The 72089-nt window shown below is 38.4% G+C and overlaps 7 protein-coding genes across 7 annotated transcripts in view; all 7 read right to left on the minus strand.

Moving 5' to 3' along the window:
- Positions 1–2009: 2009 nt before the first annotated feature.
- LOC101624509 (olfactory receptor 8D2-like) lies at positions 2010–2951 on the minus strand. The gene has a single exon (XM_004688795.1). The coding sequence runs from the start codon at positions 2949–2951 to the stop codon at positions 2010–2012; it is 942 nt and encodes a 313-aa protein (XP_004688852.1).
- Positions 2952–22151: 19200 nt separating this feature from the next.
- Positions 22152–23084, minus strand: LOC101624730 (olfactory receptor 149-like). The gene has a single exon (XM_004688796.1). It carries the CDS (start codon positions 23082–23084, stop codon positions 22152–22154), a length of 933 nt encoding a protein of 310 aa, XP_004688853.1.
- A 4281-nt stretch (positions 23085–27365) lies between these two features.
- Positions 27366–28322, minus strand: LOC101624959 (olfactory receptor 8G1-like). Its single transcript, XM_004688797.2, has one exon. It carries the CDS (start codon positions 28320–28322, stop codon positions 27366–27368), a length of 957 nt encoding a protein of 318 aa, XP_004688854.1.
- A 3131-nt stretch (positions 28323–31453) lies between these two features.
- On the minus strand, positions 31454–32389 carry LOC101625194. Its single transcript, XM_004688798.1, has one exon. The coding sequence runs from the start codon at positions 32387–32389 to the stop codon at positions 31454–31456; it is 936 nt and encodes a 311-aa protein (XP_004688855.1).
- Positions 32390–38749: 6360 nt separating this feature from the next.
- LOC101625419 lies at positions 38750–39685 on the minus strand. Its single transcript, XM_004688799.2, has one exon. It carries the CDS (start codon positions 39683–39685, stop codon positions 38750–38752), a length of 936 nt encoding a protein of 311 aa, XP_004688856.1.
- Positions 39686–56638: 16953 nt separating this feature from the next.
- On the minus strand, positions 56639–57574 carry LOC101625644 (olfactory receptor 149-like). Its single transcript, XM_004688800.1, has one exon. The coding sequence runs from the start codon at positions 57572–57574 to the stop codon at positions 56639–56641; it is 936 nt and encodes a 311-aa protein (XP_004688857.1).
- Positions 57575–66399: 8825 nt separating this feature from the next.
- VWA5A (von Willebrand factor A domain containing 5A) overlaps positions 66400–72089 on the minus strand; it is a 15892-nt gene continuing 10202 nt past the window's right edge. The window contains exons 14-17 of the mRNA XM_004688801.2: positions 69804–69953; positions 67860–67990; positions 67012–67138; positions 66400–66522 (exon numbers count right to left, since the gene is read on the minus strand). Of these exons, the coding sequence (XP_004688858.1) occupies positions 66443–66522; positions 67012–67138; positions 67860–67990; positions 69804–69953 (488 nt within the window). The 3' untranslated portion in view covers positions 66400–66442. The remainder of the gene's footprint in view (positions 66523–67011; positions 67139–67859; positions 67991–69803; positions 69954–72089) is intronic.

Here is a 72089-nt window from a genome sequence, read left to right on the forward strand (position 1 = left end):
TTAATTTTTCTTTTTGAATGGTCATTATTTGCATATAACATGTAACTGATTTTTGTATATTGTTTGTATTTTCTACACACTTACTATATTGGTTTATAACTTGTAAAATAGTTTTTGGTGGATTGAGTCCTGAGGGTTTTCAGTGTATAAAAACCTCATCTGCAAATAATGACAATTTTAACTGCTTTCTGATTTGAATGCCTTTATTTCTTTCTGTTGACAATTTGTTTTAGCTAGGACTTCAATTATGCTGTATAATAGTGATGGAAGTGGTTCTGATCTTGGAGGAAAAGCTTTTACAATTTTATTATTTCATATGGATTTGTTATACATGGTCTTTATTAAGCTGAGGCATTTTCTTTCTCTTCCCATTTTATTGAAAGCTTCATCATAAAGGGATATTTCAGCATCTATTGGAGTGACCATTTGGCTTTTGTCCTTCATTGTGTTGTGGTGGTGTGTCATAGAGATTCTTTGCGTATACTGAGTCATCCTTACATGCCTAGCATAAACCCCACTTGATTATAGTATATGTTCCTTTAAATGTATTGCTGGATTCAACTTGCTAAATTTTTTGCAATCAGGTCACTCTTCTGTCCATACCCTTTGGAGGTTTCCTATTTCACTTAGAGGAGTCAAACCTTTAAAGCTTGCTCTTAGGATCCAAAAGGATTTTTGTCTTTAGCTTAAGTATGAGATATCTCAAACTCTCACATCCTTGTTTAAAAAATCAAGCCCCTTTAACCCAGAACTGAACCCTTTTCTCTATTACCCACATGATACATGTTTTCTTTTTGACTGGTTCATGATTTTCTTCTCATAAGGGCAGGAAATTTTTCCTACCTGACACATAACTGACCAAAATGTATTTATTGACTCATTGACAGGAAAAATGAATTATAAACCTAAGTAAAACTTAGGGGGTCTTCTAAATAGTGTGAGAATAAACATAAAAACAAACTAAGAAACAAAGAGAAGAAAATTATCTTGAAATTAAACTTAGGGAGTCAAAGTATACAATAAGTTGGCAAGAAAATTATAGTAGGTTGTCAATTCCCAGTCATTTAGCTAACCTCAAGTATAAAAATTTTAAGTCATTTTGTCCCTTTCTGCTCTGCCACTTTATTTTCCACTAGATTTGAGATCTCTGCAAAATGGATCTTTATGATTATGATACTAGTTAAGTCTTATGAAAGTACTATTTCTTATTTACTAGAAACTAAGTTCCCTGAAAATTCTAAGAAATTTCCACTACTTTTGCAATCCTGTCATGTATTAGAATTCCTGAGAGAATTGTCACATTTAATTCATTTTAGATCTTGCAATTTTTTAAAAGAGTTATTTATTTGTGCACAAAGAATTAGGGTACAGGCCAGAGGTGCAGGGGTGGTGAGAGGCTTCACCAGAGACAGAGTGGGGAGCAGAACAGGCAGATCAATGAAGTACACTGCTTAGGGAAGCAGTGGGCAGGTCAGGAAAGGTCTGCAGTGCCATGTGGGTCACCTCTGGGGCAGGCGGGGATGGAACTCATGCTGACATGGCTTTAGCTTCTTAGTGCTGTGCTTTAACCTGCTGTACCACCAGGGAGGGCCTAGATCTTGCAATTTTAAAGTAGGTTTGGTCAGGAATTTTCAGTTTAGCAATAAAAATTTACAAAGGGTTCTAATATACATGTGTATATAAACTATATATATATATATATATACATATAGACATTGCAATTTTATGTTATATATGTGTGTGTGTATCTGTGATATATATATATATGTACATGTTATATATATATATATCTGTACTCTCTGTGTGTGTGTGTGTGTGTGTGTGTGAGACTAGGTGACTAAGGAGAGTGAAAAAAAGACACCTGTGTTGGTAAAAAGAGGAAGTGAGGGTCACCAAAAAGAAGTCATACTGACATTTCAGTTTAAGCTGACCTTAAGTTGGAACTACTTACTCAATATAAGATAAAATTTATGTTTAAAAGTGCTATTTCTTTTACAAAGTACTGTTTTCTATACAGATCTGGAAAGCATCCCACAACTCAGAAGTTTTTTTAGAGATTCTTTGACATCCTTGTTCCTAAGACTGTAGATCAGGGGGTTAAGCATGGGAATCACTGTAGTGTAAAACACAGAGGCTACCTTCTCCTGAGTTGTGTCACCAGTAGATGGCTTAAAATACATGAAAATGATGGAGCCGTAGAACACCCCAACAGCTGCAAGATGGGAGCTACAGGTACTGAAAGCTTTGGACCTGCCTTCAGCAGATCGGATGCGCAAGATGCTGGAAACAATAAAGGCGTAAGAGATAAAGATGGCTATAGCACATGCAAACACATTGAATGAAACCAAAACCATCACCAGCAGTTCCCTGGTGAAGTCTCTTGAGCAAGAGATACTCAGAAGAGGAAGGATATCACAGAAGTAATGCTGAATGACATTAGTTCCACAGAAGGAGCGAGTAGATATGTAGCTGGTATGAACTAAGGCACCAAAGACCCCCACTGTATACACACCGGTGACCAGAAGAAAACACACTCTGTTGGACATGGTGACATTGTAGAGCAGGGGCTTACAAATGGCAACGTAGCGATCATACGCCATGGCTGTCAGCATGTAGGAGTCGTCAATACCAAAGAAGCAGAAGAAAAAAAGCTGCATCATGCACTCAGGAAAGGATGTAAAGTTCTTCTCTGACACAAAGTTCACTAACATCTTGGGAATTATGACAGAGGAGTAGCAGAGATCTATGAAGGACAAGTTACTGAGAAAATAATACATGGGTGTGTGAAGCTGAGCACTGAACCTGATTAAAAAGACCAAGCCCGCGTTTCCCACCACAGAGACTGTGTAGATCACTAAAAAGAACACAAATAGAGGGAGCTGGAGTCCCGGCTTGTCTGTTAGCCCCTCAAGGATAAATTCAGTTACTGAAGAATGATTTGCTTTATCCATCTCTCTCCCAGTGGTGAGATCCTGAATGGTTGAGGGAAGTGGTTTCGTCAGACAGACTTTATCTTCTGGCCAAATGTCATGATCTGAGATCTGATGATTGACATAATTACTATGTGATACAGAATTTCAGGTTTTAATGGAAACCTCTATCAAACTTTTATGCTTCATTTGGTTTCAGTTTTTATTACTATTATGTGATATCATTTTGAAGTGAAAATCATTTGTTCTCCACAGAGTTTTAGATTCTGTAAATGAAAAAAGAACACTCCTGTTACTTAGTCACCTTTAGAGAAACTGTGTAAAGCCACTATGCTGCTTTGTTGGTTTTCAGTCTGCTTTAGTCAGCACGCTCCTCCCGTGTCTCCCACTCACCCTCTCTCCCACTGGTTTCCCTTGAATTTCCCTTATGGCAACTTTAATTTACTCATTAAGTTCCTGACTCCAGTCACAAGGAGGTTTGGTTTCCTCCCAGCTTTCCACCGGGCTTTGCTTTCCTTTTCACTCTTTGTGATGTTCATGATGTTTTATGAACCCGAGTGAGTGAAGCCGAGCTGGTGACAGTGGAGAGATGCCGGCAAGCTGCTGGAACATGCTGAAGGGACCTTAGGGGAAGGCAGAGGAGTCAAACAGAAGGAGCTGCCTCTCTGTGCCGAGCGCTTATTATGTACTAAGCATAAGACTGTTAAGTCACAAAACTTGATATGATTTTCACCATTTTGCAAATGATCTTATATAAACAGTCCAAAACCAAACATTTTAGAGCCAGAATACATGTCTTTGTTTTAATTTTTAGAAGTCAGCATGCCTTGTTAACAATTTTTTTTCTTTTACCCTTGAGCCTGACCATATTATTGCATCTTATGTGTGGTTTGAATTATTACCATTAAATCACTTTCACTAATATTTTCTTCCTGTTGATGGTAAGATAACATTAGGAGTCAATTATAGAATCTGAAAAACATTTGAGACTTTTTACCCCCATGCAAGAGTGTGTTGTCCCTCCAAACAACGTTAAGGCAGACAAGCAGAAGTGATGGGCACTGTGCGTTTGTACACTGGAACACACACACACATGCACACTTGAGTGACAGATGACTCCCAAGGCCCACTTTACTATGCAAAAAAAAAAAAAGTAAGATAATAAAAACTGTTGTTCATGCAAACTTTTTATTAAGCATGTAAGGATATGATGTGAAAAGATTTTCTTTGAAGCGAAAATGAAAAGTAGTGAAAAAAAGACCTTTAATTATAGGGCAGGAATGAAATATGACCAAAGATAAAAACAGTGCCATCAGTTTGTGTCTTTGGTCTGTGAAACGTGGTACCCAGTGAGAAGAGGGCTGTGGCAGAACCTGTTTTCAAGTTCTTTGTATATAATGTAAGCAGACCTTTGCATAACCATTTCCAAAACCTAAATATAGCTCTGTCTGGTCAAAGATGACTTATGAGTGTTTCTCTGACTTCCCCACTTTTCTCTTTAATTTTCCCTATATTCTTATAAATATGAAAAGCTATTTTTCTCAAAACTAATTAAAAAGTATAAATTTCCCATAAAGCCTCTGATTACAGATAACATTAATTGTTTTGACTCCTTCCATCTCCCCAAATGCACTTTGTGAAGCATAAAGCATAAGATGTAATTTACTATAATTTCTTTTTCATCAGTAAAGAGCTCAGCTTTTGGATTAATTTTTAGACATGGTTCTTTAACTTTGTGACTCTGCACAATTCTGAATGAGTTCTTTCATCTACAAAACAGACAATAATCCTTTCACTGTTTTTGTTGTTGTTATTGGAAAAGGTTTATCCATTTATTCACCCATCATCTCTATTGAGAGTCTTCTGTGCACTGAGGACACACTATTGGATTAGACCTTGTTCTCATAAAGCTTACATTCCAGTGGGAGATGGCAATAACCAAACTTAACTATGGAAAATAGTCAAATGATGAGAAATGCTATGAAGAGAAGAAAACAGTGCAAGGGCAAATGTTGGTAATTAAAGAGCCAATTATAGGGAAGACTCTCATAAGAGGTAATATTTGCACTGAGCCCTGAATGAAGTAAAATGGGAAGCCTGGTCAGCACCTGGATAACATAGTTCCTGGGCAACAGGAATATGAAGCACAAATGTTCTGAAACATAGCAAGCTTGGTGTTGGAGGAACAGCCAGAAGACCAGAGTGTGGCTGAAGCTGAGAGCAAGGATGAAAGTGTTAAGTGGAATTGAAGATAGAGCAAGATGCCAGACACCAGCTTTGACTAAAAACTGATTTGTACTTTCCTATAATAGATGACTATAGAAGCTTTGCAGAAGATAGAATGTTATATGTTCTCATGTATTTTAAAAGGATCACATAAGCTCTGATTATCCTGTCAGTGATGTTCATTAAGGAGTAGAGAGTAAATTACAGCAAATCAGGTAGGAGATAAAATGTGCACCAGTTGAGACATGAGAGCTTGAGGCAGACTGATCATAGAGGACATGGTAAGAAGTCAGATTAATCTGGGATGGAAGACATTTGTTTACCAGTTGTATATGGACTTTTGAGAAAGAATGACAAAGCTGGGATCAAGGATGTGAGTGTGAGATTAGATCAATATGGTAGTAGAATAGGTTTGGCAAGTATTTTTTTTGCTTTGCTTATTTTAAATTGGTTTAATCTATCACCAGATGGAATGTATGCATCTGGAGTTCAAAGTAGAGGTCTGGTTTGGGCATCATTTTCTGTGTCATTAGTACATGTATGATATTTAAAATCAGCAGATTGGACAAGCGCTACTATATAAAATGGGTGCTCACAACACAGCAGTACCTTGTATGTAGATAGTTAATGTTGCAGCCTGTTCATTTTTTACTGTTACTACCTGATATGGTGCTAAGTAATAAGGACTTTTAGAATGTTTTCTCCAATTTTTTTTTCCCAGTTCTTCCTTCTTGATTTACTCTCTCTACTTGATATATATATTTACTCTCTCTACCAGAGCTGTAGTCCAAAAGCCCATCTGTTACAGTGAAAGGACACATCCAATACAGAATCTGAAAGCTAATAGAGGCCTGGACCTGAATGATTCGTGCTCCACTAAGCCCACTGCAGCGTGACTTCCAGTAGCCAAGATATGGAAACAACCTAAGTATACATTAGTGGATGAGCAGATGAAAATATATATCAACACACACAAACACACATACACAATGGGATATTTGGGTATTGAAAAAAAAAAGATGAAATCTTGCCATTTGCAACATATCTTACATTATTATTATGTGGGCAAATGCTCTGTACATTATAAAATTCAGTATAAATACATTCTTAATTATCGGTATGAGTAGATTTGTCCTGGGGAGAAAGCCAAGAGATTGGAGTCAGAACAGATACAGTACAGAGGAGGAAGAAATGGTCACTCTGTTTTGTACTCTTGCGCTCACCTGGCTTGTCACTGGATATAAAACAATAGTTGAGTAACAAGAATTTTTCACTTCCTCCATAATTCAGTTCCCACAGCAATGTCTTAGTAAGGCAGATATAATTTTAAGACTTACCCAAATCATCTCACCAGGTAAAGTACAGCTGGTCCTAGATGATTTATCTTTGGTCTCACATAGAGCATGCCATGTGTTCTCACACAATTAAGAGATAATTTTGTCATTAAACACAAATGGGCTGGAATATTTTTGATTCTGGCAAAACAATAGAGTTGATTCTGCATAGAAATTCAGAGAGTAATGATGAAAAAAATAGTCATTCAAGACCAACTAAACAGCAAGAAAAGTATTCCCACTGACCCTCAGTCTTCTATTGCTGAAGGGAAATTTTATTTGAATCTTTTGAACCTGAAGGAGATGACTGCAAGCGAAGTTCCCCTTAGGGGCATGTCATCCCAATAGTTGGATTCTATAGGGAAGAAACAATTACAAAGTACATATTTGCAAGAAATATGGTAACATTCCTCTTGATCCCTGGGGTATATGAAGCAAACATCAAACTTTTTTCTCTGATTGTTAGGGAGATTAATAATAATTCCATAGCAAACGTCAAACTTTTGAGAATACATTTAAAATTACATTGCTTTATCAAATTCACAAAATAATATTAAGTTTTTCTTAGCTTTGCAAATTTTCTGTCAATCAGCCAAACCCATTATAGCATTTCCAAGTATAAGGATACTTTTTTTCTTAAGCTTTATGGATATTTTGGAGGATTACACATGGAACAAAAATGTGTGAATTGTTTCTTTCTGTAATTAAAAAATATTTAATATGGATGCCAAGGAATTTTCTTATAATGCCACATATCTATGGAAGTATAAGTTTTTACAATTTTCCAGCTTAGTCCTAACTTCAAATAGGTGACTTTTTGCCACTCTAAAGTACAGTGAACTATCTGTTCACTTTAGGCCCAAAGACTATAGTTGGCTAGTCTCCTCTGTATTATAATAGTTATTTGAGGGAATATATTTATCAAAAATCAATGAATTAAATTCTTGATACCTGTTCACTTTATTAATATTATCTAAAATAACTACAATATAAAAATAGGAAACACTATGACCCCAAGTAAACATAATTTAAAAATTATTTATAAATATAACTACATAAAATCCACAACAAAAATGCATTATATAGAGAGTAAAAGGACAAACTATTAACTGGGGAAAACAATTGAGACACATGGAAATAACTTTTATGCAGACTTATATAGAAGCTACACAAATTAATAAGAAAAAGGTAAACCACCTGATTGAATAGGCAATGGATGTAAGTCATTTCTCTGACTAGGAAATCCAATGGCAATAGATAAATGTAGAGAATTTGACTTCATAGAATCAGCCTAATGAGTCAAAATACCATTTCTCAAGTACGGGCCATGGTTTCGCTCTCACACCTTAAGACTCTTAAGTATGTTGGGAAATAGGACAGTCCAGCTCCATTCGCTTGTGAATGATGCCCCTGAATGTCCACATTAGTGGACATTTACTACCATCCTCTGACTTAAAAATGATTGAATGCTTTCATCTCTGGGCTTGTATTATCTTAGAATGGATACAAACAAGATATTTCCTGTTTAAAGGAATCCATATGCTGACTATAGCACTTCAAAGTTACAGAAATATCTCAATATATGCTCTCTGGCAATTATTTGTAATGAAAAATCAAGCCAAATAGATAGGGACACACATTTCTATATGCAGGCTTACAATCTTTTTAGGAAGGATACATCATTCATACCCACAAAGCCCTAACTTTTTAAATATTTGAGGGTATAAACATTTCTCTAATGTAGGCAGGGATTTCTTGAAGTAGACTCAAGAAATAAACAGGACTAATTTTCTTAGTAAACTAACTTTGCTTAAAAAGATAATGGTGAAAAACAGCAACTTTTATACTGAAAAAAAATTGCATATTTAGTGGAAACAATATAAAACAGACTTTAAAAATGCTCCTAGTTTAAGCATAGCTTTGAACATGCCCTGTCCCTAGTATTTCTGCTTATCTTTCAAAAAGTAGCAAAGTTTAGTGGAAAATTTAAGAACTACCAGAAGAGCATGGGACCAGGACTTAGAGATGGGCATGAAATCTAGCTCCACCACAAGAAATGCCTTTGCCTTTGTCTTCCACAGATCAAGTAACTGAGAAATCTTTAGAGAGACAAGGGTGTCATTGGGAGGATCCTGACAGTGTCCCATGAGGCTCCATAGATTGAAGTCACCAGCCTGATATTTCTTTAATAGTTTATTTTTACATCATTTTGTGCCTTTTTCCATCCCAGTTGTAATCCCCGTGGGCTTCGCATCACCACATCACCCGTGTGCCATCACCATAGTCAGTGCATTTCCCACCCCCCACTGTTTTTGATCCCATTCTTCACTCCACTCCCATAAAATGTCTCTGGTGTATAACTGTTCATTATTATTATTATTTTCTCACCTGGTCCGTTATACTCCTGCTATCCTGTTATCAGTGAAACCATCCAGTATTTTTCCTTTTCTTCCTGACTTATTTCACTAAGCATGATCTTTTCCAGCTCCATCCATGATGCTACAAAAGGCATGTGTTTATTCTTTTTGGTTGCTGAGTAATATCCCATTGTGTATATGTACCACATTTTTTTTTATATAATAGTTTATTTTTTTTCATCATTTTGTGCATTTTTTCATCTCAGTTGTAATCCCTGTGGGCTTCCCATTACCAAATCACCCTGTGCCATCACCATAGTCCAGTGCATTTCCCTCTCCCCACTGTTTTGATTGCATTACCCACTCCACCCCATAAAATGTCTCTGGTATATGGCTGTTCATTATTATTATTATTTTCTCACCTGCTCCGTTATACTCCTGCTATGAGTGAAACCATCTGGTATTTTCCTTTTCTTTCTGGCTTATTTCACTAAGCATGATCTTTTCCAGCTCCACCCATGTTGCTCCAAAACACATGTGTTTATTAATTTTTTTTTGGTTGCTGAGTAATATTCCTGTGTATATTTACCACATCTTTTTAATCCAGTCATCCACTTTTGGGCATTTGGGTTGATTCCATGTCTTTCTGATTATAAATAAAGCAGAATAAACATGGGGGTGCAGGTATCTTTTTCAATCAGTGTTTTTGTGTCTTTTGGGTAGATACCTAGGAGTGGGATTGCTGGGTCGTAGGGAAGCTCCATGTTTAGCAGTTTGAGGAACCTCCAAAAGGTTTTCCATAGTGGTTGTACTAGTTTGCATTCCCATCAGCAGTGCAGGAGAGTTCCTTTTTCTCCACATCCTCGCCAACATTTGTTGTTGCTAGTTGTTTGAAGATGTGCCATTCTCACTAGGGTGAGGTGGTATCTCATTGTGGTTTTAATTTGCATCTCCCTTCTTACAAGTGATGTTGAACATTTTTTCATATGCTTATTGGCCATCTACATTTCCTCTTTGGAGAACTGCCTTTTTAGCTCTTCTGCCCATTTTTTTTGATGGAATTGTTTATTTTTGTTGAGTTTCATCAGTTCTTTGTACGTCTTTGTGATCAATCCTTTATTGCTAGTTTTGTGTGAGAAAATATTTTCCCAATCAGTGGGATGTCTGTTTGTTTTTTGTAATGTCTCTTTTGCTGTACAGAAGCTCTTTAACTTGATGGAGTCCCATCTATTTATCCTTTCTTTCACTATCATTGCATTGGGTGTTGTATCTTCAAAGATGTTACTGAAGTGTATGTTGTGTAGTGTTTGGCCCATCTTTGCTTCCAGGTATGTTATGGTTTCTGTTCTTACATCCACTTCAAGTTGATTTTTGTGTATGATGCGAGATAGTGCTCTAGTTTCATTTTTTTGTATGTACCAGCCTGATAATTTTAATTATGGAAAGGACCCTGCCCTCTCTGCCTGTAAGCTTAGAAACCTAAATTTTTTCGCACATCAGCAGGAAGTTGTTCTTTTGGGGATGGACATCACAATAACCAAGTTATAGTTGATGTCCATAAGTGGAATGCTTTTTATTAAATTGCAGCAAAATTAGGGCACATGAAGGTCTTAATAGATGTCCGATGCAGTCAGGCTACGTGAAGATCAGTGCATATCCTAAATGTCAATATTAATTCATAATGAGGACTCTGTGTTACAGGAACAGTGTAATATAGTCTGTGTGACTCATTCTTTAATGGTGGGAAGAACCTGGGCGAGAAGTCGAACAGAAGTATAGTTCATTAGGTTGAAAATGAAACAAAGTAAAAAAAAATCTCAGACTTTTGGGCTTTATAGATCTGTAAACTCAAGAGAGAAGAATAGAATTGAGGACAGGTATTCCATTACTGAATGTCTTTCTTTCACCAAATAATTATATTAAAAGCAAAGAAATCCTCTTTTATAAGTGAGGCGAACATGATAACCACTACACTATGGAAACAAGGCCTAAATTCTTTTATAAGTAACTACCATTCACCAAAAGGTATTTCAACATTAAGCATGAACTGTATTCTAAAAGCCCACACCATGAAAGGACAGAAGGCAGCATTGGATCACATTTGCACATGGGCTCAGTAGCTCACCCAAAGCTAAGAAACGAATAAGAATACATAGAATGCAATACTTCCAGTTTCTATATCCTTTTCCTATAAAAGGTGGTCTTGACAGTGACAAAGCTGCAAGTTTGTGGATTAAGCCTCTTTCATTCCCTTAGATTCCAGGATTTCTCACTGGCTTTCTAGCCAACTTCCACCCCCACTGATCCTTCCACACTGATGAAAGTAAGTGAACCTATTCAGTGAATTATAATAAATTAATACTGTCATTCAGTTCATACGTAGTTCTCTAACATGTGGTGTTCAATCATAGAGGGAAATGTATTTTGCAGACCCCCAAGTTATTGATGGAAGTCTTCCTTGGATATCTGTTTTCCAAGAAGAAACAAAACAATGTGTTCAGTCCATTGAGAGAAGCTGCCTGAGAATCAAATGAGATTATGCTTACAACAGAGATTTACAAACCATAAAAGATAGGCAGAATCCAGCTGTATCCTTGCCTCCTACCATTCAAATTTTATCTCATTTTTCTTCTATCATCTCTTTTTGATGAGACTTTTACTAAACTCTGTATGACAACTTTCACTTTGGTTGACTTAGTCTCAGAATGAACTAGGAAGAAATGTTCCATGTTGTAAATGAGGATATGAGGTGGCAACATTCTTTGACAAGTGATTGCATGAGAAGCAGTCGCCCCTGAGAGCCCTCAATCCCAATCTTTTACCTGTAAATGAACCGAAAAGTTTCTCCATTGGATTACTTAAGCATGTTTGTAACAAAAAAAAATTTAGATATAACTGCACATATGTTTCAGTGCCTTGTGCCAAAACTACTACTTTGCAATTACTTTATAATGATACTGGAAATCAGCTTTGTTCTTTCAATAATGACTTATAGGTTTCAGAACAGAGGATTTACATCTTTTATTATGTACTTTTAATTTTTGTCATTTTTTTACATCAGGAAAATATTTTAAATGTCTATTTACTAAAGTTTAGATGTTAGAGTATAGGAATCCAGCAATTTTGTATATTGACCCTCTATCTTGAACGGTGCTAAACTTAAGTACTGGTGTTAACTTTGAGTTTTCCATGTTAAAGGGGATGTAACTTGTTATATCAAGGATCAGTTTTGCTTCTTCATTTGCAACTTACATGTTTCCCACTTTCTTTCTGTCTTACGCAGTGACTTTGGTTATTCAAACAGCTTTCTGCCACCTTCTCCCAGTAACCCAACACATAAGATGAACTTTTTTTTCTTGCAGATGTTACAGGAAGATGATATAATTGCAATTTATATCAGCACAGAAAACCACTTGTCTTAGGATCTGTAAGATTACCTTATCTGCCTTTCATGGCGCCTCTGTTAAAGAAAATATTAGCTCCCATTTTTAGTGTGTGGCTTCACCCATTAATTAAAGTGATAGCATAAACAATCCTGACAGTCAAATATAGATGGGTTACAAAAAATTAAATTTTGGGTAAGTACATGAGAGACATTGCTAGAAAATCATTGATTTGAGTGGTTGATACTGCAAGAAGTTGGACAAAACAGGATTTTTTGGAAAAAGAATTGAGTCCCTCTTTTTCACAACTGCATCATTTTACAGTTATTAGATCTAAGAATCTTTTATCTTTTACAGATGAGATAATTAAGGATTAAAAGAAGAATTTGCTAAATTTTGCATGTGAAAAGGAGGAATCCCAAGGAACATTAGAAAATATTTAAACTGAGTAAAAATGAAAGTGCAACATTTCAAATTTTGATGAGATTCAGTGAAAGCAGCGTTCAGGGAAATTTATAGTAATACATTATTTACAGTATTATAACAAGACAACCTCAAATTAATGCTTACAACTTCCACTAGAGATCAAGTTAAGCCAAAGGAAGCAGAAGAGAGGGAAAGACTAAGATTAAGACTAAGACAAAGAAAAAGAATAAGAGAAATTTAGATGAGAAAAACAATATTAAACAAAAGCCTAAAAATGGGTTCTTTGAAAAAATTAATAAAATTGATAAATCTCTACCCAGAGTAATCAGAGGAAAAGAGGAGATACAAATTTCAAATCAGGAAAAGGGGAACATAACATTATAGTGTTAAAGGGATTATATGGGGTAACTATGAACCTCTCTACTTGATAGCTTAGCTGGACCAAACTCCTTTCTTTGTCTTATGTCACACCCATTCTATTAGAATAGCTATTTGCATTGTAAAAATTTTACTTTCAACTAATTTGTACCCTTGCATCTAAAGTGTCTCTTTCAGATTCAGTATAATTGAACCTGCTTTTTTCCGTTGACATAATGTTGGTTTACAGCATTGTATGTGTAGGAGCCCAGGTTTACGCCTCTCCAAATAAATGCTACCATATCCACCACCAAAAGACCAAATCCTCCCCAAAGTCCACTGGACTCCCTCCTACCCCCCCAGCCCTAAGCCCCCCACCTCTTTGGAGACTCAGTTCTGCAGTCAGATCCCAAATATTTGTTTGGATTTCGTTTGTGTGCTCCTTTGCTTAATTTCTTTATATGCCACCACAAGTGAAATCATTGGTATTTGCTTTTCTTTCTGCTTTGTGAAAACTAGCCCTCTCCATTGCCATTCATGTCACCACTAATAGGGAAATCTTTACTTTTTGATTAGAGCATATAGTTAGTTCACATTGAATCTAATTGTTACAGAATTTGATTTATCTGTGACATTCTGCACTATCTCCTAAATGCCTCTAGTCTCATTTGCTTCTTTGTTTACCCCTTCCTTCCTTCTCTTTGGGTTAAACAAGTATTTTTAGCACACCATTTCATGAAATGCATTATTTTGACCAAACAATTAATTGTGTATACCCAGGTACAGTAATAATAATGGACATAATGTAATAATAATAATTATAATAATGTAATAATTAACATAATATTTGATAAAACATTTTACATTGCAATATATTCTAAATGGTAATGAATCATTTAAGTTTATAACTTACAGCTTAATTTGATTGGACTAAATCCACTAATTAAAAAATATGCACATTATGTATATTTAGGTAATACTCTAATACAGATTTCTTGAATAACATAATCCTGTGCTGTTTCATATACGTGCAACACAATTTACCCACCAAAATACTCCCTTGGATAACTTAGTAAACTTGCTCACCACATTATTAGCACACAAAGATCCAGAGATAGGCATTTAAATTAGGTGAAACAAGTAATAAATAGTTCTCTAAATTTCCTCTAGTTGGACTTTATTCATAGTTTTCATATAATCATCAACTATAAAATTAAAATGTTCAGGCCCTCCCTGGTGCTCAGTGGTTAAAGCACTGCACTGAGAAGCTAAAACCACTTATGCATGAGTTCGATTCCCGCCTGCCCTGGAGGTGACCACATGGCGTGGCAGACCTCTCCTGACCCGCCCGCTGCTCCCCTCAGCAGTGTACTTCTTCGATCTGTCTGTTCTGCTCCCCTCTCTGTCTCTGGTGAAGCCTCTCGCCACCCCTGAGCCTCTGGCCTGTACCCCAGTTCTGTATGTACAAATAAATAAATCTTAAAAAAAAAATCAAAATGTTCAATTCTTAACCAAGATTCTGCAGTTTAAGAAGGCTGAGAATTATCATGTTCTATTTATTTTCACTAAGCGGAAGTAACCTTTTCTGAAATTTTAGTTTCCCTAAATAAGAAATGTATTTTTAATACATTTGCTATATCACAGTTCTTAGTAAAAAGACATATGATGATTCCCATTTATATAAAAAGTAGCTATTTTATGCTGAGGAAACATATAACTCCATGTTGAAATGTCACTCCATAGCATAGGGAAAGAATATGTTAAAAGTGACTATTTTAAAAGTCAAAGGTGGGAGTTGCAGTACTACCAAGATCTCAGAGAAGAGACTCAGGTATTTGTGAACAGCTCTAATGTGTGTGTGTGTGTGTCTGTGAGAGTGTGTGTGTGTGTGTGTGTGTGAGAGAGAGAGAGAGAGAGAGAGAGAGAGAGGGAGAGAGAGAGAGAGAGAGAGAATGTGTGTATGAAGAGAGAAAGAAATAGATACGAAGAAATTTTGATTTCTCCCAAAAGTTGACCTGAGGCTAGAATTCCAGTGCTAGAAGTTATTGTAGGAAAGAAGGGAAGGTGTAATGGGAAAGAAGGAAATGTGAAGCAGGGCAGAAATGACAATACAGATGCATGAGTGAACAGCTTACTCTTGGGGAAAATAGCCTAAAAAAAGACTTTTGGCATTGGTTCAGTGTTTTCACCCAATGGCTGAGTGAACTGCGGTATTTACTTTTAACTCTGTTGATCTGGATTTCTCAGGAAACTTGACTCTTAGCCACCTTCATTCTACATTTTGCAAGGTCAGGATAAAGTTCTGAGGCATGATGCCTGCAGTAGATTGATGTGGGTAATGAGGAAATATAACTGAGGTCCTGACAGTCTATACTGCACAAATGAAAAGACATAGGATGGTAGGTAATATTTTGTTGGGCATGCTTTATTTTACTTTGGAATAACAGCAGTTAAGTACTCCCCTCTCTAAGCTTGGAATATGTCATAATTCTATGATATTCTGTCTTTCATGTTCTCAAAGTATCATGGGTCATACTCTCACTCTAATTCATGTGTGGAGAGAAAATTGACAATATGTATGTTTTTTATAAAGGTTCTGATCATTCTCAAGAATGGTTCATCTAATGAAATTTTGTTTGAACCTTTGTCATCTTTTAGAGGGCCTGCCACCTATTTTGTGAACAGTTTTATTGAACACAACCGCACCCATTCCTTATTCTATCACAGATGACCCCTTTACTGCTGCAATGGCAGTGCTGAAAAATTGCAGCAGAGACTGAATCTCCTCAAAGTGTAACAAATTTATCACATGGCGCTTACAGAAAAGTTTGCTGACTGCAGATTTAAAAGAATCTTTAGTTGTGGTCCTAGGTAAAATAGTTTAGTCTTGTTGCTCTTTTCCCAAGTCACCCTCTAACATGGCTGTTCTCCATGATTTTTCTGTTGTCTTTTGTGTAGGCTTAAACAGGGTAATAGCCTGATCTTCAGGCACAGGGGTTTCACTGCAGCTGTTTAGGTCTGCAGTAAATACCGCAGTTCACTCAGCCATGGAAAGGCCATGGCCTTATTGCTCTATTCCCTATTCAGTGAGATGTATCCTGTGGTTGGTGGTAATATTTTGCTGGATATTAAAGCAATCCATGACACTTCTGTAAGCAAGTGACTATTGGTGGGCTGCATTTAAGGGTAGATCTATACTTTACCACTTGAAGGGATACTCTCAGGATGATTTCTTTTATACCATTGCTTTTCAGGGCTATCCCTAAGTAAGACGAGTGCAATAGGTGGTCATTTTTAGTTGCTATATTGCAATACCATGTAGATTTATAGGTAGACCAGGTCTATGGAAGAGGCAGTGAAACCACAGAATATATAAGGTCCTTGCTTATATAGTTTATGTATGCTGTCTGGACTAATTAGTCGGTAATTTGATCATGTAACATAAGGATCAAGTAATACCATGTTTATACTGTAAAAACTTGGATTATAAAGTCTCATGCCATCCCATGATGTAGTAAATTAAATAATGGTTACCCTAGTATGTAAAATCCTAATTCTTAGAACTTGCAAATATTTCCTTAATTAAGAAAAAGATCTTTGTAGATGTAATTAAGTGAAAGACCTTGAAGGGCAGACACTACTTTGCTTGTCGACTGAAAACACTGTAACAAGTGTTACCTAGACATAGTTGTGCGAGCACTCCTTATGGGATGACGAGGAAACCCACCCCTCAGCTAGTGCAGTGAAAGTCCAGTGTGCTGGAGACTTGCTCCGTCTTTCTCTCTTCCTGCCATGAAATCAAGCTCTTGCTCCGTGCCATCTCTCAATTTTTCAGAGCCGTGCCAAAAGATAGCCTTTTCATTCCTTCAAGGCATATAAAGGGGGTGGATGTCTTATGTATTCTATCCATTTCTTTCCAATTTCTAAGAGAATATAAGAAATCACTTACCATTTTCATACATATGATAGCTTATAAAATAATGAAACTTTTGTAGTATGTTATTGAAAACATTGTTCTCCTTCCCATTGATCCTGCTATGATATAGATGTGCAGTTATGCATGAGTGTGTGTGTGCTCAGTTTTCCCTTAGACTATCACCAAAGAAATTCAACACCACTGATTTTAACAGTGACCCAAATATTGCTTTACCTAATTCCCAGGGTGATCAATTTGATTTGTTGCATAACAAAACTCTCAAGGGTGGGGACAAACATTGAGGTAAAGTTATCAGATCTAATGAGGCCAGGGAGAGTCTGATCGCTGCATGATGTGAATGAGGACCTGTGAGATTAATTAACTAAAAATTCCTTTTTTTATAGGTTAACTAGTTTAGGTGTCACAGGGTGATGTAGATGGTAACAGAAGTTACTAGAAAATTATTTCACATGTAAAGGTTGTCATAGTAGTAATTTTGTGAAACAAGACTTTTTCCTGAATTTCACTGTAATGTTGTTAATAGTGTTGAGTGCCGGCCCTCCCTGGTGGCGCAGCGGGTTAAAGCACAGCACTGAGAATCTAAAGCCGCTTCCGCATGAGTTCAATTCCCGCCTGCCCCGGAGGTGACCACATGGTGTGGCAGACCTCTCCTGACCCGCCCGCTGCTCCCCTCAGCAGTGTACTTAGTCATCTGCCTGTTCTGTTCCCCACTCTGTCTCTGGTGAAGCCTCTCGCCGCCCCTGAGCCTCTGGCCTGTACCCCAGTTCTGTATGCACAAATAAATAAATCTTAAAAAAAAAATAAATAGTGTTGAGTGCCTACATTATACAAAGATAATAGTAAACTCTTGGGATGAGTTGTTCCACCTGAAAGTATGCAAAGAGAAATCTCATCCATTGCTAGTGGGAATATAAAATGGTATGACCATCTTGGAGAATAATTCAACATAGATAGTCACAAGTTAAATATAAAAAGTGTTACTTTTGAATGAACTAGAAACTCCACTTCATAACCAACATTAACTATCACACAGAGTATATTGTTGCCTTCAAAGTAGCAATGCAGAGACCATGATCTTGGAATAAGACATATTTGGGGACAAATCCCAGTTCTTCCATTGACTAGAAGTATAAGTTTAAGCACATCACTGAATGTATCAACCTCAGCTTACATATCTATAAGATGAGACATCCCTGCCTGCCTCATAAAAATACTGTATGGATTAAATAGGTAATGAATGCCAAGAGTTTAATATAAACTGAGTGAAATGATTAACTGTGTTACCGTGTTAGTTACCGCCTTATTATACAGAATTTTCTGGGGTACAGTAAGCACTCCCTTAGTGATATCTGTCAGCATCAACATTCAGAGCCATATTTAAGTGATGTCAGGAGGTTTAAAGTAGATAATAAAACTATAGAACCCATAATACCTTTGGGTTCCTTTCCTGGCAGAACCAGAGGGCAGATTTTCCAAGGTAATGCAAGATAGTGGCAGCCAGAGGAGAAAGTACTGAATTGTTCCACCTGATAGTAATGGTGGCTTCCACTGTGGATATGCCATGTCTGCTTTTTCTTCTGGTATTTTGCTTCCCAGTAAACTCTGTTTGACTATTTTATAGCTGATTACCTGTTGAGATAGACATATCTTTAGTTTATCCATTTCAAGATATAGTTACATTTAAAAAGATTATCAGCTGACCCCTGATATTGAATTTATCCTCAATCTAATTTAGCCTTTAATCCTGTAGTTCTTCCTGGTGCTAAATTGCTTCAACAGAGCCCTGATTCCTGGTAGAATTACCAATAATGTTTTATCATGTCTCCTATTGTCCTAAGGTTGCTAAATACTGAATAGTATTCTAGAAATTATTTATGAAAGTTAAATTATAATAATCATTGGGTTATTTAAGGCCTCCGGTAAATACTGGAAAAGTGTTACTTGTAAAATTGTCCAGTTATCATCCACTTGTCTATACACACACAGGCATGTAAAATGTGCTGATCAACTTTCATGTCTTGATTTAAATGTCAAGTAGCTCTACTTTTATTTTGATGTTTATAATGTCCATTCATTTTGCAAACTCTCAAAAAGCTTGTTCATATGGATCTACAGGAACAAAAACTCATGAACAAAAATTTGCATAATTCTTTCTGGCCTCAACTTGAGTTTATTTTGTAGTAATGTTTCAGATAAAGTCAGCGAAATATATGAGGAAAACCTTGAATTTGGATGTGGTAGATGATACCTTCAATTATAGTTCTTCTGATAGAATATGATCTTAGGGATGTTACCTACCCATTCTAGAATTCAGTTTCTATGTCTGAAAAATATGCTGTTTATAATATATTTATTTTTAGGTGTTCATGTCATGATTTAATAAATTAATGTATATAAAGTTCTTAAAGAAAACTTGGCACATGTTCAGAAGCTAAGCAATGCAATTCATGTCACTTTCTATAAAACTCACTAACATTAACAGTCATGTCATGATTCTGATTCACATATTTAAGAATATAACATACCTCATTTAACAAATTATGTAAATGCTCCTGTTATCATCAGAAATAAGGACTAGAAGTGAATAGCAAACTTATTAAAAGGCTAAGAGTAATCTGCTGGATTGGAATAGATATTTTAGATAATCTTAAATGTAAGCAATTATAGGGACTTTAGACAAATAGATGATTCATGACAGTGATAGCTGATAGGTTCTAGGTGAATGTCTGGGGAAAGAGATGACAATAGATTAGTAGAGTTTGGTTCAAGAGGAGTACTTAAACAAGATTTGATGTCAGAGCAGAGAGTAAGAAATACTGGAGAAGAGGGCTAAAACTCTAGTTCATTGAAGTCCTGATACAGAAGAGAGAATTCCAATTCTGGAAAGAGTTCTCTCTGGACAGGAAGGCAAACATTCTAGTCAAGGAAAACAAAATAGGAATGCTGTCTCTGAAAGGAAGTGATCAATGGGGAATTGTATTTGTTGGAAGGAACAAGACAAAGTGTGATTACAGAACTTCATATTTCTTTAGGGAATTAACATTGAGAGTAACTCAGTTCTTTAGGTACCACTTAAGGTTCTGCAGTTACCACAAGAAACAAAATAAAACCTTCCTGCCTTAATGGAATTCATATTTTAGCTAAACAAATAATAAATAAATGAAAATATAAGTGATGAAGTAGGTGAAAATTTTAACATTACTTTTGTAGAAAGTTTCTCTGATTGTAGCATTTGAGCATCAAAGACTTTAGTGAAGAAAATGATCTATGGAAATATCAAGAACAACAGAAAAATGACATTGACTTATGCTACAGTACCTACAGTACTGATTTGTGTAATTTAATCTATATAATAACACTTGTAAGAAAACAACTCCATGCTGCAGAGGGAAGAAAACAAGGTCCACAGCTAGTAGATGACAGAGAAAAATTGTAGATGTGAATTCATCACTCTCCTAAGTGGAATGTCTTCCTTCTTCCAAATGGTGATTTGAAGTTTTCTTAAGGACACTTTCCTCACTTCAAACAACTCATTTTTCTGCCCAGGAAAATGATTAAAACTTTGGATCAAAGTTAAGTAACTAGGGGAAAAGAAGATTGTACGGAGGCTTTGTTTTCCTCGGTATCTGTTGCAAGTTGACATCAGTTTGCTTCCTGTGTCTCACTGACCATTGCTCAAGGTCCCTGCCTACCTCTCTGCATTGCCCTCGACTTCAGTGAGGATACCATAACTATTTACTTATTGAATGAATGGAAAATGTCACCACTGTCTTGTTTCATCTATGTGATAAGATCTCGTTATAAGACAAGAGCTATCTATCACTGATGTGCTATCGCAAAGGCCAGAATATGAATCCACCCAAGGCTTTGGAGACACCAAATATAAGCAAAAGAGTAGACAGATATGAGGATGGTGAGGTTCTGCTTCACCAGTCACAGCAAAGTCAACTCTGTACTTAGTCTTCCACTGACTCATTTACTACCTTCTCCTCCCAGAGCCTGTTACTTTTACTCTTTTAAAATGCTTTGCCCAATTTATTCTAGCACAATGACTTTGCAGAGCCTGATTCACAATAGAGAGAAGCCGAGACCTGGTGCTTTTTAACATAAGGCAGGTTTTACCTACAAAGTAAAATTTAAATGGGCTTATATGATGACAATTCATTTTTTCCAGTTTAAGATTCTAGGATTTTGCTGCATTATCTTATTGCCTCAAAATTTGGCCCCAAATGCAGCATGTGGTTAGATCAGTTTAGCGGATTCCCTGACTGAACTCTGTTCCTGAAAAGAAAAGAGAGAAACATTTCTGGGCCTCAGACCCTTCTCTTGCACTCACCTCCTTCTTTTCCCTCCAACCTCTTCTTACTGCCCTTTCTTTCCTTTGAATTGCCTTCTGGATTGAATAGCACATTTCTCCTGTTACAACCCCTAAGCACAAGAACAAGGAATGTCAGAGGGAGCACCCTGAAGTCACCACCTTTTGATAAGCAGCAAGTCCAGGACTTAGTACCATAGTGTCTTAGATTTTGCCTCGATCCCTGGCTGTTCTGGTGATTACAGAGTCAAGCTCGCATTTCTAATACAGGGAAACCACACATTCGGTCTCCTTCCAGACCTCCTTCCCATATATCTTTAATATTCTTACATCTTCCCTCAGTTCTTATCAAGGCCTTAGATAAGTAGGTGCTACATATGCAGAAGGGATTGGTGGGTGATCCAGCACACGGTATAGCAGATCATAAGAGGCCTGTCTCAGCTCTCATTCAGAAGTCCCTTTCATTTACACAACATTTTAGATTTCAGAAGTCACAGAATAACACTAAATCTATGTGCTTGAAGTTCTTCCACTTTTCAACAACTCCTGGACCATCAAATGCGGGTTTGTTTCATGTAAACATTTAAGAGGATAGTTAGATGATCATGATGAAGTGCTAGGGTAGAGGAGAGGGAAGACAAGGGGAGGGAATAGGAAAAAGAGGAAAAGAAAGGATAGTAGGTTACAACCCTTCAGCCACTGGGGAGGACAAATCCTTCTGGACAGGATAATTTATTAGTTATGTGACCTTGAACAATTCCTTTTATAATTTTAAAACTTAGCTTCTTTATAAAGATAGGCAATTATTTGTGTTCTCTCTAGAACATAAAAGGAAATACTTTTTGTGAGTACCGTGATGCCATTAAATTGGAGCTACTGATCTCTATCACTTCACAGAGAACAGAACCACCCGCCTGAGTGCCTTTCTCAGGGATGATTTCACCTCTTTATTCCTCAGACTGTAGATCAAGGGGTTCAGCATGGGGGTGACCAGGTTATTCAGGACCTGAACAGATGCATTAAGCCAGGGATTAGAGGTAGGCTGCAGGTAGATGAGGACCACGGGCATAAAACACAGCAGGATAGCAGTGAGGTGGGCGCTGCAGGTGGAGAAGGCGCGGCGCCTGCCGTCTGCAGAGCGGATCTGCAGGATGGAGTAGACAATGCGGCTGTAGGAGGTGAGGATGAGAAGGAAGCAGCTGAGGGGCATGAGGCCCACGGCTATGAAACCCACCATCTCCAGGGCTGAGGTATCCGCACACGCCAGCTTCAGCATCACGGGGATGTCACAGAAGTAATAGTCCACCTCATTGGGGCCACAGTAGGGCAACTGGAAGGTGAGCGTAGTCAGAAAGATGGCCTGAATACAGCCGAAAAATGAAGTGCCGAAGGCCAGGAGGGCGCACGCCCTGTGGCTCATGATGACCGTGTAGCGCAGAGGGTAGCAGATGGCAACGAAGCGGTCGTAGGCCATCACGGTGTACAGGAAACACTCGGTGCAGCCCAGGAAGTGGTAGAAGAAGAGCTGGGACACGCAGCCTGCGTAGGAGATGGCCCGGCTGTTCCCCGAGAGGTAGAAGAGCATCTTGGGGGAACTGACCGAAGGGAAAAAGATGTCAAACACAGCCAGCTTGCACAGGAAGAAATACATGGGGGTGTGCAGGCGAGTGGAGGAGATAATGGCCAGGAGGATGAGCAGATTCCCCATAAGCGTGAAGATGTAGAAGAACAGAAACATGACAAAAAGCATGGTCGTTAGGTCCTCGGTATGTGGGATGCCCAGCAGGATAAACTCAGTCACCACTGAAAGATTCTTCATCTTTGTCAAATGTTGGACTGTGGGAAAGAACACAGAACTACGAAGTGTGAAACTGATATCAAACTGGGAAGTCTTGTGTTGGATGTGTCGGCTTCATGCTTTTACAAGCGACAATCAATCCTCTTATGAGGGAGCATACGTACAGGAGACGATGAAGGTACATCTATCCAGATAAAATACAAAATAATCTAAGACGTCTTAAAAAATAAACAGAAGGCAAGAGAGTGGAGAGAAGATGCTGTGCCTTACACACTGTCCTCTGAGCCTTAACTGACTTTAAAAATGCTTGATAAAGAAGTTGCCCCTTAGTGATGGAGAATCACAGATTCACTCTCCAAAGCTGAAGCAGTCGTCTTCGCACTCCTAGACCACTGTCATTTGTATTAGTCTTTAATGACTGATGGTGTTAGGCTGTAATTCAGGGAGAGACAGGTCTCTCAAGATCATATTATATCCGAGTCAGTAGGTCCCATGGTGACAGAAAAATTACACTTTCTGAAGATGATCCCCCAGAGCCTACTCAGATTAAGGTGTAAGATAAAGGAAAAGTTGCATCATATTCATCTCAGCTAAAAACCAAACTTCATTCAAATACATGTAGAGGTCTGACTGTTATTAAATGAATAGTGGGTCAGGTAGCAGCCTATTTAGAAATGCTCAGCTAGGTGTTGTGCAAAATGGATGGTTTCTGTAGTCAGAAAGAGGATAGGGTAGAGTGATTAGCCAAAGAAAAGGAAGATTTTCTCAGGCAAACATTCCTTCCCTTTGGAAAAGGCAGGGCTGTCTTGTCATGCAGATGATCTATTGGTGCTGAATTGGAAATTCCTGTTTGATCTGTTTAAATTTCCACTTTTGGGTGAGACTGAAATGGTTGTTAAATATGACATTATGTCTTGATGGGGCTTGCCATGAGTGACTCCACTATAGTCTTGTTTCCTTTCTCAGCACCTTACTTGGAAGTGACAGCCTGTTCCACCTTATTCAGTTCCTTCTTTTAAGGGAATTCTAATATTCAGTAAACTTGCAGGCTATTTCACTGCCCCTGGCCCCCATAACTGAGCTAAATGGCTGTTATATGTAGTAGATTCCATATATGTAATTGAGGATTTACTCTTGCTAATCTATTTATATTATGCACAAAATTTTTTAAAAATAATATAGTTTATTTTTACATCATTTTGTGCCTTTTCCCATCTCAGTTGGTAATGGCTCCCCATCACCAAATCATCCATGATGCACAAATATTGACCATTTTTAAATATCATTCTTCCTTTTTGTATAATTCATGCTTTCTCCTCTCAAGTGTAGTCTCTGTAAAATTCCCACCACCAATTCACCTGTGCACCATCACCATAGTCACCTTGTTTTGATCCCTCTCCCTCTCCTTTCCCTGCAGAGTGTCTCTGATTTATGGTTTCCTGTTAATTTTGTTTTTTAATATATTGTTTACCTACAATTCTCCTATAAGTGAAACCATCTGATATTTTTCTTTTTCTTTCCAATTCATTTCACTGAGCATAATCCCTTCCAGCTCCATCCATGTTGCTGTGAATGGCATACGTTTATCTTTTTCTGATCCCTGAGTAATATTCTATTGCATATATGTACCACATATTCTTGACCCAGTCATCTATTTTGGGGCATTTCGGCTGTTTCCATATCTACCATTTTGTTAATAGGGCTACAATAAAAATAGGGGTGCAGGTATCCTTTTAAATTATTTTTTGCATGTCCTGTGGTTATATTCCTAGGAGTAGAATTTCCAGATCATATGGAAGCTCCATTTTTAATAGTTTGAGGAATTTCCATATAGCTTTCCATAGTGAATGGACCAGTTTGCATTCCCACTAAAACATTTATATAAAAATAAATATTCACATACTGTTTATGTGTGGGTACAGGGTCATGGTAGACTGGCTAAAAATAACCAAATTTGCCAGAGTAAAGCTTCATTTGTATCAAAATTATACTTAATAGTAGTCATGGTGTGTCTCTTTGAAATCATATCATTCCACTTTCCAGAAAGTAACAAATAGTCTAACTATAATGATAACTATATCCTTACCATTTCTATATATGTGCTTATAATAGATAGTTTATTTTTATCAGATTTTGGACTTTTTAAGTTAGTGAGACTACTTTTCCTCTTAATCCATTTTTCATAATCACTTTTTGAGATCCAACCATTTCATTGCAAATAATTTGTTAATTTTATTGCCATATAACATTTCATTATATAAGTCTATGCTAATTTTTTTGTTTTATCTTTGATAAACTTGATGAACTTTTAAGTGGTGATGAACAATGGCACTATTAGCATGTGACAAGGGGTTCCCAGGAACCCTCAACTTTTTTTTTTTTTAAAGATTTATTTATTTGTACATACAGAACTGGGTTACAGGCCAGAAGCGCAGGGGCTGTGAGACAGAGACAGAGTGGGGAGCAGAACAGGCAGATCAACAAAGTACACTGCTGAGGGGAGCAGCGGGCGGGTCAGGAGAGGTTTGCCAAGCATTGTGGTCACCTCCAGGGTAGGCAGGAATCGAACTCATGCGGAAGTGGCTTTAGCTTCTCAGTGCAGTGCTTTAACCCGCTGTACCACCAGGGAGGGCTGAACCCTCAACTTTTCAGTGGTGCAAGCTCTGAAAGGGATCCAGCCGTCAGCTGCCCAAAGGCAAATAAAGCATATGCTTAGTGTGAAAAAGCTTTAATAGGATTAGTATACCTAGAAAAAAGAGTAAAAGATATTAATTTGCCAACAAAACCTCTGTAGTCCTATCCATCCATGTTTGCAAATGTCCAAGCAAACAGGTAGGAAGCCACAAGAAAGGGGTTAGGCAGCTCTCAGAGACCTGGGACCAAAGGAGAGATTGATTCAGCATTCAAAATAGACCAAATAGTGCTCCGTGAAGTCATTGTCTCTCACCCAGTGTTTTTTTTCCAAGTATCTCCTGCAAGAATTGCTTCTTATCCTCCATGAGTCTCTTCCAAGTCCCTGGGTGCAAGTTGAAACAGGAAATGCAAGGGACAGGCCTGCCTTCCACGTTGCATAGTCTACTCAGCTCCACTGCTACTTCCCAGGATCCCCCACCCCCACCCTGCTCAGGAAGTCTGTTTCATGCATACTGGGACTTATAACCCAAAGCAGCAGAGACAAGGAAAATCGTGTCCCTTCAATGCACTGTAAATTCCTCCTTTTTTCACAGAAGTGACTCTGTAAGAGTACTAAGAATATTATTTTACTCTAGGTTTAATGTTGTGGAACAGAATTACTGGAATGTAGGAATGCTTATCTTCAATTCTACACAGTATTGGCAAGCTATTTTAAAAGTAGAATTATGTACCATTCTATAGATTTAGGAATCAGGAGCAGAGAATTAAGGAGAGTGTAATAGGAAGGTCAAAACTTCAATATAAAAGTGTACTAATGAGATTCTGTTTATGAGCAATGGGTGTCCATTCTAATGAACATGTTGAGGAGCACATATTATACCTTCTAGAATTTTCATTGTGATGATTAATTTTAAGTGTCAGCTTGCCTGGACTAGCAATTGAAGGAGTTAGTGGGTAAAGACTGTAGGATACAAATGGATTTTCATCTAAATATTCTATGAGGGCAATAAATTCTGCGGAGATACTGAGGATTTACTTGGTAACAGGCATTCAGTTATTGGACATGTCATTGAACCACATGTGGAAAGGGTCTACCTTGATGGCGATTATCATCTGGTATGGATTTGGACAGTAAGCAAGTACTTACACCAAGACTAGTTGACCTCAAAATAGGGGGATCTGGGCACAGCAATGTATTCCTGGGTCGGTAATTTGGATTAGTGATTTCTTTAGTTAGATACAGAAGAAATAGCATGGTTTTTTTAAAAAAAAAAAATGGGGGGAAAAAAATTTCCAACAACAAAGGGGAAAAACAAAAAAAAAAGCAACAAAATGCCGGAATTTTTTTGGGGGGGGGGCTGAATAGAAGTTAGGAGGTTGGAAATTTTCATTATCATTGAGGATTTTTATTAATTGTGCAGAATAAAAGGGAAGATATGATGGTGATGGCATTAGTAGAGCATGTATTGAGATCATCCATAGCATTTTTTTCAGTATATGTTTCACTGACACTTATGACAGGAAAATACAGAGAGAAGTATCATCTAAAGCTCATGGAAATAGCAAATAATATCAATAAAATCCTATCAAGTGAGGAAAAATGTTACCAGATGGACTAAAAGAAAACATACAGTTCATATAAGATAATAGCTAACAACTTAGAACTAATCATCCAGATGCTATTTCTGTTCGCAAGCATAGTCTTCTCTCTAGTATTTTCTTCAAGGCAACATTGACATCCTTATTTCTCAGGCTGTATATCAGGGGGTTCAGCATGGGCACAACAATAGTATAAAACACAGAAGACACTTTCCCTTGACCTGTGGACTTGACAGGTGATGACTGTAGGTACATGAATGCAGCAGATCCATAGAAAATAGCCACTGCTGATATATGGGAGCTGCAGGTACTGAAGGCTTTGAACCTGCCCTCCGTGGAACGAATGCGGAGGATACTGGCAATGATGAAGATGTAGGAGCTAAGGATGGTCAGGCTGGGGGCAAGGATATTAATTGCACTAAAGATTAAAATTAGTAATTCATTGACATATGTACTAGAGCAAGAGAGCTTCAGGAGATAAATAAGATCACAGAAATAATGGTTGATCACATTGCATTTACAGAAATGTATTCTAAACATGCAGCCTGTGTGAGCAAAAGCACAACTCAGGCCTATCATGTACACTCCAAAAATTAGAGAGAAACAAGTCTGATAGGACATGACCACATTGTAGAGCAGGGGGCTACAGATGGCAACATAGCGGTCATAGGCCATGGCTGCCAACATGTAGCACTCAGAAATAGCAAAGACGAGGAAGAAGTAGAGCTGAGTCATGCATTCAGGATAGGAGATGATGTTCCTCTCTGCCATGAAGTTCACCAGCATTTTGGGGGTAATGACTGTGGATTGGCAAAGATCGATGAAGGACAGGCTGCTGAGGAAATAGTACATGGGGGTGTGCAGGTGAGAACTGAGCCCTATCAGTATGATCATGCCCAGGTTCCCCACCACAGTGGCTGCATAGATCCCGAGGAAGAGGAAGAAAAGGGGCATCTGGAGTTCTGGCTGTTGTGTTAGCCCAGCGAGGATGAACTCAGTCACTGTGGAATGATTTCCTGCTACCATCTTTCTTTGTGTTTCTGAAGATGAGAGAGAAAAATCATAGTTGTTGGGATGGCCTCTGCAGGACAGGTACCCCATGCGGATGGTTCATGGTTTAGGCAGCCTTCTGATCAATATGATCAAGTAACTCTGGGTTACTTTACACAGAAGTTCATCTCCACATAATGTTCCTTAATATTCTTTAAACCTCCTTTTCAAACATAATAAAATGTAAAATGACACATTTTAAAATGTAAAATATAAATGTAAAATGACACATTCACTAATGAAACTCACAGTTTAAGTTATTCTTAACTACATATTTCCTTGTTACTTTACTAATGTGAACCAAATCAGACTTACTCTCTTTTTATCCCAAGTAAATGGCATACACCTAGCATGTCATAGAAAGCTGTAAAAATATAAGTAAGTGACTATTGAATATAGGTATGGAGGAACAATTGCAGACGTCTCCATAGGATTCCTTCCACATTCAACAATCTCATATCATAAGAAATCAACACACTCACCACTTTGGTTCCTGAAAATCTCAATGCCAAACTTTGCAGCTTTCAGGAGTGCTAAGGTTGGTGCTAGGAGTCAGAGGTCCCCAGCATCCCACTATCTTGAGTGCCAAAAAGGCAGGCACAGTCCTGCCTCAGCCCCTTGTGAAGGCCATCTGATGTATAGGGCACCATCTCCAAGGGTGAATTTTCAGTGTTTCTCCAACTTTAGGGTAGCAAACATCCTGTCCCCAGAGCAGTTCCGATTGCTGGGCTAAATAGTCCAGGCACCAAATAATGTGGGATGAATGTGGAGACAAATACTCTCCAAGGATTTCTATTTCTCAGGGAAAAGCTCTTGAGAAAAGTAGCAATTGCGGTGATATTTCCCAGTTGACTAACTTCTTCCTTCAAGAGGGATTCTTGGTCAAGACTAAACTTACCAATCAGTGATTACAATTTGTGTGCAGGGAAAACCTGAGAATTTCTTTTCATTCAAAGTGAAATGTTTTATGTTCTTATTGAGGTAACACTAGTTTACAACTTTGACTATGATTTAAAGGTATAGGGTCACACAGATGAGGTGTCTGTCGCCACCCTATACCACCACCAAGGCACTGGAAGTTCTCCACCATAGGTCATTGTGCCTCCTCCCTGCTTTGCTCTCTCCCCTCTGGTAGCCTCATTTCTACAGATTTCTAGGTTTTATTTTTATATTTGGTTTTATCTGACTCTTTGTTTTGCTTCTCTGTGTTCCACATATAAGGGGCACCTTCTACTATGTGTCTTTCCTCTTCTAACTTACTTCACCTAGCAGTCATTATTCTGTCAACTTTCATCCACATTGTTACAAAACTCAAAATATATATTTTTTAAATTTTTCTGGCTGTGTACTGTCCCAGAGTATGTGTTTCCCAAATCTTCCTAATCTACTTATCGGTCTTTGGCATCTAGGCTGCCTCCATAACTTCACTATTTTAAAAAGTGCTGTAATGAGCATAGGAGTGGAGATGCTCTGGATTAATGCGTTGGCGCTCTGCAGGTAGACACCTATAAATGGAATCACTGGATCATATGGTAGATCTGTTTTAATATTTTCATGAATCTCCAACTGCTTTTCATAGGGGCTAGACATTTCCTGCCAACAATTGTGGTTTCTAGTCTTTTGACATGGGCCTCTCTTACAGGTATGAGGTGGTAGGTATCTCATTGTGGGTTTGATTTGCATCCTCCTGAAAATAAGTGGTGATAAGCATTTTATCATGGGCCTAATTGGCTATGTATCCTCTTTGGAGCAGATCCTATTTACCTGTTCTGCTTTTATTTATTCTGTGTCAGTCCATTCATTTCTGTTGGATACAGCACCTAGTATGTCAACCAAGTCTAAGACAGGAGTTGTAACTCTGGCCTTTTTCCCTTCTGTAATAAGACTGATGAAAATCAAATCAAACACTAAATATTAGGGTACTTTGAAAGTCAATGTATGGCACCAATGAATGAATGGATAATGAAATACTAACATGGTAAAATACATATTTGCCCTGTATTTGCAAACTGTTGCTAAACACTGCATAAATGTGATACGCTATGGAGAGTGTATTTATTTGCAAATGATTGAGTACAGTGGTATGAATTGGGGACAGAAGAAAATTAAATATTTAGAATATGATGTAAATTCATAGTTATAAAATATTGATTGCCCAGAAGCAGATATGCAGTAACATCAGGGGAGAAAAGAAACTCCTTAAAAAGATATTGACCTGAAATAACTATTGTAAAGTTATTGTAAAGAGCATGAAACTTTACATGAAAACAAATGAAAAAGATAGTTTTGTAGATATTGTTGTTTACATAATTAGTTGGTCCATGAATAATAGTGTTACTGATAAAAAGATAATACTATGTGTGTGTATAAAAAAATAAACCACAGTCTTCTATACATATATAAGTATATGTATATATAAACTACTATCAACTATAGCTTGAGTCCCTATCATGAGTCTAAAATGAGTTTTCATTTTCATTTTTTTTCATTAATATGCAAAGGTTTGAAAGACTATTTTCATTTTAATGGATGGAATGGAAAGGAAAACAATAATGGTACTGTCAGGTGGAAAACAGCATGGCCATATATATAGCTGGGGGATTGTTATACATACGAGACAATTCTTCGGGAGTGTGTAGAACTACCTACTAGTCCCTGGAAGCCAAGAACCATTTTAAGTAAAATTGTGGACCCCAGACTCAGAGTTGCTAGATTGAATATTCGTTAGGAGTAAGATCTTGGGCTTTTATGTGAATGAAATGAGCTCAATTTGTTAATCTTTAAATGGGAAATAATAGAATCCTTGACCTGAAGAAATACTATAAATAATACAGTTATCCTTTAATAATTATCGTATCAAAGCTTGATACTTTATAAATTTTGCAATACGTTACTATCATCATCAGCTGCTAGTTTTCCCATTGTCATTTGCATCATTATTAAAAATAAATCTATAGATCATTTAATCCTGTGGAGTATTTTATTCTTAATTATGTTCCACACACAAACAATGTAAGTTCAAAGGAAATGACCTGAGGAAAAATTTTTCATATAGGCTATCGATCACATATATCAGCAAAAAAATTTTCTGATGACACTGATTCTATTCATGAACATTTTCTAAATTGCAGAATTTTCTTCAGGGCAATTATGACATCCTTATTTCTCAGGCTGTAAATGAGGGGGTTCAGCATAGGCACAATGATGGTGTATAAAACAGAGGACACTTTCCCCTGGCCATTAGAGTTCACAGATGATGGCTGAAGATACATGAATATTAAGGAACCAAAGAATATAGCAACACCTAAGATGTGGGAGCTGCAGGTGCTGAAAGCTTTGGACCTGCCCTCAGTGGAGCGGATGCGGAGGATGCTGGAAATGATAAAGATGTAGGAGGCAAGAATGGTTAAGGAAGGGAACATAATATTAAATGCACTCAAGACCAGAAGCAACAGTTCATTGATATAGATGCTGGAGCAGGAGATCCCAAAGAGTGGAAGGAGATCACAGAAATAATGATTAACCACATTCACCTTGCAGAAATAGAGTCTCAAAATTAATCCTGTATGGATTGTAGAGCCAATGATGCTCCAAATGTAAACTCCCGCAGAGAGCCAGAAGCAGATCTGAGGCGTCATGATGACATTATAAAGCAAGGGTTTGCAGATGGCAACATAGCGGTCATAGGCCATTGCAGCTAACATGTGACATTCCGCAATAGCCAAAATAACAAAGAAATAGAGCTGAGTCATGCATTCAGGGTAGGAGATGATGTTCTTCTCTGCCACAAAGTTCACCAGCATTTTGGGGATAATGATAGTGGACTGGCAGAAATCGATGAAGGACAGGCTGCTGAGGAAATAGTACATGGGGGTGTGCAGGTGAGAACTGAGCCCAATCAGTATGATCATGCCCAGGTTCCCCACTGCTGAAACCACATAGATCCCAAGGAAAAGAAAGAAGAGGGGCAGCTGGAGTTCTGGCTGTTCTGTTAGCCCAGCCAGGATGAACTCAGTCAGCATGGAATGATTCCCAGGGTCCATTATCCTCTCAGCAGGTTCTAAGTGTAAGAAAAATAAACAAATTAGTATTTCTGTGTGTGTGTGTGTGTTTGTGTGTGTGTAAGCATGTATAAAAGAGACAACATGTGTTTGTTGGGAAAGTAATGCTGTGGAGAATATACTTTCTCCTTCAGAGCAGATTCATAATGCAGAGATCACTGAATCTTTTCTTGCTTCTGATACCGAAGATTTTGTCCGAGTCACAGAAGACATTATAAAGTACCCTAAAATTAAGATATTTCACACATTTTAAGAGAAAGCAGTAATTATGCTATTTTGAAGTTATTCACAAACTGTATCTACTGTTAAGTCTGAGGAGTTTTTCTTTCCTTCCATGCCCTGTATGTATATATTAATATCATCTGTGTCAAAAAGCATGACATTTTCATTTTGTTCAGTATAATTAGTAGTATGTGCTTTCTACAATTAATGAAGATGGGATGTTTAAATCAGTGAAAATAGTGATATTGCTCTGCTCGATTTTAAAATTTAATGAAATATCTTGGTTCATAGTATTATATAGAGCGATGGTTCACATTATAAATCAATATCTGCATAAACTCCATTATGGTTCCCACTGTACTAAATTTTCTGTCCTAAATTCCCCACTGAATTAACAGAAAAAGGTATTTTTGCATCTATGATTTTGTGGTCCTGCTTATTCCACCACCTTCAAACAAATCTACCACCAGAGGCAGGAATTTAACAGGTTGGCACACATCATGTGGCTATGAAGCAGTTCTAAGAAATTGTCCTCCCTTCTAACTTGAATAACCCCAGAAGCCGTAATATAATGGCTTCAGTTCTGTCACATAGTCCGCCATGCTGGTCAGGGAAGAGTAGAATGTCATTTGCCTGTACAACTTCGACGGCACATTTGAAGAAGCAGAAGTCAGACAACTATTTCTGTTCCCCACATATGAGGAAGGTTTTTGAAGACAAACACTGGGTATCAATTATGTTGCTCTTTTATTGATACTGATGGAGCTTGTGTGTACTTTCTATGGAATATAAAACATTAGAGATTTACATTAGTAGAGCACTTGCAGCATGAAGCTTAGTAACTTAAATGTGATATAGTCAGCATTCTTTTAAAGAAGCCCATTGAATCTTTAGAGTTGCAAAATAAAAGAGCAGAAAATTAATATTGGAAATTCACATTTTTATTCAACCAGCTATAGTTGGTTTAGTGTTTTCATTTTAAGAGTTTATGTGCTATAGGAAAAGTGCACAATTTCAGAAAAATAATCCAGAGATCTATCATTTGAAGAATGACTGAAATAACTGAGGTTTTTGGCTAACAGAGTAAAAATACATGTATTAGTTATCACAATGATCACCATATTGCTTTATTTGAGAGGTATCAGACTTACGACATGTGTATTCAAGAGAGTGAAATAAAACTAACTGAAATTAGGGGGAGAGAAGTATGTGGTTTCCCAACAAAAGCCAGCCATTTTACCCATTAGACATGCACAGTCAGAAATGTCTGAGCAGAATATGATCAGTCAGTAATTTAGGAGGTCTTTCTTGTCAAGTGTATTTGCATCTAATGGGGGGAGGGATTAAATTAATATCTCATCCACTTTCAGCATGTCATGACTTCATAAGTCCAATAGGTTTGACATTAATTTAGCAAGGAGTAGGTTAAAATCTAATCCCAGGCCCTTCCTGGTGATGCAGTGGCTTAAAGCACAGCACTAAGAAGCTAACGCCACTTCAGCATGAGTTCAAGCCCTGGCCCTGGAGGTGACCCACATGGCTGGCAGACCTCTCCTGACCCACCTGCTGCTCACCTCAGCAGTGTATATCAGTGGATCTGCCAGTTCTGCGAATCCTCTCACTGCCCTTGCACCTCTGGCCTTTACCCCAGTTCTGTATTCATAAATAAATCTTAAAAAAAAAAAATTAACCCCATAAGTTTGTGTGATAATTGCACCCACTATCTACCAACAGGAGAAAAAAAAAATGATAGTGTCTGTCTCTTGTGGAAATTAAGCTAAATGAACCCTCAAGGTGCTTTGATAGAACTTAATGACTTTTAGTGCTATTTTAATTTTAATCTGTTTCTCGATGATCTCCCTTTTATTTGATGAACATTTTCATTCTTACAATAGAGCTTTAAATTTGCTTTCTTTAGCACATCCTCTTGCTGTCTCTACATAAGTACCTATAATAACAGAGATTTAGAATTTTTAATTGACTGCTAATAACCATTACATTCCAGGATCTCTAATAAAATTTAAACAAGTGATTTTTCTGTGTAATAAAACATTTATATCTCACAAGAGAAAGAGAAGCTTTCTTTTTTATGTGCCAAAAAAATCATATAATTAGTTGTTTTGCAAAACAACATTTACTTCATAGCATGGTTTGTTTGTTTGTTTGTTTGTTTTTTAAGTTTTTCTATCATTCTATCTCCTCTATCCTATAAAAATCTCTTTAATAGTTAAAGGTCTGATAAAAACCCCCAGCTCAGATCCCCATCTACTTGAACCTAAATACATTACATTTCTTATCATTGCATTAATTGCTCACTTTTTTTTTTTTTTGCTAAGGCTGTAATTCAATTCAGTACATGATACAGTGCCTTCTATATACCTAGCTTCAAAATATACATGTATTTAATACAATTATTGAAAGGTTAGTGATAACTTAACATGGACTCAAAATAAAGTAGCAAAGTTCTCACAGTGCCCTGGTCAAAATGATTAAACATTGACGTGCTTGTCATAAATTTTATTAGCAGGGGACAGGTAGCTAAAAAGGGAACCTGTAGTCATTAAGAATATGAAAACTAGGTAGACAGATCAATAAATACATGCACAGGGAACAAAGAGAAGTCTAAAATTTCAAAATCAAGGAATGGGATTGAGGCATACTCCTTTACTTCCTATTTAATTCAGTGCCGTGTATTCCTCCCTTCCATTTCTCTGAAGGGGAAAAAAATTCTGATGCTTCTGGTAGTGTTCTGAGTACTAACCTTGCTGGACTCTTTGGTGTTGAGGGGGTCACAGCCTAAAAGTCTCCATGGCAATAATATTGAGTCACTGATTCTGGTCTCAGTGAAGTTGAATTGCAAAGTTTGGCTAATAGGATGATTTTATACTCTGGGTATTAATGCTGAGTCTGAGTAGGAATAAATAATGATAATGACATCCCACTAGAATCTTATCCCATAAGCATAACCATTGGGAAAAGAAACAATTAGAACCTCCTTTATTTTCCCCATTGACTCAGTGTTTAATGGTGTCACAAGGTATGATTTGTTATTGCTGGGATAGAGAGTGGAAACATGGATATCATAGATACTGATAGAGTTACAGTAACTTTTATGATAAGTTAATTCAAAGTTCCAAATTTGAGGACTTTTTAAAGATACTAAAGGAATTTTCTAAAGTAGTTTCCCACAGGAGAAAAGTAGAAATCAAGGGGAAAGAATCTTCGAATATAAGATTTCAAAGATTTAAACTAATAATTTCAAGGTATATGTAGACTACAACCAATACTGACATGGAATTTTTTTAATGAGTGGATAGTTCAATGATTAAAAAGTATATTTGAAAAGTTTTATTTTTACCTACTTCATCTAAATGTGTTGGTATTCCATGAGAGTCTCATAAAATAGTAATAGTTGGAATACTTAACCATGGGGGCTAATTGAAATCATTGATTAGACACTGCTTTAACCTTGTGAAGTTCTTAATGAATTTAACCAGGAAAAATGATGACTTACTTTCCTTTAAAATAAAAACAGAAATTTTAAGAAATAATGTAAAGGCATGTTTGACAGATTATTTCATTGTTCTAAAAACACTGAAATATTTTACATTTTTGGAAGTAAGATTGTATTTAATGTTTTATCATGGTGAAATAAAATTATAACATATTTTTATCAAATTCATATTTTTTTCCAACTTGAAGAGAAAATTGGCATAGGCCATTGTTTAAGATAAAGATGTTTTAGATGTACATTTAAATGTTGTAAATTGATTGCCATCATCAAATTACAATTTGGTTACCACAACCAATATTCCAATGTTAAGTGTCATATCACATAATTAACATTTCCTCTTTGTGGTAAGAGCCTTTCAAATCTACTCCCTTGGAAGCTTACATAATGTAATACTACTAACAACATACACCATTCTATTAATTAGATCCCCAATAGTCATCTTATAAATGGACATTTGTCATCTTTTATGACCTCCCTACTTCCCCCCAATGACCACCTGGTAACTGCCACTCTTATTTCTATAAGCTTAGCCTTTTTTAGAGGTCAGATCTAAGTGCTATTATATCGTATTTGTCTTTCTCTGCCTGATATTTTACATTATATTTATATTAAATATCAGATGTTTATTATTTATCAGCCCTTTTCTCAAATGATTATACAATCATGACAACTATTAAGAGAGCTGAAAAAGCCATTGTTTCTATTCTTGTCCAAGCTAGAAGCTGGCATTCAACCCCATGCTTTCCTGAGGCTGCCCCTCACTGGTTAGTCAAGCTTCTCTGAACAGTGCAACTTTTCCAACATCTCATGAACTTTCCCTTCCTTTCCGCACCCGTGTCTGATGTGCAGTTCCTTGCTTAGAGTAACAGAATGATTGTAGAATGGTCTCCTTGAATCAGCTGTCTTCTTACCATCCATCTTCTACACCAACTTTGTGTTAATAGTAACATGCAAAACTGTCTCTGCCCTATTTAAAACCACGGAGGACTCCCTTCGCTGTGATAAGGGGTGACATCTAACAGTGATCAGTGGGGATTATGAGACATCTTCTGCTTGCTCCTGTCTGTGTCACTGTCACATTATTCCAAATCAGAGATGATATGCAGGAACTGCACAGGTCATTTGCCTTTTTTTGATGAGACAGTCACCTTTCACTTCGTTGCTATTTACTTTATGGGGTCAAGTCCCAGTAATTCAAGCGTCCATAACCAGAACGCTTTTTGTTGTCCATTTTTCTGCCTTACAGTGCTCAGTCATGGTATCATGTCTAAGATAGGCCTGTCATTGTCATCATTTCCCTTTATTTTATAGGACTGATTAAGTCCTATAATCAGTATGAAATCTCTTTGGAAATGAATACCCAACTACAGTGAGTAACTAGGTAATAGGATACTAGGGTGGTAAAGATGTGGGAGTTCTTTTGCCCTAGAATTGGAAACTGGAGCAAGTCACTGCAGTTTATCAGGTGAAAATTATGCCATAGTCTCCAAAGGAGCCATCCTGGCAATGATTAGTAAGTAGGGTGATGTGACTTAGGGAGAGAAAGAAGACAGTTGCATATTTATACTGTAGTATAATTTGAAACACTTAATGTAACTAAGTGTTATAACTTATTAAATGTCCAGAAAGTCAAGAAGTGATGTTAAATAGTGAAGTTCAAATAGAAAAAAATATGGCAACTATTTGTAAAGTATGAGGCAAAAGACCATGAACCATTGTTTTATGATGTGATTCAGCGGAATTCTAGTTTACATGAGCATTGTTACTTCATAACTCAAAGTAGCAATAGCGGTTTAAAGACAAAACAATTGCTCTATAAAAAGTATTGCTGTCACGTATAAGAATTTGAATTCCATTATGTTTCTTTATTTTGTGTTGAAGAGCACAGGTTCAAAAGATTTCATTATTTCCATTGTAGCATATGAAATATCAGTAAGAGAATCATTAAATATGTAGAGGAAACCAGCAGTCTTACCTTAACTAAGGATGTTTCTATGTAGAAGGAAATTCTCAGAAAGGTTTTTGATCCACCCACAATTACTTGGGCCATAGATCAATGAGAAAAAACTCTCTTGCTTTCTTTTTTTTTTTTTTTATTTGTGGACCCTGTCAATTTTATCATACTAAATAAACATTTTCTTCATCTTTAAAAGGGAAATGATAACAGAGTTTGCCTAAAGAATACAGTTTTATTAAATGAAGTTATGTATTCAAAGTACAGGACTTAATGCTTCACAACTTCTATAAAATGATAATAAGACAATATTATCAATTTTTATTGTTTGTATTGTTTTAAAATTAATAATGTTTGCTTTTAATCCACAATCTTGTATTCCAGTATTTCTTAGTACATATGACTATAATGTATTTGAACATAATACATAGAACACATATAGTCAAAGGAGTGATGCTAAGAGAATTTTGAAGACATGTCCAAAAGGAAATGCCACTAATTCCCCAATTTTGAATATAACACTAAAACATTATATATATATATAATCTTTAGCTATAAATATATAAAAATATCAGCAAAAATTATATATATATACATATATATATCATCAAAGCAGAGTTTATGTCTGATATGATATTGACATTGATTTTATTTATGAATGTTTGCTGCAATCCAGAATTTTTTTCAAGGCTAATTTAACATCCTTATTTCGCAAACTGTAGATCAAGGGGTTCAGCATAGGAACAATGATGGTATAAAACACAGAAGACACTTTGCCTTGATCCATGGAGCTCACTGAGGATGGCTGCAGGTACATGAAGGCACCAGATCCAAAGAAAACAGAAACAGCTGAGATGTGGGAACTGCAGGTGCTGAAGGCTTTGGACCTACCCTCAGTGGAGGTGATGCGGAGGATGCTGGAGAGGATGAAGATGTAGGAGGCAAGGATGGTTAAGGCAGGAAACAGGATGTTAAATGCACTCAAGACTAGAACCAATAATTCGTTGATGTAGATGCTGGAACAGGATAGCTCCAGGAGTGGAAAGAGGTCACAGAAATAATGATTAACCACATTGACCTGGCAAAATAGGAGTCTCAACATAAAGCCTGTGTGGATTGTTGACCCAATGATGCCCAAAACATAAACTCCCGCAGAGAGCCAGAAGCAGATCTGAGGCGTCATGATGACATTATAAAGCAAGGGTTTGCAGATCGCAACATAGCGATCATAGGCCATTACAGCTAACATGTGACACTCTGCAATAGCAAAAATGATGAAGAAATAGAGCTGAGTCATGCATTCAGGGTAGGAGATGATGTTCTTTGCTGTCACAAAGTTCACCAGCATTTTAGGAGTAACAGTAGTGGTTTGACAAAAATCAATGAGAGACAAACTGCTGAGGAAATAGTACATGGGGGTGTGCAGGTGAGAACTGAGCCCAATCAGTGTGATCATGCCCAGGTTCCCCACCACTGTGACCACATAGATCCCGAGGAAGAGGAGGAAGAGGGGCAGCTGGAGTTCAGTACGTCCTGTTAGCCCAGCCAGGATGAACTCAGTCACTGTGGAATGATTTCCAGGGTCCATTATCCTCTCAGCAGGTTCTAAGTTCAAAAAAGCAAAAATGAGTGTGCCTTTGTTAGTGTATAAACACTGTGTGTGTGTGTGTAGGAAGGTAATTTTGTGGAGCCCATTATTTTTTGTTTCTCCCAAGAAGAGATTCATAATGCAGGGCTCACCTGATGATTTTGGTTGAAGAGATCAAGGAATGATAGGCTTAAAACCCTATAATTCAGATATTTTGTCACACTTTAGAAAACATCAATGTTGGGATTTTTTTTAGTTCAACATTAATAAGCATTATTCCTGTTTTTTTTTTTTTTTGGTTACTCTTTTCCTTAGTTTATATGTATATCTTTGTATGCATAGATAATAGACAGACATAGATACATAGACATAGACATGTATATACTATGGCAGAAAATTGGCATAGTATTTTATTCAGTGGAGCAATGTATGACTATTGTAACTAGGATTGTTCTTAGCACTAACCTTGCAGGACTCCTTGGTGCTCAGGCAGCGTAAGCCCAGAAGTGTCCTTAGCAGTACTATTGAGTCTGGTCCTGAACTCTGTGAAGCTGGTGCTGTGTTGCACTCTGTTGATTTGATATGGTGACTTTATATCTTGCATATTGCTGCTCAGATATGATTAGGAACAAATAATGATAATGACATCCCATTAGAATCTTATCCCACAAGTATCAGCCCTTGGGAAAAGACACAGTTGCATTCTCCCTTTTTCCCCCATTGGCTCTCAGTGCTTGATGGTGGCAAGAGATGTGATTCGTTGTTATTGCTGGATCCCAACTTGGAAATGTGGATGTGAGTTATTCTTCTTAGAGTTCTGGCAAGTCTTGTGCCAACTTCCTAGAGTGTAATTTTGGAAGAAAATTGTAGACATTCACTCATTTATAAAGTGATGTCTCATATGGGAACAAAAAAAAAAAAACTATAATAACCTCTGTATGTACATTTTACAGTCTTTATTTCCATCAACCTCTCTTAATTATATTTACAAATCATGAGTTACTCATAAAATGTATTATTTGGAGCATTCTTCATGGTGACTAAATAAAAGCATTTATTAATATTTTCTTTACCCCATATGAATTTTCTGGCAAATCTAGCAATTAAAATTGATGACTTATTTTTTTTTCTAAAATTAAAAAAGAAATGTTGAGTAATAATATGAAGACATATAAAAGTTCTGTGTAAGTTTTAAATTTCTTATTATTTATTCTTTTACTCAAAGTATTTGAATTTTTCACTTTTTATAATTAACATAAATTTTCTTAATAAAATGTAATATGCTTTACATTAATCTTGGCATGGCACATTAGCTGTTTTTCTAATTATTTTTGATTAATAATTTTCAAATCACTATGAGGGGCAAAGCTCATACGGAATAATTCATGAACCTTATGGATAATGTTGCTCAGCAGTATTTCCCAAAACTTAGAGCAAGAAATGTGGCACAATGAAAGATAATCTTTGTTACTATGTATTTGACAAATTTAAAAATTATAAATAGAACTGTTATAAAATGCATCTGAATTCACTTATGCTAAACAATGCCAGAGAATACCTCATTTCTATAGCATTTATGATAAACCAGAAGTGTCCTTGATAATAGGTTGACTCAGAGCTACATAAAATAATTAAACATTTATGTTTGTCATGGAAAATTGTGTTTCATTCAGTCTCAAGAATAGAATCGATAAACCCTTTCAGGATGCTGATTAGCCAATTTCAGCAGACCTTAATGATATGATCATGCTAACATAATTTATGAATTATGTTTTAAGTTACACATTTTACTTTGCATTATGTACTTTAAAAAATTACATTTCATAATGTTTTTCTGAGACAAAATATCAATGCTAGATGCTAAATTAAACGAATGCTCAGATAACTCTACAACCACATAAATGATCTCTTACAAAGAGAGAATGACACTGCTGGTCCTGGCTATTCCTAATATTTATTCTCCCTTTCTTCCTAAAATTTTAATACCCTGAATCTCAGCTTAGGGTATGCCTACATACATAAACGTGAACTTTCTTAGACTCTTTCACAACTAGGTTTGACCTAAAGACCAAGTCTTTACCAGAGGGAAATGGTGTAAGTGAAGTCTATCACTTCTAGGTAGTTCCTTCAAGTTAGGGCATATTCCCTTCAGCTACTGTCTTTTTCTTTCTGGTGGCTGGGATGTGAAGAGGAAGGGTAAATCTGGAACCATAATGACTACAAAAGGTAGGTCAGGGAAGCAACAATTTAAAAGAAACTTATGTCCTTGAGAAGTCACTGTACTGGCCCGTGTGTGTGTGTGTGTGTGTGTGTGTGTGTGTGTAAAGTATAGTCAATCCTAAGGGTCACTAGAAAACTTAACCTGCTTATTATTTTGGAAGATTTTATTTATTTTTATTTTTGCATAGTACTGGGGTATAGGCCCAGAGGTGCAGGGGATGAAAGACAGAGATAAAGTTCACCAGAGACAGAGTTAGATGAAGGACAGCTGGATTTACTGAAATACACTGCTGACGGGAGCAGCAGAAGAGACAGGAGAGGTCTCCTGCACCATGCATGGGTTAGCTCTCTGACCAGGATAGAACTCAGGAGATCATGATGGGCTGTCAGGGTGATAGTGCTGAGGCTTAATCACTAGGCCACCAGAGAGGCTGGCAAACTTAATTCTGTTTAAAGCCCACCCTGTGACATACTGTGGTCCTTGAGAATGCTAATTGTACATAGAAACTTTTATTTTAGAAATATATGCTTGCATCAGAATTAAAGATAATTCTATGGTGAGGCCATTATCCAAGTTTATCATAGTGCCTAGTGTTTGAACATATTTACTGTTTCATGTAAATTCCAATTACTAAAATAATTGATAATATATCTCTGGGATGGTGCCTTGTTAGTCCTGCATATTTTTTTTTCCCAACTAAAAGAAGGTTTCCTCAAAAGTCCTTGGCCAACTTTTTTTTTTGTGATAGAGTTCTATCTTCACATTAGAATCTTTTTGATGTTCTAATATTTCAGTATCAAACCTTTCTCCATTTCTCATATCACTAGAGACAGTTCTGTAATTTTTTACCTTCATAACACTTTTCAACATAATAATGAATGCTTAGGAACAAACATTCTAAGAGTCATTCTAGTCTATAAGCCATCAATAGATTTTATTTACTGCCTACAGTAATAAAATAAGTACCACATATATAGGAGCTTTGCAAAACATATTCAGCAGTTAAAATCATGTAGGTGTATAGCACAGACATACACATATAGTTTGTACATAAGCACATATATTACACATATGCAGACGGATACACACCATGCAGCTAGCTTTAATGTGATTCAAAAATGTAGTATGAAGGGATGATTAGTATATAGAAAACCAAGAAGGGCATTTCCTTTATTTTTCAAAAAGAGGAAATAACCTTCTTTCACTCAATACATGATTCATGCCTCCGCCCTTGTTCATTAATCAGCATGTAGACATACTCGGGGCAGTGAAGGGTGACATCTCACTGAGGGGTTAAAGTCACATATTTGAAGACAAGCTGATGACAAAGTGTGCATTGTTCTGGGAGTTCTGTGCCCTGCCTCTGCTTCTGGGCTCAGCATAACAGATTAGCAGTCAGAACAAGGGATTTGGAGCTGTCCATGCTCATCTCCTTAACTTCTTATTCTGGGTGAGGAATTTTGAAAACATCAGGGGAAAGATCCCCTTACCTTCACTTATTATCTAGAAGTAGTTTTAAAACAAACTGAAATAGATGGCCTATAGACATCGGTGGAGCTGCTCTGAGAGAGAGAGAGAATACACAGTTTCAGCAGCAAGAGGAGGTGAGGAGTCAGCACAGCTACTGAGACTTACATCCAGCAGCTCTTACTTCCAAGCAGAAATTTCCTTTAACTCAAACATTCTCCACAGGCCTCTCTGGCCGTGTTACAAAGGCCACTGTAAATTCCAAGTGCAGGCCCTATCATACTTATGCTGGTGGAAACTTATCGGTGCAAGGGGAAAGGAGGGAATTTACTGCTTAAAGGTCTGCTTCCTTCTCAAAAAATTCATTTTCCCCCCAGAAGGTATAGTTAGGGCATAAAGGGCTACTATTGGAATAGTTCCCTCTGAATTAGGAATGAGAGAATAAGAGTATTCTCACCTACATGGAGGTGGTAGTGTCCCAAACTGGGGAGCAAGGGGTGTTCTGCAAATATAGAAGACAAAATACAGACACGATATATTCAGTGCTGGTACTGTCCCTCTCTTGCATGATAGTGTAACAGAGTGGTCCCTAGGAAAAGGAGAAGTTCTGGGTTCCCTGCCCCACCCAGGAGGGTGGAGCTGAGGAGAGAAAAGGGGAGAAGAAAGAGAAGGAATCTGAGGAGAAGGAAGCAGGATGGAGAGCCAGAAGGAGCCCTCAGGAAGCCAAGTGGAGCAAAGGGAGACATGTGAAGAAACCGTGTTTGTTTCTTGGCCCTGGACTGGGTGAAAGAGACGTGGGTGAGAGACCCATGGTGAGGTTGACTGTGGCAGTGTTTGTATTGATTTTGATTTTGCTCTTTTCCTCCCAGACTTGTCTGGCCATTTCTGACCCTTTTCTATAGGTCCCGGCCAGAAGGTGCTTTAGTCTTGTGGTAGCTTTTGGGCCTTGTTTTGTGCCAATCCCTTTGAGTGGACTTTTGCCCATGAGGGGATGGGTAACTTCAGGTGTTTGATTTAGAAATTATATTGTTTGTCTTCCGTATTGTATACTCACTGTATTAAAGTTCCTTTTCATTAAAGTCTTATATGTTTTTGTCTAGATGAGGCAGATGGCAAAACCTATTTAGAGCAGGCAGTTTGGGGGTTCAGTGGTACCCCTCTCTCCCTGCCCTGTAACACTAGCAAAATTGATGATGTAGGAATTATGTCGGAATACCCCTGTTAGGCCCCCAGGTTTGCTAATACAATTCTGTCCATTGTGTAAGAACTGATGATAGGAATTTATAGATTCCAAATGTTTCAAAATTATTGACTTTAGCGATCACACTTCAGGAAATGTCTGTCCACTTATTAGTGAATAATGTCAGAGACAAATCACTAGTCTGTTAAAGGGGACTGCCAGATGTGTGCATTCCATGAACTAAGATAAATAAATCCTGCCTTGAAAAGTGTGGTACCCCATGCATATAAACGGTGATAGTCTACATGGAGACCTTTGAAGATTTTTTTTCTTCATTGTGAGGTAATATGGGTTACGATGTGTGGGTGACTCAGGGTATCCCCGAAATGATGCTGCTCTCCATGTGACTGATACTATGAATTCAGTCCTCTCCTTTGTGCATTCCAGCAAATAATCTAATAGTATCAATCACGTGCTCATTGTGGATAAATATTTTACTCTCTGAGCTGTTTCCTCACTGCTTTTTTTTTTTTTATGCACACAGAACTGGGGTACAGACCAGAGATACAGGGGTAGTGAGAGACAGTGGCAAGCAGAACAAGCAGACAAAGGTAATACATAGCTAAAGGGTGCAGCAGGTGAGACAGGAGAGGTCTGCCACGCTATGTGGGTCGCCTCCTTGGCCGGGATCGAACTTGTGCTAAAGCGGCTGCATCTCTGGCTAGCTTTCTAGTGCCTTAACCCATCAGGGAGGTCCCCCTTACTGCTTAATATCTCAGGATATTGTAAATTTTTGCTAAGGCAAAATACCCTTGTTTCACAGGAACTGTTTATTTTCAAGGATCTTCTTCAGGGCAACTTTGACATCTTTATTCCTCAGGCTATAGATCAAAACAAAATTTCTCTTCTATCCCTGCCTATCTAAATGGAAAGACCTTGGAGACTCCTAAAGCCTGGGGAGGCTTTAATTCGCTGGAGATGTTTTTACATCCACCAGAGGGCAAACGAACACAGTGTGCAAAATACCAGTGCTCTGTCCAGGCTGGAACACTTATGTGGAGAGCTACTGACTGATTTAGACTGCATCTCAGATGCAAGCTACAGTCCAGACCCCTGCTATCTGTAAAACTCTTCCATGCTAAAGAGAAGGCAACAGCAGTTGTCTTATTCAGGCAGGACTAAATAATGGAGAACTTAGAGAGGTAGAAGAGCCTGGATGACTCATTCTTTTGAGCGACAAGCCCAGAAGGCAAGAATAGGACAAAAATTAAGGTTTTCATCCTTTCTCTTCAGGGCTGGCCATGCAGACTGCACCCACTTATTTCAGTTTGTTGAGTTTGGTCTCAAAGGAATCTTTCTGACCTTGGACATTCACCAGTTTGCATTCCTTTGATGTGATAAAGCAGACAATCTAAATACAGCCTGGAGGCACACAGTCTAAGTGTTCCAACCCTTTGCTCACGTTACAGAAACTGGAAACTGGAGGAGGGGATTAAATCCTATTACTGACATATTGATCAAAGGGAAGTTCCAAGTTCTCCAGTTCCTGAGGTTGCTGAGAATCAAAACATAAGAAAACATACTCATGTCTAGGTATTGCAAATTAGTATACATTTATCTCAGGTCCATTATAAATTTAAAATACACTAACATATCCAAGTATGTTTGTCTTTTATCAAAGTACACAATCATATGCAACTTCAGGAAATGTATAAGAATGAATCTCTCCAAAATGAAACAGTTGCACCATATTGTATGCAAGCTTTCAGGTTTCAGACCCACACCCAAAAGAAAATGTCCTTTACCCTCTAGGGAATTTGCCAGAGAGCACTAGGTGTATTTGACACAAACAAGACTTTAGTAGACCCAGGCAGGAGGGGAGCAGAGGAGCAAGGGGAATTTAGCCTGGCTCCTCCGAGGGAGGGGGGGATTTTTTTTTTTTTTTAAAGATTTATTTATTCATTCATACAGAACTGGGGTACAGACCAGAGATGTGGAGGGTGAGAGGATTCACCAGAGACAGAGTGGGTAGCAGAACAGGTAGATGGACGAAGTACACTGCTGAGGGGAGCAGTGGGCGGGTCAGGAGAGGTCTGCCACGCCATGTGGATCTTCTCGGGGGCAGGCGGAATCGAACTCATGCGAAGTGTCTTAAGCTTCTTAGTGCTGTGCTCTAACCTGCTGCGCCATCAGGGAGGGCCCGGAGGGGGAGATTCTTAAACCCTAAGCACTAAGGTGGGAGAATAGGGTTGGGCTGTGCCTGAGTCCAGAGGGCCTGTCCTGGGCAAGCACTGCTTCTCCTGTTGGGCCTTCGACACCTGGGACAGTCTGCTAAAAAAAAGAGGGGGAAAAATGTTGCGAAGGACACAGTGAAGTCATGATTTGCAGTAAATGGTTAAGCAATAACTGGTGGCCACTGTTGTTGGTACTCCTGTTCCTTTAAGAGGAAATCATTTTCAGGTGCTCATCAGACGCATCTAGCAAATACTCAGTGGCTAGTACCATGGGGCCTGCACTTGGAATTTACAGTGGCATTTGTAACAAGGCCTGAGAGGCCTGTGGAGAATGTTTGAGTTAAAGGGAATTTCTTGTACCAGTCTACCTACCCAGCCACTACAGTTATTAGTGGCCCCAACCACAACAAAAATATTTGAGTCATTTCTTATCTGAAGTTATTTTACCCATTCTGAATTTAATGAATAAAAGAAAAGAAACTTGGAGCATAGGAGCATTCTACCTTTTCCACAGATTTACATCACCTTAATTTTGTTCTCCAAAAATTCAAAGGAAGGGAAACTGAGCATAAGGACACAGAATTCTATGATTTACCTAAGGACTTCATGTATGTGTCATGAAGTGCTCACTGAGGCTGAGAGCAATGCATTACACAAAATGGAAATTTCAGCAGGAGGTATAAAAAGAACCAAACAGAAATCACAGAGCTAAAGAACACAATAATTAAAGTGAAAAAAATGAAAACATATGTGATTAATAATGAACTAAGTACGTATAGACATTTCTCCACTGAGGACATACCAATGGCCAACAGGCACAAAAAGAAGTTTCACCACCACGAATCATCAGTGAAGTGCATTTCAAAACCACAATGAAATCTCATCAAAAAATAAGACAAGGGTTGGCAAGGACGTGAAGGAATTACAATCTTATATACTACTGGTGGGCATGTAAAATGTGCAGCTGCTTTGAAAAATAATATAATTTCCTAAAAACGTTAAACTAAAAATAGAGCAACTATGTTATCCAGCAATTGCATTTTTGAGTATCACAAATTTTGAAATCAAGACTTATTTTTTTTTTGCCTTGTATGTATTTTTAATAGTATTTTAGAAAGTACTTAAAACAGCCTTGGATACTACAGTAATAAATCTACAAAAACATCAACATTTGGCCTACCTTCCCCTCTGGTAACCACCAAGCTCTTTTCTCTATCTAAGAGCTTGTCTTTGTTTTGCCTGTTTATTTGCTTTGCTCCTTTGTATTCCACATGAGTGTGATGTTCTTTGAAGTTCTTCGGTTCAAAGAGTAGGGTGCTTGGGTTTGCTCTGGGAAATGTTTCATCAGAGCTCCCCTCTCAATGGCACCAGTAAGTTTCCCAGGTGAGTTTCTCTGTGACACAAAAGGGCATGTTTATTATAAAAGGGAGCGAGAACAATAAAAGACACTTGTGGGCAGAAAGACCTGCTCCAAAAGGGACAGGTTGGCTGCATAGTCATAGGCGGCTGTCTTGATGAATGCTGCCTCTGTGAAGGGAGGTCAACAAAGAGAAGCACAGGTCAGGTACAGGTCTTGGGCAGGCAGGAGGTTGCTGTCTGTCGAGGGACAGAATTGGAGAAAAGAAACACCTGCATAGTTATAGGTGGGCAGAGGACTGCTGCCCCATGAGAGTGCAGAGATTGTGCTGATAACATCATTCCTTTGTAGAGTAGCCTGTTTGCTCTTGGTTTTGGATAACTGTAGAGTTTGAAAGGTACCATGACTCTACAATGACCTTGTATCTCTCTATCTTCACCTTCTGGTCTGTGCTCCTGATACTCCCTACAGACATCTGATTCCTGCTTGGGTCTCTTGCTTTGTGGTCTAGGCATGAGAGCCTGAGGATCTTAGTTCCTCTATCAGTGTTAATGGCTATATTAATCCCTTCTACCTACCTCGTGTGTGAGTTAGGTTCTAGTCTTGGGATGCTGCCTTTTCAAGTTTTCTTTTCCTCCATCAAGTGGAATCACATGGTATCTTTATCTGACTTATTTCAGTTGCCATAATATATTCTAGGTCTATCCATGAATTTGCAGTGGGAAGATTTCCATTTTTTTAATAGTTGAGTAGTTTTCCAAGATTTTGAAGAGATATTAGCACTCTCGTGGTCATTGCAATGCTGTTCATAACATCCAAGATAGTGACAACCTAAATTTTTATCAGTAAGACAATGAATAAAGAAAATATTGCATACATATAAAATAGAATGTTATTCTACCTTCATGCAACATCAGTGAACCTTGGAGGACATTATGCTATGTGGCAAAACTTCTGCAAAGAAGGACAAATATTGTATGATTCTACCCTCATAAAGTATCTAAATAGTCAGTGTGCGGGGTCAAAGTCTGAAATGGTGGTTGGAAGAAGCTCTCGGGGAAAAGAAATAGGGATAATCAATTGGCATAAGATTACATTTAAACAAGATGAATAACTTTTACATATGTGCTGTACATAGATTAAGCTTCCAATGTGTACTTCTAAAGCACTGTACTTTAACTGTAAACTTGGTTTTATCAGAAAGAAGGCTATAGAGCAGACTTACATATCAGATCTAAAACAGAATAGGTAAACCAAGCATGATTAAATCTGTAAAGAATCAAAAGGATGATCTCAATTTGTGCTTCAAATATATGAAGGTATAGCTCAAGAGAGAATAATTTGCCCGATGTCTTAGATTCTGGATCAGATTTTTTTTTAAAAATATTTATTTATTATTTATGCATAGAGAACTGGGGTATAGGCCAGAGGTGCAGAAGTGGTAAGAGGCTTCACCAGAGACAGTGGGGAGAAGAACAGGCAGATCGACAAAGTACACTGCTGAGGGGAGCAGCGGGTAGGTCAGGAGAGGTCTGCCACGCCATGTGGGTCAGCCTCCTGACTGGGGATCAAACTCATTCTGAAGTGGCTTTAGCTTCTTAGTGCTGTGCTTCAACTTGCTGCGCCACCAAGGAGGACCCTGGATCAGAATTTTTATCTAAAGTTATGTTGTAATGACTCTTAGTCAGTTCTACCTCATGCCTTGACACAATTCTTAATATTTCATGGTGATATGTATACACACACACAAACACGCCTACATTTTCCTCAGGAAATGTGTATGCAATATTCTTGTGCTCTTTATTTTTTAAATATTTTTTTACATCAGTCTTCATTTTGCACATTTTTTCATCTGGGTTGTTATCCTTGAGGACACTCGTACTCTTAATAGGGTTCACAACCATCAATGTGGTGAATTACCACTTCATCAAATTTAACTAGAAAAATGATGCATCTGTAACAGATTGTCTATGATTGAAAAGATTAATGCTAAAATAACACAAATTTTTGTTTCTAAGTAAAAATGATGAGAACTATGTAACCAGTATTTAGAACAAAATATTTTTATGTAGAAGTAAAGATATAACAAAGTGCAGAGAGGAGATAGAATGATGGAAAATATAAAGGGAGGGACAGAAAAAGCAAAATAAGTAATAAAATTTACACCCATCGGGTAAGCAATGCTCTAGACTAATTCAAATGCAGTGTAGTTCTCTCCCGGTTCTGGTATCAGTCACGGATGCTTTGCTGGGTCATCTCATTGAGAGAGGGTTCTACTCATTGACTTGGTCCTGGTCTCTGAGACTTATGTTGTGTCTTTTACCTTTCAGTTAGTCAGGCTTTGTGTGAATCAACTCCCTAACCAGACTCCAAGGATTCTCTGCCCTTTCTGTAGTCTCCCCTAAGGGCTTAAACAGAGCAGGCATCTCTAAGGGACCAGATTAGATTGGTATATTTGTTCATTAAATTATGGATATATAGTTTCTTTCCACTTTTTTTTTATTAATAATGCTGCTATGGAAATTTGTGTACATGTTTTTCTATAAACATTTTTCACCAAGGTAAAATGCTGGATCTAAACTCTGTACATTTTGGCTTTTAGTTACAAATAAAAGACAAAGAATGTTCCTCTTGACATATGTTTTCTTATGTGTTCTATTATCCTAAATATAAAGTTATATATTGATTCTTGCTTGCAGCCTTCCTTTTCCTAACATAAAATCAAACAGCCAACAACAGAATCCATAAAATTCCTAATAGTATTAATTTCATCTAATGAAATTTTTCTTTTAGAAATCAAATAATGTTGCATTTAATCAAAGAAATTATACATGTTTGTGAGTAGTAGTGTTTTGTCAACTTGATTCTATGATTCAAAGTACATTAGCTCATCATTTGAATATCCTTAGCTCTGTAATATAAAATTGACTTTTAAAGCTGAGTAATATATTTATTATTGGCTAATTAAAGGGAACTGTGACAATTACATTTTGAAGTAAAATCATTTATCTGGTGTGGTCTCCAGGCTCTGACGAGGACATTTTACCAGGGAAAGGATGTTGGATGTGAATGGAGGTACCACAGAGGGGTGGGTTGATATCAGCAGATGTGGAGACAGAGGAGACCACACACCACCAGAGGACACTGGTACATATCAGAGGAGTTCGAGAGCAGGTGCATCAAAATAGAACAGGGAACATTCTTTCCCACCAACACTAAAGTGTATGTAAGTCCCAGAACACAGAATTCCCTCTGGGGAGAATAAAAGCCAAGGATAGAAAGGTCAAAATGGACTGTGTACAACTAGAATGTCATTGACTTCAAAGTAACTAGACTAGTTTCCCTTCCATTTGGCAGAAATAGAGGCTCAAGCCAAAAATAAACAAGGTTGTAGAAAAGTAATGGGAGTTGCTTCTTACTTCTGTGTTTGTAGCATCTGAACAATAGTTGACCCATAAAGTACCTCTTGATGTATTTGACATCAGCTTAAATTGTGATTCTTCAAGGGCTACAACAGTGACATCACTTGCGTGCAGTATATTTGGGTGCATTATCAAGGGCCTGAGAATATGGTGGCTGGCATTATGAATGTAAGATAAGAGGCCTCACTGCATTGGGTGAACTTTGTGATATTTCACTGGGAACATTTTCACTGACCTTAAAGCTTCAAGTTTGGTCTGTTAGTGACTCACAGGGTCCTCTCAAGGTCTCCATAGAAACCAGATGCAGAGAGAGACCACAGAAAGATGGCCTAATTGATTTTCAGCCTTCCCTATTAGGTCCTAACAACAGAGGCAGTGCTTTTGTATATCTTATGCAAAATTAATATATTATACAAAAAAATGCTATACACATTTTAAATACTATAAAAATACTATACTATATAAGTAATATAAAATGAAATAATGTCTAATGTTTTATATATACATATATTTGTATCAGAGACAAATTGCATATACAGTGTTATATATTGCATATGCATGCATATATTCTATACACATATAGTCTCATATATATAGTGCCAATTTATATTATAATAAAATAAACACATAATCTGACACTTCATGTTACTACCTTTTTTTTTTAAAGATTTATTTATTTATTTATACAGAACTAGGGTACAGGCCAGAGATGCAGAGGGTGAGAGGATTCACCAGAGACAGAGTGGGGAGCAGAACAGGCATATCAACGCAGTACACTGCTGAGGGGAGCAGCGGGTGGGTCAGGAGAGGTCTGCCTCGCCATGTGGATCTCCTCCGGCGGGGATCGAACTCATGCGTGCTTTAACCCGCTGCGCCACCAGGGAGGGCCCGTTACTACTTTTTTAACTAAAGAAAAAAATGCTGTCTTTCTGTCAAAGGGTCTTCCAAATCTTACCAGCCAATAAGACCCAGTTTATATATTGTTTCCTTCTTCAGGCATTTTCTGATACTTCCAGATCAAATTAACCTCTTCTAGTTAACCAATTTCATATTTAACTACTCTTTCTTGTGACAGATTATATGCAATTTGTCTCACAGTTAATTACACATCTGATTCATTTTTTATTATCTGTAGAAACTAGCTGCTTAGTAGATTCTTAATGAACATTTGCTAAATTAATTTATTGGTTAATTAAAGTGGGAAAAGGCCCACTGAAGCTTCAGATCCCTTGAAGGAGAACAGAATTCCCATTTTGTACACTTATTTCATGCACTCATTCAGTTACACAGGCCTCACTCATTTAACAGAGAAGGTTTAATATTGGGAATCTCTAAGATGACATCTGACTCAATTGTTCTATTTTATAAGCAAGATATAAAAAATAATATAGTTATTTACTTTTAGACTATCTTTTGTTGTGGGGCCTAGTCTAACTGTTCCACTTTATTTCTGCTCGCACTGGTTCCCAAATAGATAGACACATTGGTTCCCAAATAGATAGATGTATTTCTATAAATAATGACATTTTCAGAGGAGGGAGTGGCCGTGTATGTAGTTATCATTTACAAAAGGAGATCCAGTGCAGTGTTACCAGTGGTGGTAGACTTTCAGCTGTGCTTCTGCCCTTTTAATGAACCACTGCAGGGGAAATAAAGATGGGATTAGTGACAGAAGATACATGGGACACACTGTCTATTCCCAGGGAGCTTGTAGCCTAAAGGTGGATAAGACAAGAACAGAGATAATTGTAAGAACTTAAAAGCTGATGCGATGAATAGAAGACTTAAGTCCCTAATTAGACTCCACTGCTTTCTTTTAAATGGAGTGACACGGAATAGCATAGTAATTACTTTGTTTTCACTGTTCTGAGTTGTATTTTATATATGTAGTTTTGACCTCTTGTTTCATCATACTTATTATGTATCACTACTTATGTATTTAAGGTCAAATTCATCTCTTTCCATTTATGTCTAAAAGAATACAAAAATTGGTCTATTTTGATAGAGATGGTTTGCTTATGGAGGGCCTTAAAGGGTATTTATAACATTTTATTAAAAACAACAGATTTCTCTTCATATCAAAATTATTTATTCCTGTTAATTACATTGTGTGTGTTTTTTGCTTTCTTACGGTAGTTAAATGTTTCCTTAAAAATATTTTTAAATAACATATTCTTATAAGAATGTAAAGTACTTCTATATTTTGCATTTATGAGTAGGGAAGGTTGACATGAAATATGTCTTCACAGCAAGCACTGATGGAAAGATCAGCAAGTACCCAGTTAATTTAAGCCAAGAGACTGTCATGGTTGATAAATTGAGCCTTCTGCATTACCTCTTGAAACTCTGAGTTTCAAATTGCTTATGGCTCAGCTGTTCAGCCTAATTGCCTTGTTCTAATTCTCCGAGACAAAGCCAGCTCCAAGCACTGGAGTATGAAGGACAGATTCCAGTGATTCTTTTTTAAGAGCAAAAAGAGTCAACACTCAGAATACAGAGTCATTTGAAGGCTTGACATAAAAAACCCATGTTTTGCTGTTCTATCGAGTTATTTAACTGCATAATAACTGATAACTGGCATGTTGTCACCTACTATCGTAAGTGCGGCAATGTCTTGGATCTCCCCCATTTTTAAAATGCAGTGATTTAGTAAGATGACCTCTTCTTAGAAATGCTGAAAAACCTAATGTGAATGACATTGTGCACGAACAGAGATGAGTGGAAAGGAAGTGTTGTGCTAGTTGTGTGTGTGAAATACTCAGATTTTCTTTGGAATAATTGCAGACAGAACTCAAACCCAAGATCATAAACACTTCAACAAGCTTTCTTTCAATTTCTGAGCTAATTCCCAGTCTTACTAGGCCCACTTTGCCCCATTACATAGTTCACAAGTGGGGATCAAAACTTAAGGGGGTTAAAAATATATATTACTGGATGTGAAAAACATCTCATCAGCATCAGTACCTTGGAGATTAATTAATGAAATGCCTTGGAGAAATCTTACATGAAGTGACAAGAACTTTTTATAAATGTATCTCTTGTCTGGAGTTTTCCATAACCTACTTCAAGAAGGAAGGACTATTTTCTAAATTTCCACACTTAGTGTTATTAGGAATGAGGGTGCTATTCTCATCCCACCGCCAGAGGCTTGTATTGCACAAGGCTCTGATTTACTATGACCCCTGGGTGGTGCTGGGAACATCTAGGTATAGTGCTCTAACTCCCATTTCAGGTTTTTGGTCTCCTCTGGATCACAAGGTACCCCAAGTAGGTCATCTTTACCTCACTTTTGAGGAATTTTATTCTCAAGATTAGAAATTTGTACTAAGTTTTGTACTTCATAAATGTGTTTCAGAAAAAAAGAGGAAATAATCATCACAAAATTCAGGACTTTTAGAGGGAATGAAAGCTATAAAACCAGGCTGGGGACTGCTGGAATATTCACGGCACTGACACCACCACTCTTTCTTACTCTTGTGGGTATAACACAGTGTTACTGTACCATAATTCTTTATACTTCATATATTTTTCAGTAAAGTTATTTTCTTGTAATTTGGAATTGAGAATACATTTTCAGTATATGCATTAGGACAATGAAGGATGTGACGTTTGATGTGCTTGTGGAATGTTATCAAAACAATCACACAAATAGTACTTTTAAACAACAGAATGTAAAATGAAAGGGTGATAAATTATACATTCGATTACTGATTCAACATTTTGCTAATCATGGGCATTTTCACTGCTCTTACTGTAAGTGAATTAGTGAAACAAGCAATGCTGTTCTCCTTGCTTGATGTTTGGAATTGTGACTAGAATATTTGCGACTAGTTATTCATTTCAGTCCATTTGATTTAGAACAAATAGCAAGGTGCCAGGGAGGGCAAGGAATTAACAGAGCAGACTCTGCTGCTGCGACCATTCCCTTGAAAACCTCTCTCCACAAGCCCCACACTGTCGTAGCCACCATGTGCACACCACCTCAGTGGCCATGACGTAGATTTCTACTGTAGAACCCCACTGGTTCTCTCTTGGGGCTGCAGTTATTAATTGTGTAACTAATTTAGAGGAGAGCAAAAAGGAACAGTGACTGGAGATGACCATGAATGTTGCAGAAAGTGTTGGGGTGAACAGAAAGGCCTCGTAAGAAACCAGAATGCACCTGTGTCAAGTCTTGAAGGGGACTGCAAGACTGTGCTCGATTGGTGTCTGGACAAATGCTGTGGTTAGACCTTCCTCTGCTCAAAATGGACTCTGAACCTAAGCTTCTTGTTCTCCCACATCTTTGACTCCCCTGGCCTTCGATCTTGATTCTCCAGTTGCCTCTGCCCCTGTGAATTCAAAAATTCAGCTTAATGGTCTCCATTAGTTGGCTGCTGTCTGATTCTGAGAGGTGCAGTGAGAAAACTATCACCTTGCCTCTGCCTGTCCCTCCTCCATCGTCCTCTTCTAGTGCTCTTTCCATGACTATTAGAACAGACTTCATACCAAGTTCCCTGTTGTGTCAGGATTCTCAAAGAATTTAGTCATGCAAACAATAACTCAGTGTATTAAAATAATAAACTTTCATTCTTAGCATATTCTGTGCCCAAACAATAAAGCAGCATAGGCATGCAGACCACCGTCAAAATCTCTCAGTATATGGAAATGCCAGACACCAAACCATGACAGCATAGAGACCCAGTGGTGCCCACTGGCTGTGCCAAGCAATTCGGGGCTATGTCCAGACTCACAGCACAGACACCCATATGCCCATTCCATGTTCTTGTTCGCATGCTACCATCAGGACTTGCTTCCAAGTCCAAGTCAAACAGCAAGGGTTTGGAGGGGACAGCTCCCCACCACCTCTGCTTCACTCTCAGAGAACTTGCCCAGGTCTCCACTGGAGTCCTCTCTACACAATTGCTTCAGGTTTTTCTAGAGTGCTACTTGAAGCTTGGACACATCCTTCAAGAAGTCTCTTTAACCCTTAACCTCCATATTGTAAAATGGAGATAATCTTTAAAATATCTTTCACACTTAAAGTATTTTTGAGAACTATTTAAAGTTGAAGCACTGACTTCTGATCATCTCTACAGCTGCTCAGGAAGGAAGCCCAGGTGATGGAGGACCTTCCTCAGGGATGATTTCACCTCCTTATTCCTGAGGCTGTAGATCAGGGGGTTCAGCATGGGGGTAACCAGGTTATTCAGGACCTGAACTGTTGCATCTAACCAGGGGCTGGGGGTTGGTCTCAAGTAGATCAGGACCACGGGCATGTAGAACAGCAGGATAGCAGTGAGGTGGGCGCTGCAGGTGGAGAAGGCGCGGCGCCTGCCGTCTGCAGAGCGGATCTGCAGGATGGAGTAGACAATGCGGCTGTAGGAGGTGAGGATGAGAAGGAAGCAGCTGAGGGGCATGAGGCCCACGGCTATGAAACCCACCATCTCCAGGGCTGAGGTATCCGCACACGCCAGCTTCAGCATCACGGGGATGTCACAGAAGTAATAGTCCACCTCATTGGGGCCACAGTAGGGCAACTGGAAGGTGAGCGTAGTCAGAAAGATGGCCTGAATACAGCCGAAAAATGAAGTGCCGAAGGCCAGGAGGGCGCACGCCCTGTGGCTCATGATGACCGTGTAGCGCAAAGGGTAGCAGATGGCAACGAAGCGGTCGTAGGCCATCACGGTGTACAGGAAACACTCGGTGCAGCCCAGGAAGTGGTAGAAGAAGAGCTGGGACACGCAGCCTGCGTAGGAGATGGCCCGGCTGTTCCCCGAGAGGTAGAAGAGCATCTTGGGGGAACTGACCGAAGGGAAAAAGATGTCAAACACAGACAGCTTGCACAGGAAGAAGTACATGGGGGTGTGCAGGCGAGTGGAGGAGATAATGGCCAGGAGGATGAGCAGATTCCCCATAAGCGTGAAGATGTAGAAGGTCAGAAAGAGGAAAAAGAGTATCGTTTCCAGATCTTCTGTGTTTGGGATGCCCAGCAGGATAAACTCAGTCACCACTGAGCGGTTCCTCATAGCTCCAGGAAGTTAGAGAAGGAGCCCAAGACACCAAAGTCTGAGCATCAATCTCAAATGAGTGAGATATTTGCTGCTAAGTGCCTTAACTGTGTTTTTAAACAAGAAACAACCATCCCTCTTAGGAAAGATGAGATCTATATAAAAATGTCAGGTGATGTGAAATGCCTATCTCTGAGCCAGAGTCCATTCAGGCCAGGAAGGAAGGTTTGCAAAGTGGATGACTCTCCTCTCTGAGGAGATCAAAATTGTAGGGATAGATTCAAGCCTTCTCTTGCTGAGTTGGAAACCTTTTTTAATTCATGGCTTTGTTCTCTTTGGTCATATCTATATTTCATCCCTAATGATATCTTTGAGTTTTAACAAACTGCTACTGCACATTGCTTTGTGAATAACATCAGAGAATTAAATGAAAATCAGAATACAGAGCACTTTGTTTGAATCCTGGTTTGCCTCTTAGTAGCTATATTAGGTAAAACATTTACTTAGTATCTTTCAAAGACACCACTTCAGCCTCAACACAAAGAAATTCAAAATTGTTATAATAAGAGCAACAAAAATACTGAAATCATAATAACATTTACAAAATGTCTGTAAAAACATTTGACAAAACTATAAGCCCTAATGAAAAGTGTTCCTTTGTTTTAGCTCAGACTTCTTTTAATGTCTTTATTTAATGTAGGTATTCGCTAATGTAGGTATTCTCTAGCTATCTGCAAATAAATGCTTCATTGATAACATTGCTGAGTAGATTGAAATCAGATCCTCTTCAGATTATCTCCTTCCAAACTCAGCAGGGCCAATATTCCCTCTATCAGAAGATGTTGCTTTCATTCTTCTGGGTCTTTTCATCTAAGTGGATTTGAGGCAACTCTAAAACATTAAGCAGGAGAAATGCTACCAACAAGGAAAGCATAAAGTACTGTGACAAAGTAAGATGTACAATGACCTACATAAAATAGTCAAGGAAGTCAAGAGCAAGGTGTGGGGCAGGGGACACAAGTGACCTCTTCCTGCCATTACTCACTTAGTAACAGCAATAATGCATGTACATATGTACCCCCACATATAAGCAGACACATATGTATTCATGTCTCGTAATGAGGTCACCAGAAAGGGGGTGCTCTAAAGTAGGAAGTGTTTCTGTGCCTCCAAGTTTGTTTGCCTGGCAGAATGGGTTTGATGCTAACTTTATCCTTTTTTAGAGTTGCCTTGTGAGATCATTTGTCTCACTGCTTTTGAAGTGATCTCTATACACATATGTATATATATATATCCATGTTAATGAACAGTTACAGCATTCTAACAATTAAGCTCCAACTTCAAATATGACTCACTTTTTAAATAAAGAATGTAAGAATGGATTCTTATTGTGGCCATCTACAAATCTAGAAGCTGAAGCTTAGAAAAATTACACATTGCCAGGGTTGTAAAGCTAGTATGTTGCAGTGCCAAGACTCAGACCTGTTTCATTCCATTGTCTGTGGCCTTTGTTAATAGGAATTCTGCCTCTGTGTGCACCTGCTCCCAAAGACATCCTGTTCCATTATTAGACAATGAACCCTCTTATCTAGGTCCGAATCATCTTTATATAGATAGTGGAAATGTCTTCCTGTCTGATTTCTTCCTCATCAGTTCCAGCTTTGGCTAGAGAGAACATTTAGTTGATGTCTAATTTAATTTTAGAGTTCAGACACCAGGCTTTTCCTATTCCTTTGACTCTAGATTATTCTGTTCTAATATAGGAACATTCAGGTTAGAGTCCCATTCAACATGGATTTTCCAATCATAAACTGTGGCATTATCACTGGAAATATGTCTAAAGTGAATGAACTAGCCAAAATGAGTCACTCAAATACCACTCAAGAATTAGGCTCAAGTGAAGAGGGCAAAGAAAGAACAGTGACATTCTGGGGAGGAGTATTGCCAATAATCTATTGTTAGTGCCTCACCTGAATCTTGTCTCTGAGCATTGCAAACTGATGTGAAAGCTGGATCACTTCTTGGTCAGTGAGGTCTTTGGTCCTTGGCATACAACATGATCATGTATGATTGCACAATTCTGTTCAATGTCTTAAGTCCATTTCAGGGAAAACAAATCCACAGAAACAGGAAGTTGCTGTTAGTGTGTGGTGGATGAAGATTCAGCAGCGAGACTCGGCAGCAGTTTGACCCCTCACACAGTCACACCATCCACTGTGTTACACCAAGACCTCACATTTACTGTTTCCAGGCAGAGCACGGTGTGCTCAGCCCCAGGAGCTCAGGTTTCTCATTTATAAGAACTTATTCTCACCAGAGTTTTGCAGGCGAGACCTGTACACGTACTCTCCCTGGATCGCTTCCTTAGAAGTTTTTTTCAGATCCCCTTAAGCCCTTTTTGGGACTCAGTGATAGCTCTAAGGGAGCAATTAGTCTGCTAGGCTTATCATCCAGCTATGAAATAGCAGTAATGAGGTCACCAGAAAGGGGTGCTCTAAAGCGGGAAGGAAGCATCTTCTGTGCCTCCGAGGTTGTTTGCATAGTAGAATGGGTTTCAGTTCCAACTTTATTTTTTCTAAAGGGTGCCTTTTTTGCCTTGACATCTTTGCTTGTGGTATCTCGTTTTATTGCTTTTGAAGTGACCTCTTCAAACCTGTGAATAGTTACCTCTAGTAAGTATCACTCTTCAAGATAAACCTAATCAGCTAGTAATTCTTTATTATGCATCAATCATCTGTGTATGTCCTTTAAGTCAGCCCCCTAAAGAGGAGTTGTCACATACTGGTCACAGTCATAGGACAATGATAATTATAAAGGTGTTAACAATTATGTCCAAAGGAAAATGATTGATTATACAATGAATATTCAGTTAATAACTCATTTAAAGCACTAATCTCCTGCTGAGTGCTATGCTAAATTTTAGATGAATTATGACAATCTCCAAAAGAAATTCTATAAAGTAGAATGTGAGCTGAGCCTGTTTAATTTCAAAGCCAACATTTTGAAGCACTACACACTGATGAGTTAGAGATTTGGGTGAAGCAGAAATAAAATGCAGTCTTCAAATGCTTGGAGGGCTGGTAGACTTGATGTATGCTGTTCCCCGCGTTGACATAGGAATCATGTGCAGATGTGGTAGAAAGATATCTCTTCATTGCAGAAAAGCAAGTATTTAATTATTAGAAAACATAGAGCAATGAAGTAAGCCACCTTGTCAAGTTTTTAACTGTTTTGTCATGGAAATATATGAGATGATATAAAGAGAATCATCTTTTAGGTATGCCAGTAAGGATTTTCTTAATTTGAACAAATAAATGAGTTCTTGTGATTTATGAAATTATTTGATTTAACAGTAAAAATTTTCAATGACCGTGATCTAACATAATAAAAGTGGAATTTTAATGGTGCTGATTATACTAGATCTCAGAGCAAAATAAATTACAGGTACAACCATAGTTGTTAGCAAAGTAAGTAGCATAACACCTAGACTGCTCTGAGACCATTTTAAAAGAGGAGACACACACACCACAAAGCAAGTTCAGATGCTACACAGATGGATACTCACAAGAATGACAGCAGCCAGTTGGGACGTCTAGTGAATAAACTGCTTCTAATAACAGTTACCATTTACTGGGCATTTGCTGTATGTCAGAGTTATGTTCTGTGCTGTCTGGTTCTTTCAATTTCACTAGAAATCTATTTGGCAGGGAGTATTATTTCACCTATTTCTAGTAGAAAAAATTTAAAACTTTAATCTCAAAGAGTTTAAGCAACTTCTTTGTCATAGTTGATTAACAGAAGAGCCATATTTCAAATACAGCTTTATAACTGTATATAACTCTGAGTTATAAAGAAAAATAATTTACTACTTATTCTGATATTCAAATATGCAGTCACTTTTTTGTTTTTAGCATTATGGCTTTATTTCTTTTCTTACATCGTTCAATTGTATACAATATTTGATTTCTCTGCTCAGCTGTAAGCCCCAAACACTCCACCCACCAGGGCATCACCAGTTCACCATCACCACATCCCTGTGCTCTTCCCCATCTCATCCTTCTCTCCCCCTCCCCTGCTATATGTCTTGGTTTTATAGTTTGCCTGGTAGTTTTGTCTTTTTCTGACGCCTTGTTCAGTTTCCCTATATTCCTCCTCTAGCTGAAACCATCCAATATTTTTCTTTTCCTCTTGATTTATTTCACTGGGGATAATCCCTTCCAGCTCCATCCATGTTGCTGTAAATGGCATGAATTTTTCTTTTGATTGCTAAGTAGTATTCCACCATGTATATATACCATATCTTCTTGATCTAGTGTTGTCTGTTTTTGGGCACTTAGGTGGCTTCCACATCTTAGCTATTGTAAATAGTGCTGCAATAAATTTAGGAGTACAGATGTCCTTAATTAATCAATAATACATTTTTTTGAGGAACAGGAAGTTCCTGGCGTGTGGCTCTGTTAGTGTGTGAGTTTGAACACTCACGCAGTCTACCACACAGTCACACTGTTCACTGTGTTACACAAAGACCTCACATCTACTGGTTCCAAGCAGAATACGGTGTGCTCAGACCCAGGAGCTCAGGTCTCTCATTTATAAGAACTGAGTCTCACCTGGATTGTGCAGACAAGACCTGTACACACACTCTCTGGATCACTTCCTTATGCATTTTTTTCAGATCCCCTTAAGCCCTGTTAGTGGTTGTTTGAATTTTGCAATGCACTTCTTTTTTTTAAAGATAGATTTATTTATGCATACAGAACTGGGTACAGGCCAGACGTGCAGGGGTGGTGAGAGGATTCACCACACACAGAGCGGGGAGAAGAACAGGCAGACTGAGGGGAGCAGTGGGCGTGTCAGGAGAGATCTGCTGCGCCATGTGGGTCACCTCTGGGGCAGGCGGGGATCGAACTCATGGAAGTTGCTTTAGCTTCTTAGTGCAGCGCTTTAACCTGCTGCACCACCAGGGAGGGCCGCAATGCACTTTTATATTGTGATTTTATCACGAGCTCGCTAAGGACATTGGAACTCAGAGCAGTTAAATCTTTCCTAAAGTTAGACTAGGAGTCCAGGCATTCCCAAGCTAAGCTCTTTCCACTACATCATCACTGCTTCCAAAACAACTTCATACAGAAAGCAGCTGCCCCTCTCTGAGAGAATTGTTATTAATAGATTCATCTTTGAGATTTGGAGGAATCTTCTCCATAGCCCTAAAAGTATTAATTTTTAAATTTTGCATCCTCTGACAAAAGTATGGTCTTAAGTTAGAGAGACCAAAAGCTTATTCAGCTTATGTTCCATTTCAAAGGGAATGAGTCCCAGAAATTTCAGTGAAATTTCTATAGCTAGCTGTTTTGCTACTGTGTATATGTGGGACAGTTTGCATCTTTCTTTTTAATCAGAGAAAATGGCTTACCTTGTTTGACTCTCCCGGAATTCAAGTATTGGTATATTTTAGCCACCAGTGATTTATCAACCTATAACTCAGTGAAATTTCCTGACTGTAAACAGCAGGGCTCAGTCTAAGCACTCTTAGTCCAGTGACAGACACCTGTTGTTTGTTGACAGGGCTCGGATCTCAGTAGAAGAGTGGAAGTTTCTTTATTTGTGAAAAACTCAGTGGGGCAGAATTATACTGTAAGTCAGAAATGGAAGAGCATAGGGTGGCTACTTACTGAGTGATACATTTCTTCAGCCATATTTTTTCCTCCCACTCCTTTTCTTTCACTCTACCTCTGACTTATTGTCTGGTGGGAAAGTACTCAATTGCTTTACCTTTCTTATTGACAATTTAATAGTCTCTATTGAAGAGGTGAGTTGTCTGAGGAGTTAAAGTAATAAATGAACACAGCTGTTATGTTGTAGGAACTTCATGTTGCAGGAACATATCAAGCACCACCTGTCCTTTCAAGAACTGATCCCAGCAAGGAGCCCAGGAGAGAAGCTGTTCTCATTTCCCCTGGTCCTCTTCACCCTCCAGTTGTTTTCTGGCTATCATAGTCTTGACCATGAGAAAGATGGCGGATAGCAATTCTATACAATTCTACCACAATTCTCCCACTCAAACTGAGCCCAGTGTCTGCCTTCGACGTTTTTTTTAAAGATTTATTAATTTATGCATACAAGAATTATGATACAAGCCAGAGGTGTATGGGGTGAGAGGATTCACCAGAGACAGAGTTGGGAGCAGAACAGGCAGATGTACTAAAATACACTGCTGAAGGGAGCAGTGGGCAGGTCAGGAGAGGTCTGCTATGCCACGTGAGTCAGCTCCCTGGCCAGGGATCAAACTTGTGCTGCAGTGGCTGCAGATAGCTTCATAGTGCTGTACTTTTAACCCATTATGCCACCAGGAAGAGTGCCCAGTGTCCACCTTCTTTTTGGGAGATAAAGAATGCTAGAAATGCCAGAAACTCCCTGTAGTGACGTGGTGTCATCACCACTCCTAAGTGACTCCACATGCTTTATTCTGGCCTCCACTCCCACGATCAGGAGACATTTCAAGGAAGCACAGTAGGCCAGAACACCCTCTGGATCTGACAGAGCAGACCAGGTGTCCTGGGAGCTAATCTGACAGCATTATACCCCGCTATGTCAAGCAAACTACAGTATCCCATGTACATTGAACACACCCAAACCTTAAGTTAAACTAACAGAACTCCTCATTAAGTTCTCTTTAACTCAATTCTTATTACCTAGTACATTGTGGTTGGGAGAAACAGTGGGGTGAGGCTGGAGTTGTGGTGGTGAAAAATTCACCAGAGATGGTAGAGAATAGAAAAGGCAGATTTGTTGAAATCCTTTGCTACAAGAAGCAGTTGGCAAGATGGGAGAAGTCTGCATGGAAAGGTTCCTTTTATAACCTGTTTGCAGGCTTTTCATGATGGGGGAGTCAGTTTGGCTCAGTTCTTTGCTAGGATGCCTGGTCTTGGGTGTTGACTTTTGACAAAGGATGTGTCCTGGTCCTTCTATTTCATACAAGGTCAAAGTGGTCAGTTGTATGGCCTCGTTCCCATAAGTAAACTCATCCATTTCCTTTACCTATTAAACAATGACTCTGGGTTGAAAGATGAACAGTAAACACTAAATGTAGGAATTGAGGAAACAGACAATGGGTAGATCAATAAGTCTATGAAGTACAGGATACTCTGCACTGAAATAATTCTGCACTGAAGGGCCTGGGCTCAGTTTGAGCGGGAGAATTGTGGTGACTGCTATCTGTCATCTTTTTCACGGCCAACTCTACAGCAGCCAGGAAACAACTAGAGGGTGAAGAGGACCAAGGGAGATGACAGCAACTTCTCTCCTGTGCTCCTTGTCTGGATCAGTTCTTGAAAGGACAGATGGTGCTTGATTTGTTCCTACTCTGGGAAGCACAGCATTGACAGGGCCATCAATAAACGTGCCAAACATACTTGTTGATTGAAAACTGAGACTTGTTTAGGAATTTATAGCTTGTATGCTATTTTATCAATGAGTGCTCAAAAGGAAATAATATATCAGTCGACTGTATTTGGTTCTGCACAATTTGGCTATTTTGGTTTTGCATTTTGATCCAAGACTGTGTTTCTTGGTTTTTGCTTTTACTGTTTGTTTTAGAAGCCTCCAAGCCTTGGCCTAGTGGAAACTGCAGGGTGAGAAAGGGAGAAGTGAACTATAGTTGAGATAATGTGATGTACATGCTCTGCATAGTAAATGACAGGGCCTTTCTGGCAGTATTTCTTTTCTCATCACACCAATAGGACCCAACAAAATGGCGGATTTGGATAAAAACCTATCTCGTGGGCCTGCTCAGAATTCTGGAGTATCCTAGTTGAAAGTGATAACCAAGTAATTCAGGTTTAATCAGTTTTACAAATAGGGGGATATTAAAACTCCTGAGAGGTTAAATTATTTTGCCCATCATAACATAACTATTAAAGTGTGTGGCCAGGGTTCTAAGAGTGGGTTTTCTGACTAGTGTTGTTTATTTGCTTTATACAGAAGGACGTTAGCCTGTACAGAAGGCATGTATAGGGACACTGATGAATAGTGGATGCATCAGAGAAGTTGGACTGGAACTTTTGGGATAATAAAGCTAGGATAGGTTTGGTATGAATCTATAAAAGATCAGCTATTTCTATGTGCAATGTATAGAGGGCTCTTTTAATATTGATAGAACAAGAGTTTAGAGAATAATATGTCAAATGGGACCATTTTCAGTAGAATAGGATGTTGAGCTGTCTTTCACTGTAATCTTCCTTTTACAATAGATCAGACTTAGAGACCTCACAAATTTGGGCTAACACTAAGGATCCTGGTAGAGCTTTACAAGGATGCATAATGATAAGGAGAAACAGCTGTCTCCACCCATGATCACATAATCCAAGTCCTCCAGGGCGAGGACTAAAGGTCAGCACAGGCCAAGCATCCCTCAGCACTGTGACCCCCAACAAAGCTAATTCTCACAGGACACCTTGAGTCGCCCTCTTTAAAGATTAAATCGAGGCTACTATTGGTTTTCCACCTTTGTAAAGATGGAAAACTGCTCAGCTCACCAGTCTGGTCCTGATACATACATAAAATCAAAGGTGTGCAGAAAAATGTAATGCAGAGAATTTTCTAATTTGGACAACCCAAGCATCGAAGTTACCACCTTCACTGTGGAGTCCATATGACCTACTTTTTCATGTGACCCTTGCAAGACTGTTAAATGCCTCCAAGAAAGGCAGTGGGTTTGGGGCCACTGCCACTAGGCTGCCAGAGCATACTGGAGAAAGAAATACAAGGGGAACCCAGAGTGAAGGCATGGTGGCTGTCATTTATTTTTAAACTAGCAAACCAACAGGCTAGGTGTCAAATAGAGAACCACAGCATAGGAGAGGCACTTCTCTCTCTTCCATGGCACTCTCACAGGACAAAGACAGCAGGATCCACAGGTGACTTCAGGAAAGCAATCGCAGCTTTCACAAGCACCTCCAGGATGGAGCCTGTGATAAGAGAGGATGCAGGGCTTGGGGACTGTGATGACAGTAAATGCTCTCCTCCCAGTCTCCTCCAAACCTCCTTGTTCATCCCTTTCAAGAGTTCTGCTTTTATCATTTCCTTGATATCCCTGACTTCTCCCTTCCTGTTATTGCTCTGATGTTCTTCAATCTTCTCTATCCCCCAAAATATTCAGCAGCAGTGAAATAATGAAATACTCCCCTTCCAGGCTAGTCTTGAGTGAGAATCAGTGCCACTTTATGTTCTTCTCACAATTCACATACCCTGCTTAGGCCCTTTTCCTCGGTGTTTAAGCATGCCCTGACAGGATGAGGGCACAAACTAATTGGAAGAAAAGATCTGAGCCAGGGTATGAAGAGAGGCTCCTGGGAATTCCCTTGATTACATGCCACCAGGCTTGGGGTTCAACATCTGGTAATATGATTAGTTTCCTAGGGAGGAATGGAACGGGGATCATAGGATTGTGTTCCTACCTGCATGGAGGTGAATCCAAGTCACAGCCTTTCGTTCCAAAAGCTCCCACTCACACTTCAAGTCCTGCCCATTGGCATGCAGCCAGAGCACTGCCAGGACTGTGGCCCAGCTTGGAACACCTGCATTCTGTGTTAGAACAGAGTTCCCAGAAGCCCTTATGCATATGTAAAGAGCTTTATCCCCTCCTCACTTGCCAACCCCATAACAGTTATGAATGGAGTTTTCTTTTTACCCCATCTACTACACACAAGGCATAATGCCAGGGTGTGAACCTCAGGGCAATAATCCTTTGAGTCTGAGGGTAGAAAGGTCTTAAGTTCAATTCCAGAAAAACCACCTGAATAGTGCCTGACACGCCTAAGACAGCCCCCACAAGGACTACCCAGTTGTGATTAGAGCAACACATGCAGTAGTTACTTTACAGTTAAAAAAAAGCATAATAAAGGTGCTTTATGATTGAATCACTACCAAAGACAAGATTCATTCATCTAGAAGCAAAATGATTTGCCCAAAGTTGACCTTCTAGCATCTGACAGAGTTGACTTAGAGAAATTGCTCAGAGAATATTGTAACTAAAATAATTGTCAGGGGATATAGTTAATATTATAAGAGGATTGTTGATTTCACTGTTATCAATCAACTCTCAGCCATCAGTGTGTCCTCCCCTAGCAAGAACACTGATTAGTTTGTTGTCCTTTTCTTCTAACATGCCCAGAAAACCTTTTGCTAGAAAGCGAGTTTACGGCCCATATTGTCCTTTCTCAGGCGAGTCATGGTTCACCTCCAGTCTCAATATTTACCCTAACCCTTCAACACTAACTATTCCTTCTTCTTCTCCAAAACTCACCTTCACAGGGAGAGCAGCCAGTATGTCTGACAAATTCATACCTAGGACAATGGCCAAACCTTCATCCAAATCCCAGGAGCCATTTGCCTTTTGGAGGGAAATCAACTGCACGAGGTGATTATCGCCAAAGACTGCAGGAGAAAAAGAGGGTGACAGGTAGAGGTGTAGCTGGTCATTGGCATATCTGAGAGGAAGGCCTGAATTGAGAAACAGCCTGTGGAGCAAGAGTGCAGAGCTGAGCAGACCCAGGTCAGCCCTCTTCATAGGAGACATGCCTAGCCTCATGATGATGCAGGTCAGCAAGGTGACCCACTGCCTCGAAGAAAGAAAGATTTTTACAAATTCAGCAAAAAAGGAAGGACGGGTACTAAAATCTCACAGTATCGTGCTATTTTAAACTGTTACTTGGTGCTGTTATGTATTTAAGCTTTAGGTACATTTAAAATTTAAGCTATATTTGTCTAGAAATTTTTATTCTCAAAACCTTCAAGTGAAGGTAAATATAAAGGAAGCAGTTTGTCTCCAAAAGCAGCCTAGTGTTAAAATCCTGGTGGTATTAAAAGCTTCTTAAAGACCACATGATGTTCACAGAAACCATTCACATCTGGCTATCAAGTGGATGATTTACTTTGTTTCTTGCCTACTTATTTCTAAGTTGCTCTACCTAGAAAAACAGTTCTCTAGTGGGGAAAGAAATCAATACCTTAATTTGAATCTCCACTAACACTGAAAATATAACAATTATTTAATCAATGGGAATCTTGGTAAATTGAAAGTAAATGCCTAGAGCATGGAGAAGAAAGTAAAATAATTGGAAAGCCCCTAATTGGCTCCCTATAAATAGTAGTGCTAATTAATTCACAAAAACTAGCATCCTAATACTGCTGGGTAATTTTTTCTTTCACACTGGTAAAAGATCTCATCAGCAAAAAAGCTCAAAGCAGAGATATCCTACATTACTGGCTATCAGAATGCCACAGGAAACCAAGAGAAAATCTAATGTATGAGCAACACTAGAAGGTTCTCATTACAACCACCTGAGGTGAGTAACCAAGCAGCTGAAGTAACTAACATTCTGAGAATGAATTAATTTGCCTACCAATGCACAGTTATTTGGAGAACAGAATCCACTTTAGACCTCAAAGTCTTTTCTTTAAACATTCTCCTTGGCTGCTATTTAAACTTCTTTGCCTCATTTCCTCTACTTGTCCAAACAATTGCATGTTACTCTTGCTCCAGAAACAAGTTGTCTTTAAGCCTATCTTAGTAGAAAATGCATCCCTCTTGAGTAGCAAAATGCCCCGTAACTCATTTTGTACATGAGAAGCCTAGCTGCCCAGAACACAATACCCCAGAAACACTCTAATGACAGAGAGAAATTCATCAGACAGTATCAGGAAGACAATTTTCAAATACAACTTGAGAATTGGCAGCCCAGGCAGTGGGGGGGGGGGGGGGGGACGGTGGGTTTTGTGTGACAAACATGGTGGCCGCTGAGGGCTGTAGGAGGGTCCCAGCCTATCCACATGAGGGGAGTGTGTGTGTACTAACACTCAACCTATACTTCATTGGAGAAGGCTTTAGAGTCCTGTACTGCAGACTAATGGAGTTAACCCTCCAGGGGTTGGACTCATCTCACCCTCTGGTGCTTTTCAAAGTCCCTCCTTGATAGCCAAGCCCCCAAGAGAGCAGAGCATTAAAGATTAATTGCCCACTCCCCATAGGTCACACTGAAGCCTACTTCACCCATTTGGTGAGTTTCCAAATTGGTGCTGTTGGTGGAAGAACTAGCCCATGCTCTGCCAGGAATGTCTGAAAGACATGCATTTCTTCCTCCATCTAAGTCAAAGAGCTTGTAAGACCATAGGGCAGATAGCTCAGAGTCATCTAGTTCTGGATATGTTTTAGACATGGGTGAGAAAAATTTCCTGGGAGGATACTCACTTAGATTGTACAGGTGCTTGTCCTTCTTGGGCTTAGAAGTTTTGCAAGAATGATGCCAGCATGGCATGCTTGAGCCAGATGATTTCCCTGTGGCTTTCCTTGTGGCTGAATTCATCGGAATATGTAAGGAGGATAAGGCCGAGGGAGGAGCTGAAAAAGACCAGTACAGACAGTGTGAATGAGATGCCCTCTGAGTGCTGCTGTAGGCAAAAGGCACTGATAATCCGAAACACATACCCTGTATCCATGTCAGCCTGTCACCATCTTTATTGTGCATTTCTTCTCCCATTAGCCCTCATCCTCTGAGATCTTTCTAGGGTATGTCTGGAACCCCTGATACTTCACAATGATCTTCCCTGCTGCATCTTTAGTTTCATTACAAGAGGCCTTTTCCAACTATTTGTCTATACTTAAAACTATTTTCTTTCCAAAATACTATTCTGCTTCAATTCCTGTCAAATAGTTGCTGCTGGAGGTATACTATACCTCAAGTACCCCGGTTTGGGAGGTGGGGCAGCAACTTCTTCAGCCCTAATGGTTATATCCAGCTCTTTACAAATCCTCACTCGGATTATGTTTCTCATATTCTCAATCGCTGTCAAAAACTCCAACTCTTTGTCACTTCCCATCATTCACTGAAGTATCTGGGAGCTAAATCATAGATTTCTATTTCATTGCAAAGTTGGCCATCTCAAGAGAATTCAGTAACCATCTAAATAACCCTAATTCAAAATTTCTTGACTGCTTAAGTCAAGGCTTTGGCCATAGTCACCTCCTTCCCACACCAGACCTTGTTACCAAGCAGAATTACTCCCTTGTAAAAAATAAATTGGGAATCAGAAGCCTACACAATATCCAACTTTTCAAGCATTCTAACTTGGATATTTTGCATTTTACCTGGCCTTTGATATCTGGATCTCTAAATCCTTGACTGCTCTGCTTTTTCTCTATATATCACCTTCCTTCTATCTTTACGCTTCTCTCCATTTAACCTACATCCCTTTACCACCCTTTATTAGTATCTTCAACTCCATACCCCCAACTTCCTCTTCATAACACTCAGCAGGCACGATTCCATCCTTGAAATGAATCGCATGAATGATGATCTCCATTAAGCTAGAGGATCTTAACACTCCTTAAAAAATACTCATTTTTTCCTCCTAGGAATTTTTCTCTCCAATAGTCCACAGTGGTTATTTCAAAGACTCTCACCTAATTCTCTACACTAACTTTCAAGTTCATATTCTGTCTCCAATCGGTCACTTGTACTGAAACTATACAAAGTCTAACAGATAGTAGAAACTCCAAAAACTTGCCTCATCCTAAAATAACTTTCACCTTTCTCCCACTTCCTGGCAATCTAGGGAGGCTCACACTTGTCCTACTGAATGGTAATCCCTCACTGTGTCTTTTGCTCTCATCCTCTCGCTTCCTCAGACACATTTGTCAGTTACTCCACTTCTCAGCAATATTTCAAACTTTCTCTACTGGCGCTTTCCTATTTGTGTTACAACATCCTCAAATCTTAGAGATAAAACATACCAAAAAGACCCTCACCCCTTTTTCTTGATGTCACTCTACATGCCTTCCTCTTCACTATAACACTTGAGTGTCTGCACAGCCCCTCACAGACTCCAGCACTCTATAATATAGGTTCTTTTCATAGTAAATACCCTATGCTATTTCAATGTTACCTTTTCTGCCCCCCTCATTTCCATATCACTTTTTACCTGCCTTCTGAATAGCATCATTGATCCTCATGAGAAGTTATCACCTAATTATAAATACTGTCAAATAGGTATCTCCATTCATTCCTACTCTTCCTTCTGAACACCAAAGCCATCTATCTCACTTTCTACTTAGACCTCCTCATATGGATGCTCTTTAGGTTAGGCATCTCAAGTTTTCACCCCTAAACTTACTTTTGTTCTTTATTCTCTATTTAATAACCTATACTATCATCTACTCAATCAGAAATTTGGTCTCACACTGAAGGCTGCCACTAGAACTAGCATATATATTCCCATCCTGTCTCAGAATCTTGTTTTCTACCTCATCCTAACCCTGGGGACCACCATAGCTATCATCAAACCAGCTTGGCTTATGACTGAGACAATCAGTATCAGAGGATGGCTCCTACCAGACTGTCCCTCAGCTACCTGTGCAATTACGAGACAGAAAAACTGAAAACCAGCCAGAAACATTAGATGTGGAAAGACAAGGGAAAAAATGCATCTTGAGGACCTGTCTAATATTTCCTTTAAATGAGGTATAGAGGCATGCAGG

This window comes from Condylura cristata, unplaced genomic scaffold (genome assembly GCF_000260355.1).
Source record: "Condylura cristata isolate star-nosed mole 26May11 unplaced genomic scaffold, ConCri1.0 scaffold00025, whole genome shotgun sequence".
In the NCBI taxonomy this organism is placed as follows: domain Eukaryota; kingdom Metazoa; phylum Chordata; class Mammalia; order Eulipotyphla; family Talpidae; genus Condylura; species Condylura cristata.

Coding starts and splice junctions, on each gene's coding strand:
- LOC101624509 (XM_004688795.1), bottom strand. CDS start 2,951: ATGGATAAAGCAAATCATTCTTCAGTAACTGAATTTATCCTTGAGGGG.
- LOC101624730 (XM_004688796.1), bottom strand. CDS start 23,084: ATGAAGAATCTTTCAGTGGTGACTGAGTTTATCCTGCTGGGCATCCCA.
- LOC101624959 (XM_004688797.2), bottom strand. CDS start 28,322: ATGGTAGCAGGAAATCATTCCACAGTGACTGAGTTCATCCTCGCTGGG.
- LOC101625194 (XM_004688798.1), bottom strand. CDS start 32,389: ATGGACCCTGGGAATCATTCCATGCTGACTGAGTTCATCCTGGCTGGG.
- LOC101625419 (XM_004688799.2), bottom strand. CDS start 39,685: ATGGACCCTGGAAATCATTCCACAGTGACTGAGTTCATCCTGGCTGGG.
- LOC101625644 (XM_004688800.1), bottom strand. CDS start 57,574: ATGAGGAACCGCTCAGTGGTGACTGAGTTTATCCTGCTGGGCATCCCA.